A 69,829-nucleotide genomic window follows, 5' to 3' on the forward strand; every position below is an offset into this window, starting at 1 on the left:
GAAACCAATAACCCTGACATTTTCTAGTCGGTTAACTACTCTTCCCATATTAGAATCAAAAGGAGTGTTGTAACTATCTTACAATTAAAATGGTCAAACTTTCTCAATACTTTTTCAATGTAATGAGATTGTGAAAGCTTTCCTCATATCCTTATGCCCAAGATTCACGTCTACTTGATCCAAATCTTATATATCAAAGCGGGATAACAATAATAATTTAATGTCATTTACACTAATCATATCGGTTCCAAAGATCAACATGTCATTCAAAAAAGACAAATAATAATGTCTTTATTATTGTTAAACGTGCTATACACACATTTATCGCATTCATGAATTTTAAATCCATTAGCAATTATCACTTGATCAAAATTTTCATATCATTGTTTAAGAGCCTGTTTATGTCCATATAATGACTTAATTAATTTTCATACTTTATACTCTTGTTCAAGAATAAAGAACTCTTCCAGTTGTTCCATATAAATCTCCTTATTTAGTTTTCTATTAATAAAAGTTATTTTTATATCCAATTGATATATCTCAAGATGATAATTTGATGCTAATACAATGAGAGTTTTAATAGTTGCAAACCTAGCAACCGGTGCATAAGTATCAAAATAGTCTAGACCATTCTTTTGTTTAAAGTCCTTTGCTACTAACCTTGCATTGAACTTGTCTATAGTTCTATCAACTTTCATCTTCTTTTTAAGGGTCCATTTACAACCAATTAGTTTTGAGCCATGTAGAAGATTAACTAATTTTCATGCTTTATTGCTCATAATAGACTCCATCTCATTATTAATTGTTTCTTTCGAGAATGCAACATCCCTAAACTTCATTGCTCCTTCATATGTTTTGAGATCAAATTCCATTGAATCAAATATGGTTATCTGTTTCACATTTTAATCTCTAGTTCCCTCCAAAAGATGCATAACGAAGTTAGGTCCAAAGGATTTATCCTTTCGAGCTCTTTCACTTCTCCTAAATTCAGGAGAATCAACATCAACATTTACATGAACAATTGTTCATTACTAACTATTAATGCACTAGTAGTAGAATCATGAGGAACTAGAGAATCTCAGCCTTTAGGTATAGTAGAAAATTTGGTCTTATAAAATATAGCATCACATGATTCAAATATGACTGATACGGTGCATGTTTTGTGGGGCCGATGGGATGATGTGACTATTAGTCAAGACCACAAGAGAGTCAGAAGTCAAGCTGACCTGGAGGTCAGGAAGGTCAGAAGTCAAGCCTCCGTGGTCGGTCAGCAGTCAAGCTGACGTGGAGGTCAGGAAGGTCAGAAGTTAAGCCTTCGTGGTCGGTCAGCAGTCAAGCTGACATGAACAGAAGGGAGGTCAAAAGTCAAGCTTACGTAGTCAAAGTCAAAGTCTCAGCGGACAAGACGGTCAAAGGAGGGGATTATAAGACTAGCTCCGACAGTGGATAATAAACGGGCCCGCGGGCCGGGTATAGCTGAGGACGGAGACTACAAACAAACAGGTCTGGGCACAGACCCAGCGTGCAGGTCGGGACAGCCAAGCCAAGGATCACATGTCTGGTTACAGACCTGGTGTGCAGGTCGGGACATCCAAACCAAGGAGTAGAGGTCTGGCACAGACCCAGCGTGCAGGTCGAGACATCTAAGCCAAAGATCTAGGTCCGGTTACAGACCTGGCTTGCAGGTCGGGACATCCAAACCAAGGAGCAGAGGTCTGGCACAAACCCAGCGTGCAGGTCGGGACATCTAAGCCAAAGGTCATAGGTCCGGTTACAGACCTGGCGTGCAGGTCGGGACATCCAAACCAAGGAGCAGAGGTCTGGCACAGACCCAGCGTGCAGGTTGGGACATCCAAGCCAAGGATCACAGGTCTGGTTACAGACCCAGCGTGCAGGTCGGGACATCTAAGCCTAGGATCAGAGGTCTGGCACAGACCCAGCGTGTAGGTCGGGACATCTAAGCTAAAGATCATAGGTCTGGTTACAGACCTGACTTGCAGGTCGGGATATCCAAGCCAAGGAGCAGAAGTCTGGACAGACCCAGCGTGCAGGTCAGGACGTATAAGCTAAGAATAGCCGTGAGCAGGAGACAGGTCTGGATGCAGACCCAACGTGCAGATCGAGATGTGTAGATCGGAGATAGTAGATGACAAAGGCAGGTCTGGATACAAGCTTAACACATATCGGGGCATACAAAAGGGTAATAGCATGTAAAATCAGGGCGAGTCCAAATCTCGGAACCTAGGCTCGTTGTTCAGACACTACAAGACAAATTAGCCAAGGAATCGTAACCGCTTGTCAGAGAGAATAATCAAGGTGTCAGGGAATATACTAACAGTCGGGGCTCAATACACCTTCGATTTTGCAGCCAGCTTATTAAGAAGAGTCACATGTCAATCACCGCCAGACAAAGCCTGATAGCCGACATTCCCTAACACCCGTCAGACCCAGAAATTTCCGTTGCAGTATAAAAAGGGATGTCTTGTCCCTTATGCAGGTACGCTCACTCGTCATTTCTCACTAGTCTTTACTTTTCGTCCTTTCTCTGTGATTTCTAGGGGAAAAATACCTGACTTGAGCGTCGGAGGGCCTGACCCGGGGACTTTTCCCCTGGTTTCTGGTCTTTAACGACTGGTGGATTCGTCTGAGTGTGCGCAGAGCAATAGCGTCATCGTCCTGATCATCTCCCACCGTCGACCGCCCGTGCGAACCTGTCCAGGGGGTACCCGGTAAATTCAACTCTTCGACGACTCCCTGTCAACTTTCCGCACAACAAGGCCCGCCTTCATCCGACTCAGCTTCCGGACGGGATCAATGACATTGATAGAAATAGAATTATTGGGTTCAATAACAAGGAACCTATACGTCTTACTATGCTTAGCATAACCTAAGAAGATACACTTAAATGTCCTTCTCTCCTAACTTTCTCAGTTTTGTTCAAAAGTCTAACAATAGCTTAACAATCCCAAACTCGTAAGTAAGATAGATTAAGCTTATGTTTCTTCCATAATTCATATGGGATGATTTTGTTTCTTATCGTTTTACCCTAATAATCCTTATTTGTGAATTAGTCAACATAATATTTATCATTTCAATAAGAGTTCTATTTTTTCTCTTCCTGTTATTCTATTTTCTTAAGGAGTATATATAGAAGATGTTTCGTGCACAATTCTCATATCTTCATAATATTTAGGAAAGTGATATTTACCTTTGATCATGTCTGGAAGCTGAGAAGACGAACCTGCCGGTATGACGTGTCTGGAGGGTTGACCGCATCCTCTTGACCCGGTGGTGAGCTGTCCTCTACGTTGACCAGATCGTCAAAAGTCCTCCTCCGGTCAACTGTACCTGTATCCAGCGACCGGGTTCCCCCGGTCTCTGGTACCTCGGTGCTCGAGGCGAATCCCACAGACATATAAGTAATCGCATAATAGTATAGCAATAAAATGAACAGATACCGAGTACGAGAACTTACCCTGGCCCAGGGGGGCGCCCTCGGATGGATCGGTGAGCTGATCGTGGTGCTGATCTAGTCATCGTGTGGCGACATGGGATCTAATGCAGCAAGGGTCCCAAGAGACGGCTCGTAGGTCGGATATGGTAACAGCACCTCGGCGGGAATATCACAACGGCTCATAGACCGGCGTACAACACACAGGTCGGATAGTGCAGATGACTCACAAGCATGATAATGGTGTGACGAATGAAATACCCCGGCTCGATGGCCGGACATAATCTCGGCGCGATGGCCGGAAGAAGCAAACCTGAGCCCGTCAGATGACGGCTTCTTGGAGGGTGATGACGGCTGCCTGGAGGTGTCGGTGGCTGCGGCAGGGGCTGCCGGAGGTGACGGCGCTGAATGTCGGAGGCGCTGGTTGCCCAAGGCAGCTGGGGCAGTGGCCACCAGTGGTAGCGTTGACTGTCGGAGACGACAGTTGTCGTTGAGGGCGAATAAGGGCGGCGATTGCCGCTAAGGGCGGCAATTGCCGCTAAGGGCGGCTACTACTGCTGGGACGGCGCGAACTGTCGGAGGCGGTGTCCACTAAGGGCGGCGCTGGTTGTGCTCCAAGGCGCTGTCGACGTGGAGAAGAGAGACGGGGACGAGGAGAACCTGAGGTTCGGCTGTTGGACGTCGCGAGGGCGGCGGTCTGTTCGTGGAGGCTTACCGACGAGGAAGGAGAGGAGTGAGAAAAGCGCTGGTGGCAACCAGCGATGGCACTGGCGAGGCGCCGGAGAGGATAAGGAAGATGGTTTTTCTTTTTTCCTTGTGTGGCGGCAGAACCCCGAAAAACCCCTCTTTTTCTCCTGTCAATAGTGCTTATATGCACTAAAATCCCTAAAGCCTTCTCCTTCCTAATGACACAAATGCCCCCTTTCCTCTTCTTAATTCCTTTCATGTCCCAAACGACGCCGTCACGAAGGAAGAAGAGCGGCGGTGGGTTGCTCCAGTGGCGAAGTCACAAGCGGGAGATGGAGAGACGGGGACGAGGAGAACCTGAGGTTCGGCTGCTGGACGTCGTGAGGGCGGCGGTCTGTTCGTGGAGGCTTACCGACGAGGAAGGAGAGGAGTGAGAAAAGCGTTGGTGGCAACCAGCGATGGCACCAGCCATGGCACCGGCGAGGCGCCGGAGAGGATAAGGAAGATGGTTTTTCTTTTTTCCTTGTGCGGCGGCAGAACCTCGAAAAACCCCTCTTGTTTTCTCCTTTTCACGACCTGTGAACAGTGCTTAAAAGCACTCCAAACCCTCAATGTACCCAAAAGACAAAAATGCCCTTATCCCTCTCCTTAATCCCTCCCTTGCCCCCACTATCTCCGGATCACAAGCCTTCCCTTCAAGTTTAGTCGAAGGAGGCGTGAGTCCGACTGACTGGACAGTCTATTGCAAAGAATTGAACCGCTCTCAATGTCAAAGTCAAATCGCTGAACCAATAATATAATGTCGCTCGAGCGGTCGCTATAATAGTGGTGTCGTAGGAGATGGTAACGATACCGAGCGGACCAAGTCTGTAATCGAACCAATGCCGAGTGCGAAGCCGCGAAGATACCGACCGGACGATCGAAGTACTATCGATCGGATGGATAGATGCTAGACGGACGCTGTCGTGCAAGCGATCGAAATGATGTCGATCGGATGGATAGATGCTAGACGGACGCTGTCGTGCGAGCAATCGAAATGATGCCGATAGGATGGCTATGAAAGTGCTGACTGCGCAACCTCAAGAATAGTCCACGGGCGATCGTAAGGTGTCACCCAGCAATCGAGTGAACTAAATGGAATGATGCCGAGTGACCGCATCACTCATGAGTCGATCGAAAGTGTAGCCCGTGAATCGAAGGCTCGTGGAGGCGAAAGTCACGAGCCGAACGGGCGCATAACCTATATTCTGGTTTGAAACCAGTAGAGATACTCTTTGTTCGCGACCATCGGAGATAGCTCGACCCCGATCGGGGGAGATAAGAAATACGATATGCTGATAAGCTGGCTCGAGGCCAGTGATAATCGCCCGACCCCGAACGGGGGAGATAGAATATCTGAATCTGTTCCGAGACCAGTGGCGACCGCTCGACCCCGAATGGGGGAGATAGAATATCTGATAAACTAGTCCATGCAGCGGTCTTCAAGCCGGGGTTTTATAGTCGCCGGTTCGACTCTCGATATTTAACGTCGGAGCTCGACGGTCTTCAAGCCGGGGTTTTTATAGTCGCCGGTTCGACTCTACGGTTTAACGTCTGGGCTAGACGGTATTCAAGCCGGGGTTTTTATAGTCGCCGGTTCGACTCTACGGTTTAACGTCTGGGCTAGACGGTCTTCAAGCCGGGGTTTTTATAGTCGCCGGTTCGACTCTACGGTTTAACGTCTGGGCTAGACGGCCCTGAGGGCTAATTCAAACCCGGCCGATCGGCTCGGGGGTCTTCACCATCGAGCCCGTGGCAGCCACGGGCTCGTATATAATCCTCCCGGCCGATCGGCTCGGGGGTCTTCACCATCGAGCGTGTGGCTCATATATAATCCGCCCGGCCGATCGGCTCGGGGGCCTTCACCATCGAGTGTGTGGCTCGTATATAATCCACCCGGTCGATCAGCTCGGGGGTCTTCACCATCGAGCGTGTGGCTCGTATATAATCCGCCCGGGCGATCGGCTCGGGGGTCTTCGCCATCGAGCGTGTGGCTCGTATATAATCCGCCCGGCCGATCGGCTCGGGGGACTTCCCCATCGAGCGTGTGGCTCGTATATAATCCGCCCGACCGATCGGCTCGGGGGTCTTCACCATTGAGCGTGTGGCTCGTATATAATCCGTCCGGCTGATCGGCTCGGGGGCCTTCGCCATCGAGCGTGTGGCTCGTATATAATCCACCCGGCCGATCGACTCGGGGGTCTTCGCCATCGAGCGTGTGGCTCGTATATAATCCGCCCGGCCGATCGGCTCGGGGGTCTTCGCCCTCGAGCCCCTGGCTCGTATATAATCCTCCCGGCCGATCGGCTCGGGGTCTTCACCATCGAGCCCTTGGCTCGTATATAATCCTCTCGGCCGATCGACTCGGGGGGTCTTCACCATCGAGCCCGTGGCAGCCACGGGCTCGTATATAATCCTCCCGGCCGATCGGCTCGGGGGTCTTCACCATCGAGCCCGTGGCAGCCACGGGCTCGTATATAATCCTCCCGGCCGATCGGCTCGGGGGTCTTCTCCCGAGGAACTAATGCAAATCATATAACTGACAGAATAAATAACGGGAAAACTGACCGGGGTCATGAGAATGGCAGAACTCTCCGGCATCGTCCATCTTCACGTTCCAGATCAGGCGCGTTCCCACAGACGGCGCCAATTTGATCCTGTCCGAATGCTGAAAAGACGAACCTGCCGGTATGACGTGTCTGGAGGGTTGACCGCATCCTCTTGACCCGGTGGTGAGCTGTCCTCTACGTTGACCAGATCGTCAGAAGTCCTCCTCCGGTCAACTGTACCTATATCCAGCGACCGGGTTCCCCCGGTCTCTGGTACCTCGGTGCTCGAGGCGAATCCCACAGACATATAAGTAACCGCATAATAGTATAGCAATAAAATGAACAGATACCGAGTACGAGAACTTACCCTGGCCCAGGGGGCGCCCTCGGATGGATCGGTGAGCTGATCGTGGTGCTGATCTAGTCATCGTGTGGCGACATGGGATCTAATGCAGCAAGGGTCCCAAGAGACGGCTCATAGGCCGGATATGGTAACAGCACCTTGGCGGGAATATCACAACGGCTCATAGACAGGCGTACAACACGCAGGTCGGATAGTGCAGATGTCTCACAAGCATAATAATGGTGTGACGAATGAAATACCCCGGCTCGATGGCCGGACATAATCTCGACGCGATGGCCGGAAGAAGCAAACCTGAGCCTGTCAGATGACGACTTCTTGGAGGGTGATGACGGCTGCCCGGAGGTGTCGGTGGCTGCGGCAGGGGATGCCGGAGGTGACGGCGCTGAACATCAGAGGCGCTGGCTGCCCAAGGCAGCTGGGGCAGTGGCCACCAGTGGTAGCGTTGACTGCCGGAGACGACAGTTGTCGTTGAGGGCGAATAAGGGCGGCGATTGCCGCTAAGGGCGGCTACTACCGCTGGGACGGCACGAACTGCCGGAGGCGGTGTCCACTAAGGGCGGCGCTGGTTGTGCTCCGAGGCGCTGTCGGCGTGGAGAAGAGAGACGGGGACGAGGAGAACCTGAGGTTCGGCTGCTGGACGTCGCGAGGGCGGCGGTCTGTTCATGGAGGCTTACCGACGAGGAAGGAGAGGAGTGAGAAAAGCGCTGGTGGCAACCAGCGATGGCACCAGCCATGGCACCGGCGAGGCACCGGAGAGGATAAGGAAGATGGTTTTTCTTTTTTCCTTGTGCGGCGGCAGAACCCCGAAAAACCCCTCTTTTTCTCCTGTCAACAGTGCTTATATGCACTAAAATCCCTAAAGCCTTCTTCTTCCTAATGACACAAATGCCCCCTTTCCTCTTCTTAATTCCTTTCATGTCCCAAACGACGCCGTCACGAAGGAAGAAGAGCGGCGGTGGGTTGCTCCAGTGGTGAAGTCACAAGCGGGAGATGGAGAGACGGGGACGAGGAGAACCTGAGGTTCGGCTGCTGGACGTCGCGAGGGCGGCGGTCTGTTCGTGGAGGCTTACCGACGAGGAAGGAGAGGAGTGAGAAAAGCGCTGGTGGCAACCAGCGATGGCACCAGCCATGGCACCGGCGAGGCGCCGGAGAGGATAAGGAAGATGGTTTTTCTTTTTTCCTTGTGCGGCGGCAGAACCCCGAAAAACCCCTCTTTTTTTCTCCTTTTCACGACCTGTGAACAGTGCTTAAAAGCACTCCAAACCCTCAATGTGTCCAAAAGACAAAAATGCCCTTATCGCTCTCCTTAATCCCTCCCTTGCCCCCACTATCTCCGGATCAACCTTCTTTATCACTTCTAAGACATTTAATCTTAGAATTACATAGATTTTATATTTTAGCATTGTAAATTTTCAGTTTATTCAATACTTTATCTTTAGTCCTTATTAAATAAACAAAACAATATCTAGAAAAATCATCTATAAATGTAATAAAGTAACATTTTTCTCCCCTAATAGGCATAGCATGTAAATCACATACATCACTATGTATTAATTCCAATATAGAACTAATTCATTTTATATTAGGAAAGAAAGTTTTGGTTATTTTTTTACATGCATACTTTGCATTTTTCTAGCATATTATCTTTATATTTTGTCATTAAACTCATATTACTCATGTCATGCATTTTTCTAGAATTAACATATCCTAAATGAAAATGCTACAAATTAAATGAGTCAACCATATAAGTAGAAACATTAATTTTATTTATATTCATCTTCAAAATTTCATCGTACACAAATCCTTTGCCAACAAATACACCTCTTATAGTTACAAAACCAGATTTAATGACAATTTTAAAGCTACACTTGCTATATGTATGCTTCCAGAAATAAGGTTCCTCCTAACTTTAGGAACATGATACATATTAGTCAACGTAAGTATTTTTCCTGAAGTAAACTCCAATTTGACTATACCAATTCTTTTGACAGTTGTCGTAAAACGGACCTCATATAGATAATTATATCTTCTTCTATCGGTGAATAGGTAGAGAATTGATTTTGATTGATACAAATATGTTTTATAACAATGGTATCAATCCACCAAGCTTGGGAATCCTCAACCAAACATGCCTCTATTGTAATTCCTAACTAATTTTATTTCTTCAGGATGCAACATTCTCTATTGTAATTCCCTGATTTATCATAATGATGACAGTTGTCTTTTCTCTTTTAGTTCTTGGAGTTTTGTTTATTGTCACCAACTTTTCTCTTTTTATTTTTAGAGAAGTGACCATTAATTAGTATTGTTCCTTGAATTTTTGACTTCCTTCACCATAAGCACCTTAGTCGTTCCTCCAAATTGTTAGCACAAAAATCTTCTTCAATACGAAGATGGCTAGCCAATTCTTCTAAGATAAATCCTTCTTTATGCTTGAGATTATTTTACAATCTTAAATGAATTAGCAAGTTTGTTAATCATCGAAAACACAACAATAGATTCATCCAAACACATTCTATGTTGTGCAAATTGATTACAAATGTGTATGATTTCATAGGATTGCTCAATAATTTTTCCAGTATCGACCATGTGGTATTGAAAAAATTTAGAAATAAAAAATTTCTTACTTGTATCATCTTCATATTGATACTTAGTTTCAAGTGAATCTCATATTTCCTTTGCGGTTTCCTTATTGTAGTATTGGTCGAACAAAGCATTGGTTATTGCATTACAAATATTCCCCTTACACACATAATCATCTTGATCTCATTTGTCTTGCTCTTGTTTATGCCACGATTTCATTTTCTTTTTCTGACAATTTCAGTGTAGTAAGTGTTGGAACCCCAAGGTTGGTTTTGGTGTGATCAACAAGTTAAGTTAGGTTCTGTTGTTTTCTAACCTTGTGTCTAAGTGTGCAGGAGCTTAGGAGCACAGGTACTCGAGTGGAAGACGCAGCTAGCGAGAAGGACGGCACGCGGTGCGTCCGAGGGACGAGGCGCTGCGGAAGAGTACACCGGCGGACGAGAAGGAAGTGCGCGCGATGGTTCCGAGGTACGAAAGCCGGAGCGGAAGATTGCTCAGGGAGCAAGAGACGCAGCTAGCGCGAAGGTCGGCACGGGGTGCGATCGAGGGACGAAGTCTGCGGATGAGTACGCTGGTGGACGAGAAGGGACACGCGGCAATTCCGAGGGACGAGAAGCCGGAGGGAAGCACGCTCGAGAAGACCGGAAGATGGGTTCGGGTGAGCCCTATTCCGGATGTCAGAGATCACCCAATCAAGCGGATCCGGAGCAGAAGACCCGGACCGAGACGGGGACTTAACGGAGAAGTGGTCCCGGACAAAAAGTCAACCATAGTTGACTTTTTGCTCCGGGGCGCCCGGAACCAATCCGGGCGCCCGGAGTTGTCCGGGGTGCCCGGACCCTGATTTTGACCAAGATCGCGATTTACGTGATCTGAACGTTGGGGGATAAAACTTTATCCCCCCAGGGCGCCCGGAACCCTTCCAGGCGCCCCGACCAAGGCTATAAATATAGCCTTGGTCCAGAAGCTCATCATTAGTTCAGAAATTGTAAACAACACTTGTGTGCTTCCACTGTTTAGATTAGCTTCTGTCTTTCTGTGCTTACACTGCTGTAAACGAGGCTTCTCCGCCTGAAGGAGCTCTTAGTGCGATCTTCATCCTTGGATTAACAACCTCCCCGGTTGTAACCAAGTCAAATTCGGTGCCTCGTTTTTATACTTTATTTTCTGTTTAATCTATTTTTTATGTGTTAGCTTAATCGTACGAGAAAGGGTTGTGTTTGATTTTTCAGGGCTATTCAACCCCCCTTCTACCCGGCCGCATCGGTCCTACAGTAAGAATATATACCATATTTAGCAAAGTGGGTAGAAAATGCAATTTTTTTTTCCAACGCCGAAAGTTTTCTTGATCAAATCTTTCCAACTTGACATAATCCGTAGAAAAGTTAAGAAGTGAAATTCCTTGAAAAGCCATAAATAGTTTCTTAAGATTGTTGGTGGGAATTCTTATTGATACTGCTTCGATCAATAAATTTATTATTGCTATGCAGGATTTTACTTCTTCAAATATGTTCTTGTCAGAGAACTGCCGTTGTTGAGGAACTCCGCAAATCCTTCAATAAATTAGATAATGAATTCAAGGTGCGTGCACTCGCTTTCCTTAAGAAACTATTTGCTCCCACCACGGTTGATCCTGTGCCAAGACTCTCAAAGATAACTCGTTGGTGAGTTGGCAAGCACGTTGACTACACCCTCATATCTTGAAAATAAACAAGAACAAGCCCCGAGGGTTAGAAGGGCGCCAAGGATTCCTCGATGTTCCCACTTCGATGCTCAGTCATGAGAAGCAATGATAGGAAGAGGAATTAAAGTAGAGGAGAATCTAGAGATGCTATCTTAACTTATTTTACACTTGACATATCCTTTTATATCTTTTTCAGTGGTCTTACATCTTTCCTTATTTAATAACACTACATTAGAAGCTATCTTTATTTTGACTTCTTTATGTCCTCAGGGCGTAGCACAGATGGGGAGTGCATGGTTCTGTGGCTGAAAGGTTCAGGGGTCGATCCCCGGGGTGTCACTGCCTGGGGTTAACGTCTTCGCCATGCACTTTCCACCTGTGTACTGATGTGGCGGTTCCACATTTTTTTATTTTGACTTCTTTATATTCAATAAGGTTGTATTAAATACAGGCAGAATATTATCCTTTGTGATTGCTTCTACCGTCTTTTCCTCTTTCCATGCTTTAATGTTTTGAGCATTAACAATGACAACTATCATTAATGACCAATGACCAGTAATGTCTAGTCTGATGGGACCCTCTACCTAAAATATAGATTCGCTATATTAGTAGCCCTTAGTGTTGATCCCACAGATTTGAAGGGAGATAAATATAGATATACAGATGTTAGGCGCATGATAGGATAAATTCTAGGTCGTTAGTTTCTGAGAATCGACCTCTGACCATTACGCCAGAGATGACATATGCCCACCGTCTGCGCTATGCCCTGGGGTAACCCTCTACCAAAAAAAAAAATAGATCCGTTACCTTAGCAGCCCCTTAGTGCCAACCCCATGGATATGGAGGGAGGTTTATGCAGGTACACATGCCATAGGTACATGATGAAGAAAATTCTAGATTGTCAATTTCTGAGAATCGACCCCTCTATTTAAAAAATAGGATTGTTGGTTACCTATTATGTACTAATCGACTAAACAACTCCCATCTTGGATGGTTCCCGATCGGGATAGCTTTAGTAGCTATCTTTATCTCGGTTGGCCAGGTTGCTCTCATATTGGTTGACGAGGTTACGTTGCACTCGCCCCGGTCGGCTAGACAATCCTCGTCAAGGCTGATTTAAATTATCAAGCCCTAGTCGACGAAGCATTCCTCATCCTGATCATTTGGATATTGGGTTGGTCTATCTTTGACTTTCCTGTCCATGTGGGTAGTGATCGTAACTTGGGAGGGACACATGGAGGTCATATCATTCCTCCATATCAACGGTGATGCACTCAGATTAGGTAAATGTTCTCTAGAATACAATGATTTCCTTAATAATGTTGTTTTCAAAATATACATTTGAAAATAACCTAGATACCTTGAATTTATTTAAGCTCGACAATTGAGTACTTGTATATTGTTACTATAGTATAAGAATATACAAATAACATTTTTGAAAAACAGTAAATTTGAGAGAGGAATGATTTTTATTTTCAAAAAATATGATAGATTGTTTGATCAAAATGATATTTTATAGCATTTGAAATATTATTTATAAAAGGCATCTTTTAGATCATACCCTTTCATTCAAAAATACCAATATAGGGGAAAAAAAAACACAATTGAATAGTCATAACTATTCACGTTTTTATTTCTTTCACTATTTTCCATTTTATAAAAATCACCAGTGATTCGAAGATTATGAGTTCGTAGTGATCCACAAAAGAAAAGGAAAATAATAATAAAGAGTAGATTATCCACCACAAATTTGAAGTCAATGACAGTGTTGTTTTCAAGGAGATTCATGACAGATAACAGAGCAAAACGATGCAAATACGAATATACGATAGCTGCAGCCTTCTAGAAAATTGGAACATAGTCGATGAGTTTCTGCAAAAACTTCGTTAAAAGAAACATGCAAAAGGGAGCAAAGCAAGTACTTTGTCATCACCATGTTTCTAGCTTAACTTTGGCCATCTTATGCAATAATGTCCCACCAACCTCACGATTCTCTAATCTCTTTAATTTCCTGACCATCTGATCTCAGAGTGAGTGCAATTCTTGCATTTTCTTCTTCTTCTTCTTCTCTCGTAGAAGTTCTTGTTTTATCAGAGCCCTTTACGTTATGTCGCTCCAACTCCTAAGAAATCAATGAAGAGGACATTGTTCTTCCCGTCACCATCTGTTTCAGTCTCACCATGCAACTGTGCATAGTTAGTAGCAGGATCGACAGTGGCCGATTCAGTGGCTGAGCCTTCTGAACTCACATCAGAATTCCCCAGTCGGTCTCCCATTTGAGCCAGCCGACCGCCATTGCAGACATTCTCAGACTCACTGGATTTCTCTTCGGAGCCTGATCAGCACGCAAAATTAAAGAAATAAAAAGGAAATTTTCGATGATCATATCGCTTAAACATACCCAACGATAACCGAAATTGTTGCCTATAGTTGAAGGACGATTCCCCACTCCATGGATGGCTTCGAATACTGCTCATGAACTCCCCGGCGAGGGAGGATTGCCTGCTCCTGTAGTTACTGCATTGCGCTCTCTGTCTTCGCGCCGTGATCACATGCCACTGGTTCTTCACGCCATTGTCAGTTCTCCCTGGGAAATGCCTCGCAATCTGTGCCCATTTGTTCCCATAAACCCTGTGCAAAGCGAGCAGCTTTTCTTCTTCCTCCGGACTGAAGGCTCTTCGGTTGATCTTGGGATCCAGTTGATTGAACCATCTCAATCTGCAACTCTTCCCTGATTCATAGGATTTAATCAAAATGAATGAATCATGAACAGCCATAAAAATGTTTGTTTTTGTTTTTTTCCTTTCCATTCCTGTTACCTGATCTGCCTACAAGTTTCTCCGCGATCAAATTCCAGTTCTGGGGGCCAAATTGGGCGACGAGCTCCTTGAGTTTGGCATCCTCCGATGGCTTCCAATGGCCTCTTACGTAAACCTTGGCACGCTCAGTCTCGTGAACTATCTCAAGTGGATAAGAAGGCGCCGGCGGCAGTGGTGGTGGCGGTGGCGGTGGCGGAGGAGAATGTAATCCCAACTCCGTTACAGAATCTTGCAGCCGGTTACTCATTGTCGGAAGAAAAGCGAAGTGATTTCGATCAGAAATGAGTGATTTTGATACTTCTCCCACGCAGATTTCGCCGTAAAACTCGTTCCAAACGCATCGAACAGAGATCTTTCTTCCTGATTCAAGCCCTTCGACTCCCGCTCTGAGGAAAACCCACAGGATCGATCTCAAACGAGAAGAACAAAATCAAGAAAGTTGCACCAAGAATCGAAAGAAAGAAACCCCCACGCTTTCTCTCTCTGTCACTCTGATCCCTCGTGTGGGCGGATGATTCTCTTTGCTTTCATTTTCCTCCCTCCTCTCGCTGTCTTCTTCTAATTCTTCTCCTCTTCCTCCTCCTTTCACCACTCATCACATGCCCCGCCTCGAACCCATGGCGCCTCTTTAAACAAACTCCTCGACAGTTACGGAAATGAATCGTAACGGACGCAGTGCTGCGTGTTGTGCTCTTGTTGTTTGGGAAAACTGCGCCGCCGCGATTTGTTTCCAAAACTTGGTGCGACGGTGATCTTTACGAGATATTAAAGCGCAATAAATGAAGAATATATACGCTTACAACCTTCTTGAAAATTTTGATTAGTAGTTTTAGAAAGTTTTGATTTGATTTCTTTTATTTTTCTTGCTGTAATTGATTGTTTACCTAAATACAAACTCTTTCAATATGTTAATAAATATTTTTGATTTTTTTTTAAAATGCTTCTTTAGAAATATAGATATATGGTATAATACAGTAACCATTATATTTTTTGAATTTTCGAAGATAAGGTTCTAAACTAATCGTTATTATATATAATCGTGTTATTTTTTTTTGGACAGTGTTAAATGGCTAAAATTATATCAAGTAGAATAAATTTTTTCCTAATTTTTAAGATCATTATTAAGAATGTATGTTTTTTCTTCCTAACAAATATTTTTATGGTCAATATTAAATTACTAAAATTCGACCTATTAGAATTTTTGTTATAAATTTTTAGAATAATTATTAAAGATGTTCAAATAATATAATATTTTATGAATCAATTATTTCTTTTCTCATTTATTTTACTTTTACCCTAATAAATTGATCCTAATGTTTTTCAAATCCAAATGAAATTCAAGGTCATAATTATAAAATAAAATAGTAAAAGAAAATTGGACTTAACCCTTAAAAGCTATCCGATTGATATTTTATTTGAATAGTTTAATAAAAAAATTAAAAGAAAATTAAAGAACAAAAAATTGGGTCTAATTAAAAAAAAATATGGAACTATCACATCAGTGGTCCTCTTAGAGCCGATCGTCCAACGAATATAGAGGGAGGTAAATATAAATACACAGCTGAAAGCGTATGACCGCGATGCTAACCCTAGACAATGATATCGCGAAGATCGAACCCTGGACTTTTTTATCACAAAATTATGTGTCTTCAACTGTGTTACACCCGGACAACAAATGAGCCTAATTAAGTTTTAGTTAGAGTTATCCTAATGCATAGAGAAAGGGTCAAATCTTGATAAAGCATGAGATATTATTTTTTTCATGTGATAATTAATTTTTCTTTATTTATTCTCTCTAATGATGTGGGATAGATAATTAAAAAAAATTCTATAGTCAACTTTTTACCTAATCGAATAACCATGAACTATAAACTTGTTAAGGAAAAATCAGTCGAATGTATTTTTATTTGAAAATCTATGAATTTGTTTTTATAATACTAGTCGAATTGATTTTTATCTGTGTCAAAATTTAAAGTAAATCAATTAATTTTGGATAAAATCAGTTGATCGATCAAATTATTTCAGATTGACAAGAAACTAATTCATAGAGAAATAGACAAACACATGGGAACTATTTTTATATCAATCCGAGTTCGTTTGATCCATCAATCAATTTTAGACAAAATATCAATACTTTCAATATATTAGATCAAATTAATGTTTGAGGACGTAGATATAATTAGAAAAACTATCCGAACACATAAGAGTTAATTTCATGTCAATCTGAGAACGTTTAGTCTATCGGCTGATTTTGTCTGCAAATTAATTTTTTTAATACAATCATGTTAAAAAAAACTATTATTCTTAATATACTAGGTCAAATTGATATTTGATAGCACGAATATAATCAGAAGAATTGGTTAAATATACTGAAATTAATTTTATATCAATATATCCAAAATTAATTTTAATACCAAAATAAATCGAATTGACATATTAAAGCAACAATAAATGAAGAATATACACGGCTTCTTATCCTACAACCTTCTTAAAACTTTTAATTACAGTAAATTTAGAAAGTTTTGATTTGATTTCTTTTATTTTTCTTACGGTAATTGATTGCTTTGCCCATATATGTTATAATACATAATAATTTACGTTTAACCATTTTTAAATTTTTGAAGATAAAATCTGATCAATTAATTTTTTTTATAAATTTTTAGAATAATTATTAAAATGTTCAAATAATATCATATTTCAATTATATCTTTACTCGTCTATAAAAGAATAATGATATGCTAAGGAAAAAAATTCAAGAATAGATACATAAAATCATGACCCACCATTTCACTTTTTATGGATCCCCATCACTTTATGTGTCTATCCTTGAGTTTTTCTTTGAATTTTTTTCCTTGAGTATATCATTTTTCTTTTACTTTCATCCTAATAAATTGGTCCTAATGTTTTTCAAATCCAAATGAAATTCAAGGTCATAATTACAAAATAAAATAGTAAAAGAAAATTGTACCTAAACCCAAGCCATCCTATTAATATTTTATTTGAATAGTTTAATAAAAAAATTAAAAGAAAATTAAAAAACAACAAATTGGGCCTAATTAAACTTTACTTAGAGTAACCCTAATGCACAAAAGGGTCAAATCCTCATAAAGCACAAGATATTATTTTTCAATGTGATAATTAATTTTTTTTATTTATTCTTTCCTAATGCTGTGGGACAGACATAGGATAAATGTACTGATTTACTCTCTTTTAATAATACAAGACAAGGGGTTACCAATTTCTCATATTTACATAATCAATCTAAATCAAATTTCTCATTCAAATAATTAACATCTGATATTTAACTTTTAGCTCAACTAATATAATGCTGAGGAGGTCCACCGAGTTACTCAAATTTCTCAATTAATAATTAAATGAAATTCTATAGTCTGAACTTAACTTTTTACCGAATAAAATAACTAACTTTTTAAAATTATCAAATCATATATTCATTTTCTATTTTACTCGTAATTAGTCAACTAATAAAAAAATTAGTTGAATCTATTTTTATTTGAAAATCAGTGAACTTATTTTTAACACTAGTCAAATCAATTTTTTATCAAAATTTTAAGTAAATCAATCAATTGATAATAAAAATCAATCGAATTGATTTACTTCGATATCAAAGTTAATTTTAAATAAAATCGGTTGATGAATCAAATGATCTTGGATTGACATGAAATTAGTTCATATGTATTCGGTTAATTCTCTTGATTATATACATACTATCAAACGTTAATTTGATTCAATATATAAAAAGTAGTAATTCTTGAGCATGAATATGTTCGAAAAAATTAATATTAAAAAATTAATACTATCAATATATTGAGTCAAATTGATGTATGAGGACATCGATATAATCAAGGAGAAGTAGACAAACACATAGGAACTATTTTCATATCAATCCGAGGTCGTTTGGTTCATCAATCGATTTTAGACAAAATATTAGTACTTTCAATATATTAGATTAAATTAATATTTGAGAACGTGGATATAATTAGGAAAACTAGCCGAACATGTAAGAGTTAGTTTTATGTCAATCTGAGAACGTTTAGTATATAGCTGGTTTTTAACCAAAATCAATTATAATGGATAGCATATTAATTTTTTGAACATATTCATGTTAAAAAATTATTATTCTTAATATATTAAGTTAAATTGATGTTGGATAGCATAAATATAATTAAAAAAACTGGTTGAGTATATAAACATTAGTTTTATATTAATCCGAGATTATTTAAGTGTCAACCGATTTTATTCAAAACTATTTTTGATATCGAAATAAATTAATTATAGTGATCTTTTTGAGATATCAAAGCAGCAATAAATGAAGAATATACACCTACAACCTTCTAAAAGGCTTTTGATTACAGTTGTTTTAGAAAGTTTTGATTTGATTTCTTTTCTTTTTCTTTTTGTAATTGATTGCTTTGCCCAAATACAACTCTATCAAAATTTTTGAAGATAAAGTTATAAATAGTATTTTTGTTTGGAGAGTGTTAATTGGCTAAAATTAAAATTTAATCCTAGAATATTTTTTTTCTAATTTGTAGGATTATTATTAAGGATGTCCAAATAATATCATATTTTATAAGTCAATTATATTCTTCTCATATATTTTATATTTAATTTTAAAAAATTATCTCTATATATTAATGATTAATTACATTTCTAAAATAATATGCATTAATTAAATTCTTAATATTCATTTTCTAATTAATCATTTCTAAACTGATATGTATTAATTAAATCCTTAGTATTCATTTTCAGATTTTGGTATCTAAATTTAATATTTTTTAGTATTTCATTTATTGCTGTCAATAGTATGAGTTGATTTGTTGCTTCAATAAGTTTATGGGTCAATTATCAATGGGTACAGATTGTAATGATTTTTGAAAAAAAAAATTTAGAGTTATTATTAAAGATGTCCAAGTAATATCATATTGTGTGAGTCAATTAGATCCTTTCTCTTCTATTTTACTTTCACCTTAGTAAATTAATATTTTTCAAATCTAAATGAATTTCAAAGTCATAATCACAAAATGAAATAGTAAAAGAAAATTGGGCTTAAACCCTAAATATGTCAATTTGAAGACATTTGGTTTATCAGTTGCTTTTGCCCAAAAATAATTCATCATTATTTTAAATATATTGGATCAAATTGACGTTTGATTGTATAGATATAATCAAAAGAATTGATTGAATACATAGAAATTAATTTTATGTCAATCTGAAAATGTTTGATTCATCAACTGATTTTATCCAAAATTGAATGATAGATTGCGAATTGATTTTTTTAATACATTTATGTTAAAAAAATCATTATTCTCAATATATTAAGTCAAATTGATGTGTTGGTTGCAGGGGTATAATCAGGAAAACTGATTGAATAAATAAAAATTAGTTTCATGTTAATTCAGGATTGTTTAGTCCATTAATCAATTTTGTTCAAAATTAACTTTGATATCGAAGTAAATTGATTCCATTGATTTTCATTATGAGTCGATTGATTTACTCGGAACTGCGGCATAAAGAGGAATCGATTCAATTATTTTTAAAAATTAGTTGATTAATTTTTAAATAAAAATTAATTTGATTAATTTTTTTATTATTCAATTGATTAGGAGTAAAATATAAAATGAATATAGGGTTTAGTAATTTTAAAATTAATCTATGTAATTTGATTATTTTAAAAATATATTTACATGTTTCAGTAAAAGAGCGGTTTAAACTTTGATACAGATGTCACCATCCATTATTCCATTAATAAATGCAATTATTAATATATTTGACCTTTAAAATCATTTTTTAAATAGAAAAAAAAACATATTGAATATCTATCTTTCCTTTTTTTTTCTTTATATTTATATAATTTATTCTTATTTTCCATTCATTGATGTTGTCATATGACTCATATCTTTGAAATCCACGCTTCTTCTTTCCTTCCACGAGTCATTCGTTTATGCGAATGCGATACGATCGCTTCATTTTTTGATTTCCTTCCGTTTCCACATCTCCGATCTCTTCTCCCTCCATCCCGTCGATTGCTCGACTTCCGTTTCCTGGGTGATGTTAGGGTCCCTCTCGATCGATCCCAGTCGACGCCGATCGAGTTATTGCGTCTCCTAGATCCCCCTTCGCTTCCCTCTATCGGCCCGGATTTCAGCAGGTTGGATTGTGCCCGCCGATTTGGATTCCAAAAAGATGAATTGGCGCTGGGATTCGATCAATTTCGCTGTTTCTATGCTTGCTGATTTTTGACTGCCTCGATCCTACAGGTAGGAACGGCTGCGGTTCGCTTTGAGTCTGTGTGAAGTTTCGATCTTTTCGGCGTTTTGCCTTTGATTTGGGGCGGATTGCGTGGCTGGTTCGCGGGTTGCGATGGTGGATTGCCGGAGGCTGATAGAGTTCTGCAGGGCCTTCGAGCAGCACCGAAACATGGACAACTCGCAGGCCTCGTCGGCGAACCGGAACGGGAATTCGAGGAGGAAGACCAAGTCTTTGAACCCCCTCTCCCACCCCTTCTGCGAGCACTCCGCCTTCGCCGCCATCGACTTGGTGTTGTTGGTTTTGGTCCTTATCGCCCTCGTCGTCCTTGCCGCCCCCTACTTCAAGTTCATCTTCAGGGAGTCGTACGAGGTACTGCCGGTGGCGATCGAAGTCATGGGCGAGGTCATGTATCAAGCCCCCGTCGCTTACGCGGCGGGGCTTGTCTTCATGTTCGCCACGGTGGTTGTTGCCTGGGAATTCTTCAGCTACCATGCGAGGAAGTGCGGCAAACCCTACTGCAAAGGATTGCGGAAAGCGGTCGAATTTGATATCCAGCTCGAGTCAGAGGAGTGCGTCAAATCCTTGCCACGATTGCCAAAGGATGCTTTTGGAGCGCGCCCTTTGGACTTGGGACAAGATCACAAGGAACTCGAAGCTGAGCTGAAGAAGATGGCACCTTTGAATGGACGCACTGTCCTCACCTTTCGCTCCCCTTGTGGATGCCCCTTAGGAAGAATGGAAGTTTGGGGTGCTAAGAGAGCAAGAAGGATCAAAAAGTAGGTTGATACATCATCTATTACTAGATACTTCTCCTTTGTCTCTATACAGCAAGAATAAATTAAAAGGCTAGCTATAGCATCTCAGGATTATATCAATCTTTGCTCACTCTTTTTTTTCTGGATATGATTATTGTATGATCGGTTGGTTTCCAGATGTCATGAACAATCAGGCTTGATCCTCGTTGCTATTCATAAATCAACAAACATCATAGTTACTGAATATTCTCTTACAGTATAGTCATTCCTTTTCCGTGATATATGTCCACTCTTCTTTTAGCAGCATTGGATTTTATTTTATTTTTCTGTGGAATGTGCTTGCTACTTACTGTTACTTTCAAGCAAAAGCTATTGTGTTCTTTTATGTTGCTGTAGAGAATCCTGAGATTTTTATCTGTATTATGTTTGGTATTTAGAATTAGATACTACTAGTTTATAAAGATAACTTTGTGTCACTATTTTCTTAGGCTACTTGAACTTAACATTGACACTCGCGTTCATGAGAGTTAGTAGGTAAATGCTACTGCACTTCCTGTTCTCTGAAACCAGAGTTCTTCCTTGAACCACTATTATCATTTCCTGCTTGTCTGCCTATCCTTAAATCTGATAGAAAGATGTGCTGGTGGTGCAATATATATATCAAGTAGTCCATAAACAGCATTTCAGATTGCAACTCTGCAACTATAGCAGGTCCATTGGCAGCACTTTTTCTGCATTTGCAATTGTGTGCATGTTACAGGTCCATAGTACTTCAGCATTTTAAATTAACCTGCATTTTTCACATGATCACTTGCAAGAATTCAGTCTCATGAAAGTTTATATCTTGCAGTTGCAGCATCTGATTTGTCCTCCTGTCTTGCACAGGAAACCTGATCTAATTTGTCATGTAAAAGTAATTTAAACTATAAACCAAGGGTAGAATGTGATACTATGTGGCTTTTGTTTGATAAAGATCGCTAAAATTATTAGATACTGGCCCATGACCTAGTGGCTGAGATCTCCTTTTTGGGTACAGACTTTAAATAGCCAGTGGAAGCATAATAATTGTAGATGAATTATTTATGTACATATGCCTGAATCCTTTTTCTCCAGTTTCTACCAGTCAAACAACTATTCATCTATAACCATTTGCTTTGTTCCACAAACATATATTCACTCCTTGAAAGAAATTTACCAAAACCACGGTTAGAAATTTCATCCGAGCTGAGTTTTAATGCTCGCCGGAATGGAATAGTACTGGAACTGCGCCGGCATGCCGACAGCACACGATGCCAATGGCACCGATGAAGAAGTGGACCGACCGGCTGCAGGAAAACAAGGAGGTATGCAGGAGTCAGGTTGAGCAGTTGATGATGAGAATCTTAGCTTGTCAAAGTTGCTCTAGCTTGTGGTCACAACTCATAGAAGACCCAACATTGGGGACCTCCTTATGAATCAACCATCTACACTGCTTCGGATTCGACATGCCCACCTTTGCACGCGGCCAGGACCGCAGAAGATGTCGGCGGTTGACGAAGATGCCCGCGAGGAGTGGTGAACGATGTCTATGGATCAACCCTCCCACCTCTGCTTGCTGAGTGTTACATTTCTCGTGTGCCAATTAGTAGGCATAATGATAAATTTCGCTAGTGTAACCCAACACAAAATGCTTGTTGTGTGCTTGATTATAATTTACAATCATTGTAGTCATAGTAGGAAATCAAACCATCTCAATATCTATTGTTTTGAGCCATAAAACACACAAAAAGGGTCTGACTTTTTCATATGACAGAGCAATGAAGAAATGCCCAAATATTTGAAAACCCATTCCTGAACATATTTCATCTGCAATATATCTTTTACACATAATTGTTAATAAAAGGTGCGTACACATAATTTACATTCCCTTATTCCTTCTTCCATAAACAAAGCAAGAGAAACATAGAGCACAACAGTGACAACAAGAAGCTCTATAAAGCTCAAACTATTGCAATATCATACTTGTTTTACGACAGAGTTTCATCCCGAAGCTTAAGTCAAGAACAAACTTCCAGGAATGATATTAACAAATGTACCATATTGTTAGACTTTTGTTCCTTCAATGCATGAACAAAACAAAGTCAGTTCTCCTCGCGATGAGAATTACTATTTTCAGAGTTAGAAGACGATGCTGTTGCATTTGAGGATGAGTTGGCACTGTTCTGAGAACCTGATAAAGAGAAGAGCCCAGCGAAAGGCCAAGAGACAGGGACCCAGAGTCGGTTGTCATCTCCTCTATCACCTCTCTCGTCGCCACCGCCACCATCACTAACCTCCATTGCAGTTCCGTTACTAGACGCATTTGAAACCTTTGATTCATCAACAGGCAACTGAGCGCGACAAACCGGGCATGAACTGTGGAGTTCCAGCCATGGCAAGATGCAGTCACTGTGGAACCTATGTTTGCAAGGCATCTCTTTCGCATCCATACCGATCTCAAAGTCGTCAAGACAGACAGAACAGCCCAGAGCTTTCTCAATTTTCACCGTGGGCAAGGCATCTACTGCCTCTTTCTTAGCTGGTGGAGTGCCATACCTGTTGGGATCATTCTCAGCTAAATGATACAAAAGAACATCCAATGCAGATCCAACGTAGTAATCACCAAATTCTGCACTGGAGATTCCGTTATTGGATTCCCGGCCTTCGGTACTCGCCGCGTCGAAGGATTCTCGAAGGATTATAGTCTGGCTGAAAGGGTTGATGAGAATTAGATTCTCTCTATCCCTTTCCCTTTCTGTATCTCTATTCCTTTCAATTTCCCTATCCACTTCACGCTCTAGGTTACCTCCCTCTGACCTCTGATCATCCTGAAAGCTCTGAAGCAACTGGATAATGGCAGATCTCCGACGGCGTCTCCTTATGAAATCTTCGAACTCGTGGTCCTGATCCGAGTCCTCATCTTCCTCGTATCTTCTAGACCTTGATTGCCGAGAAGAATCGCCCAGCATCTCTAGTAAGATTGGAGCCCAAAGTGAGAAGGACCGATCGGATCTGACAGAGTCAGAATCAGTGAGTCCCCCTCTCTCTATCTCTTCGACAAACCCCCCATCACAAAGGGGGCACTTGACTTCCGGTTCCATGACCGGATTTACTACTCGACGGCAGGCATGGCACCAGCATCTTCCACCTGGGGCTTCATTCATCTTCCTAAAGTTCTTGGAAATTTGTACAACTGATAATAGATGCAAAGCGCGGACGAGCTCAAGATTCAGATAGAACAGCAGATCTGAGCAAATCTTAGCTCCGACAGGAAGAAACCTAGAAATTAAAGAACAAAAAAGATAATCCATCGAATCATCTAACAAAGAACGATTGAATCGATTCATCTCAACAATTAGGAAAAAGGTTTCTGATAAAGGAGATACCTTGCTTTCACACCCAAGCAAAAAAGGAAAGTTTATATCACAAAGAGGATCCTTAAGCCAAATCCAAATCCAAATCCCTCAGCATCCTGTCAACACACATACAAATCCGATCATGAACACGCGACGATGTCTTAGTCGAGAAGAAGAACAAAAACTCAGCAAAAATAAGCTCAAAGGTCTTTGTAGACTCGAAAACACGGAAAGATTCATCCCATCTGAGTAGCAATAAACAAATACACAAACGAAGGGCGGGCGATGAACAAAGGGCTAAAAAAAATGACCCGGCCGTTCGGCGTTACTTCAAAATCAAATCCTCCAGAGAAGAGAAAAAAATATATGCATGCGAAGCAGAACAAGAAAAGATTCCTCCTTTTTGATAAAGCAACAAGGAGGAGTTGAAAAGGAACAAATTAGGAAAAAAAAAAAAAAAAGGATTACCTTGGGCGTTCTTGGACGGGATTGTACTCGTTGCTTTGGATTTAAGACGACGACGAAGAAGAAGAACCAGCAGGCTCTTCTGACCTTTTCTTCACTGCAGGGCAGAGGTTGAATATTTTGGCACTTGTTTTAGCCACGAATTCCCAAAAGTAACTCCATCCTTTTCTTTAGGGTACTACAATTAACTCAAACTAAGATTTGTGCTGTTTTTTTTTTCCCTCTTGTTCTTGTCTAAATATAATCTGTATCTCTGTAATATCTAACTAATTGTAAAGGTCGACGCCGTAAAAATTTACCTTGACAATAAATAAATTTGTCAAACTTTGAAATGATCTGGTAATTTTGTCGGGTGAAATTTATTATTATTTTTCTAAATAATGACGAGACTCCAGCCGAATGTTACTGGCTAATGGCTTTGCGATTTTCCATTGGAAGTGGAGCGCGGGGCCCATGCTGGTGACGGCTGCGGTTAACCACCACTGGATTAGGACTAATTGCTGGCGAAAAAGAAGATTTATGGATTTTGACACGACGGACAAATTAATCGATTTATATTAAATAATGTGTGATTATGATGGGGCAAGGTTTCGAGTTTACTTTATAATTTCTATTAAAAAAAAATTAATCCGCTGCCATACAGAACAGATACCGAATATCGTGTGCGTCGCACGTGTAAGGATAAGCGCATAGGCACGTGAAAGCGTGAGAGCTACGCAAAGGCAAAGCGGGCCGACGCGTTACATATTCTTTTCCTGGTTTTTCTCATGGGCAATTAATGTTTCAAAACCTGCCAATTTTAATTGATTTTTAAATGTTAAGGAAGCAAATCATTAAAATTAGACAGGATCGTCTTCGTCATTTTAATCATATTCTATCAAATTCTCCGTCTTCAATTATTTGCCCCTTTTTTTTTCAGATAATTTTCTCATTCGATAAGAATTACCATCTATATATTTTCATTTATGCTAACCACCATTATTATTCAAAATATTCATTTAAAAAGATTTTACATTCTAATTGTTTTTCCCTTGAAGAATATCAAAGACTAAACTTTCATTGCAAAATGGAATCGATCATACAACTCTGTTTTAGCTTTGAAAAAAAAAAACAATATGTTAAGGTCTTCTCAGTTTGAGAAAACAACAAAACTAATTCCCAAATTTTATAAGCAAAATTCATCTCATTCATGAACTAATTTCAGGAATCTATTGCTGCACTGCTAGAGGAGACAGAGGAAGAATCTGTAACTACGAATCTACCTGATCATCCTCCGACAATTCAGACTTCTCACTATCTGCCATGTCGAACCGTGAGAATCGTTGTGATTTGTGTACTTTCTGCTGGATTGCCGGCACCTTCCGGGCCACTGCCTGCCATATCATCTGAACTGCATCATCCTTCTTAGAAGGGTACTGGTACTCGAAGTAGCCTTCCACTTCCTTTAACCTTTTCCACATCCGGGTCCAATCCTCTCGGTTCACAGATCGAAGCAACTCGATGAGGAAACCTTTCCCTGTTGCATTCGATGTCGGAACACAGATGCAAAAGTTGGAATAGTCAAGAACATCTTCATACGGTAGCTCAATATCATCACTTATGATGACAGGAACACAATGGCTCGCTATGGCATCGAATAGCCGGTTGGAAGATGGGGTGTCCCCAGCGATATTGAGACAAAATTTTGAAGAATGCATCCCTTGACTCGCTTCGAGTGTTCCATTCTCACGGAGACTTCCTGATGCGAAGTGCACATCTTTTTCATCCTTGAGAAGATCGAACAGTTCTCTTCTAACTAGACCTCCCTGAACATAAAAGATCTTTCAGATAATTGATATCAACGGTAATTGATTACTAAATTAAAAGCAAAGACAATTTTATTTACTAGGACTACATGGTTGTCAATAAGAAACAGCATTGAATTAGTTTTCAAGAACAGATCTTTTAAGAAACAGGTGAGAGCAAAACACTTACACCTTTCCTGTCGATACCTCCTTGAAAGTAGAGTAAGGTTGGGCGACCATCAAATCCAGAAGAATCGTTGATGAATGTGGTGATCAAATGCTTGTAAGGAGCAATTATGTCTTTCTCCAAATTGGCTACCTGAGGAATGTACCTCCCAAAATCTGAAAGAATGAAGATGCATGGTGACAGATCCATCCGAGCCTCTAACATGCTGTTCGGATGGTGCGCCAATATAATGTGATCTCTACCGCCTGACCTTTTCCACTCCTCTTGAGCTGTTAAATAGTTCACCAACTTCTGCTGCAACAGCTGGTTGATACTTTGGGTTTCTGGTGGATGGATCTTTGAGTACCGATTGGAGCTCAAAGAAGAGAAGAAAGGCACAAAGACGACATCAGCTTCATGAGAATCCTTAACTCTCACAGCAGTGCATGGGCCACTCCGATCAGGGAATGTCGAAGACAGGAGATCTAATGTGAGCCAGTAATCAATGCTGTGTTGAAGATTCAGTGCTCCAGGGTAGCTTGGAATTTTGGAGCGAATATCTGGCCAAACACTCTTGCCATCGCCTTTCCAACCCAACATTCCAAAGTGATACTCAGGTGGCAAATCATACATGAAAACTTTCAAGAGTGCTTTGCTTGGAATACATCGGTCAAGCTCTTTGTTCACTGAAAAAGTTCGATCCAAAAGTGGTGTTATTTTTTTATCACGTAACAAACTTGTAGGAAATCACAATTTATATTTTCTATGATCGCGTAAACTAGGCCTATGATCAATACTACCCTAACTCCTCAGGGTCCAATTCAGATAAGGATTGCACCTTGAACCATGACACAGAGAAGAAAAAAGAACAAGACAAATAACAAAGATGATACATAGCACTATAGCAGGATGATGCACAGGTTAACACCGGTGAAATGTTAAAGCTTATTTGATGATCACTACTATATCAAAATATTATGCTATTAAGGAATGAGACAATCAAAATCTGTATCATCTAGCAAAGAGGAGCATGATCAAACAAGACAGTCAAGGACAACTCACCTTCATATTCCCTAGATCGAGCGCTAGGGTTCTTGGAAACGGAAAAGCCCTCTTTTGGGGGCAAGGCATTGTTGATGACAGATTTGCCGCCATAACTCGAGGAGAAGAGATACGGAAGAATCAGGAGTATTGCACAGACAATGCAGTAACATAATGGTCGCTGGCACACACGCAAAACTAGCGGTATGCTTCTGCTGGCCATTTAGCACTTGATATGTCTTGGAAGAAAATACCTAATTTTGTAGAGCAAACATCCATCTTTTAGCAACCGCATTAAGAACCTAGAACAGTGCTCGAAATCAATCAAGAACAGGAATCAAACAGATGGGATTCCATAAAGTAATCGAAGACAGATCCACACTCAAGGTGACAAATAGGCTCTTAACCATATGGATCAGCGAACAACTGTACGATCACAATGTATAAGCACGATCAATCATAGAAGCCCTAATAGAAGACCTCCTCCTCAACCAAAATACGGAAAACCCCAATACCGAACTTTTGAAGGTAAAAAAAAGGATGGATTTCTACCACAGCATACAAATAAGCCTGCACTGCGCGACCGAAATTCGAAAAATGACGCTGAAAATGATCTCCGACGGCCCAGAAAAGGGGGGAAAAGAGTAAAATCTCGGGAAGAAAAGCTATACCTATCAATCATATATTTTCGGTGACGAACGCGATGAAGAAATTAAACGAAGACACGCGGTGCCATCAAAATCGAATCTTGGAGATCATCTTTGCAGCATATGAAACTCAGATCGCAGACTCTCGCTCGCTTCGCCTCACTCTCGGGGCGCCATTTGTTAATTGCTATTAGTGCTCAAAAGTGTCTTCTTCTCCTAATGACGACGCTTTTGACGGGAAACGGAATGGTTTAACCAACAACAACGGTCTCAACAGGCTGAACCGATTCGATGAACACCATCATTTTTTCAATCAATTAACCTTTTTTTAGTCTTCGATAAAAAAATGCTTACATTCTATTGAAGCACAACATTACGAGGTGATGATTAAGGCTAAAAGATGTCATGAAGTGCTTTCGGAGGTTATAGGAATAAAAAAGAGTTTTTGGAATGCTGTGTGAGCCTTGGCAGCGAAGGTAAGGAATCCAAGTACAGCAGCTTTGCTTTGGATGCCTGCCCCAACAATAAATGAGACTTTGTGCATTGGCATGTGAGAAAGGGCCCTCTTGTTTCAGATCATCTGATGAATGAATAAATGAATAATAGCTTTTATTTCACTACTCGTTTTCTTAGCCATAGGAAGGAGGGTAACAAGGACAAGCTATCAGTCCATCGAAAATGCACATGCACATGCAAATGCACCAAGAATTAGACAAAGAGTAAAGACTCATACTCGTTGTACCTAATTCTTTCAGCATCGCTATGAACAAATCTGCAGTCAAATTTATGGTAAATTTCACCCTACCTGTACAGGTAGGGCCCCAACCTCTCACAATGAGATGATAGGACCCACTACTTAAATGTGAGTCCCATCATCCCAATGTGAGAGGTTGGGGCAGTGCCTGCATAGACAGGATCGAATTAACCCAAATTTAGATGAGTGTAGTAAACACAGCAACTCACTGTGACAAAAAGGTAGACAAAGCAAAAAGCTGTGAGTGCATTGATTGAGGGCGTCGGTGGCAGCTTGAGTGGTAAGGGTTTATTTTTTTTTCCCTTATAAATACACGCAATTATGTTAGAACTCACAGCAGATTGCTTGTGGCCACCGGTTGGTTCTTCAGAAATGAAGATATCAGATGGAGTTCTCGTCTTCCTGCTCTTCTCTCTGTTCGCTGCAATGGCAGCATCAGCCATGGTTTCGATACTCGATCTCTCGCTCTAATTTCTTGCCATGCATGCTCATGTGTTCAGATGAACTCTAATTTTTCGTGTTGCAGGAAGTGGCAGCTGAGGATCTTGGAGTCAGCTTGGCTGGAACAAAGGTTGGTAAAATAGAGATTTGATGCAGAATGTAACAAGGCTGTATGCTTAGTGATCTGACTTTGGGTGTTTTTCTCTTGTTTAATTAGCAGCAGAAACACAAGCACTCTGGATTTTCACAAGCAGGTAGTACCATGTACAGCTGCAATTTACTCCTAGATAACTTTACTTTGAATCATCATCGTTACGATCTTGTTTTCGCAGAGTGCCCAGGTGCTTGTCAGTTCAGATGCTCCAAGACTGCGTATAAGAAGCCTTGCTTGCTCTTTTGTCAGAAGTGTTGCTACAAGTGCAAGTGTGTTCCCCCAGGGACCTATGCACGCAAGGAGGCGTGCCCATGTTACAATAACTGGAAGACCAAGAGAGGGGGGCCTAAGTGCCCTTGAAGACTCAATTTCAAGTTTTAAGAGCTCCCTCACTTGGTTATCAGAGACAAACTCAATATTATTGTGCCTCTATTTGTTATTTAACATCAACTGATGGATTTGTTCTAATGCAAATGCTGCTCGCATATCCTATTGGCTCAAATCTATGAGTTTTGTTGCCTTTAATTAGCATCTGTTGCATAGTTTCATCTAAATCTTAATATCTGAACTATAAAAAGCATTCTGTAAATTGGGAAAATTAAATTTTACTCAAAGATTCAACTTATGTTCTGAAGAGAACAAGAACTGTTAGTATTCAGACTTGGATGTTTGAATAAGGATATCAAGAACTAAACCAGATCAACTGCATGGGAGCCAGGTTCTCACTGCTCAGCTAATGCTTCATGAAGTTCTGCACCTTAATCTGCTCTCTTGATCAAGCACCAAGTCCCAAACGAAGTCGTCTCTCGCAGTCATCTTATTCTGAAGGCACTTAGACAGTCTTACGAGTCGCCTCAGCTTGTCAAAATCAGGAGCCATATGCTTGATGACGCCAACAAGCACACTGCACTTCCATGCCTTCTTGAGATCATGTGGTTTCCGATATGGTGGTGGTCCTTCACCCGTCGGTAACCCCAACTCCGGCCACCAGTCCTCGGTCGCAGTAGGCCACCATGGAGGCGGAATGCCCTCATCAATCGGAAACTTCTTTTGGGAAGGATCACAGTGCTGTACCAGAGCAGAAATGATGGAGCCTAGAGTTGTGTCCTGCATCTCGAACAATGATTTGGGAAGGGAGATCAGAGAACCATTAGCTTTTCCATTGGGCATTGGTTCATCAATCTTGTAGCCATGCAAGACCACTTCTGTCGACCATGACCTTTTCACTCCACCAGGCTCTTAGGCTACCAGAAGCACAAGTCATTGGCTTGCCTTCCTCTGGGATGACGGCAAACACAAAGCCTTTGATGCTGCTGACTTCGGTGAGCTTCTTCAGGTACCGAAGGACTCCGTTGTAAGCTTTCGCAGTCTCCTTCTTGCGCCGAAGGACTCCTCTCGGATTAGCAAGTTTTAGAAAAATGAAAATGCAAACAAAATATGACATGCGTTTTTTTCATAAATAAAATAAAATAAAAAAGATTATTTCAAGTGTTTTCTTAATTCAATTTCATTCACACTGCGTGCCCATGTTCGTCTTTCAAACTGTTGGAACGTGAACGCTTTGGGGTCCGACCGGACCGGATTTGGCGGTTTAATCAATCCACCGGTTCAGATTAATACAGATTGAAATCCAACGGACTGGGTTGCACGGCGGCCTGTGGCGACTACTGACGTCGCCTGGCAAGAGGAATATGCCACGTATGTTGCGTGGGGTTGACGCGGTCGGCTGTTACTCTTCCGCCATCTATAAATGGCAGCAGAGTTAGGTTTCGTCGAACTCGACCTCGTCGTTCTTCTTCTTCGCCGGAGAACCTGAAATCCAGTGGTAAGTCCTAATATACCCGATTTCGTAATGACCGTCATATGATTTTAACGGGTAGATGAGCCGATTGTTATTTTCTCCTCTTTCTCTGAGTGTATTTGGTCGCTTACTGGTTGAATTGCTGAGTCTTTTTTTTGCTTATCTCTAGATACTATTATTTTGTTTTGTTGGTTTGAACATTGGATCTATTTGTTTGATGAATTCTATGGGTATTTGTGCTTATTAGTGGTGGAAACGATGTGGCTTACTTTTACGAGGCTTTTTAGCCGGCTCTTTGCGAAGAAGGAGATGAGGATTTTGATGGTCGGACTTGATGCAGCTGGAAAAACGACGATACTGTACAAACTCAAGCTTGGAGAGGTGGTCACCACCATCCCAACAATTGGTACAATTCCCGCTTGATACCTCCAATAAAAAGTTTCTGCGGAATTAAGTTCAAGATTTAAACTTTTTTTTTCAGAGAATCCAGTGACTAGATGCTATAAACTCTCTTTGCCTCTGTTCTACTTTATCAATTCTTTTCAAACAATAAACAAGCTGTTAAGATTCAACTAAAAGATAAAAGATAGTTCTCGATTTGTAGAATCATATGTGCGTTTTCCAACCATATACTAATTACTCTGTAGTATGTTGCTGTAGATTTCGCTTGAAACAAACAACATTTTGCTTAAACAATTGATGATGATTTCCAATTATGTAAGTGTTAGAAAATCATTGTTGAGGTAATTCTTGAACAGTGTAAATTTATATTTTGATTCATAAATATATTAATTTTGGAACATGAACTACCTTTCGCAACAAACTTTGTCTCCATAGAAAGCCATACTTTGTTGTTTTGTAGTTTCAGTTATACCTACTGGTTCCTTTGGGTTCTGGTGCACTCTTTGAAACAGTGCTTTTGTTTATTTTATGTCGCTCCTAAAGCCAAATAAACACAAGGCAAGGCCAATAGACAGGATCAACACATAAAAAGGAAATGATTTCTACGTCGCCAATCATCCATAATATCGAATAATCATACTTGGAATCGAACAATAGCAGCCTTAGAGTTCCTCTTAAGGATTTCCTTAAATTAATTGATGAATTGTTAGTATTCATAGGTTTTTCGATATTGGTTTTGGTAGTCCAGTTCATGTACTGAATTTCTTTTTCTTCATAACTCAGCATCATCTATTTATCTTCTTAAGGTAGTTCTGTCACATGACAATATTCGTGAAGACAGATGGTTACTTTTCTAGGACAATTTGCTACTTAAAACTGCACTAACGACTGCAACTTACTCTGCTTATTCCTTTTACTAAGGGTTCAATGTGGAGACTGTTGAATACAAAAACATTAGTTTCACAGTTTGGGATGTTGGTGGCCAGGATAAGGTAACTTGCTGTAATCTTATCTTTAGTTCAATCACATCATCTATGATCATAATGCTTATTTTTCAGAACTATTGCATGAAAGTTATCAATTAATTATTACTTTGTTTGGTTTCATGTCCAAACAGATTAGACCACTTTGGAGGCACTACTTCCAGAATACACAAGGACTTATATTTGTTGTTGACAGCAATGACAGGGATCGTGTTTTGGAGGCCAGGGATGAACTGCACAGGATGCTAAATGAGGTGGGCTCATCTTGCTTCTCGATCACCATTATGATAGCTTTAGATCATCAGAGTGAATGACAACATGTAGCCTGTGCTTACACATAGGTTCACGTTTGATGCTTATTTGTAGTCAACTTTACCCACCATTTTAATGTCCTTTTGTGAACAATTATGACAAATAATATGAAATAAAACAAATTAGCAAAGTTGCAGTGACATGACAGATATGAAGTTATGAGTTAGGATTGGTAGGCTACATCAATATCCAAAATAAATGGTGGTAGTGTCAGTGTAACATCTGTGGCCTCTTGCATTTCGGTGGTAAAATTCAAATATTTTGAGTGGAAGAACTGAGCTAGGGCAAGAACTGCAGTGATACTGCAAGTACCTTTACTTTCTATTTGTTACAAATATGTTTCCCAAATCATCTCTCAAGCAATATGTTACTGAAAACTTGAAATCTGAGGATCCTTTGCAAGTGAACCTTCCTTAGTATCATAGTATTTCAACAATTTATAACTGAATCTCTTTAGACTCCAAGAATATGATAGATATCTAGATAATATAAGTTCACATACTAAATTGATCTAAGTTGTGAGAATAGTAATTCTAGAAAGGCGAATGCTATCTGCAATGGTAGCATGATTGAATTCCATGGCTTCCTGAGTGTAGCATTTTCCCAAGTAACTTCATTTGTGTTTATCTCCTATGCGAGATATATTTCCTATGTCACTGGGTCTTGTCTAGAAGCATCCATCCCCATAACGGATCTAGGAGTCTTACACATTTTTAAAAGAAAAATTGTGTTCAGTCAATGGGAATGTCAGGAACAAGGCGCCTGGTGTCCAACATGGTAAGTCTGGTTAACATATTATATTTATATAATCATGCATCGTGAAAGATGTTGAGTCATTGGTAGAAACTAAACAAACATATTATATTTGGCCTTGAATTCATAGCTGACATGCTTCTTGTGGGTATTCCAGGATGAATTACGTGATGCTTTGTTGCTTGTATTTGCCAATAAACAAGACCTACCAAATGCAATGAATGCTGCTGAAATTACTGATAAACTTGGGCTGCATTCCCTGCGTCAACGACACTGGTATGATTCTTCATCCATGACAAACTAATTTTCAGTGACAGTTGCTTGAGTCACCCATGGTGCCTTCTGCTTGTCTGCTAGGATATTATGTCCGTTCTTTTAATTCTACCTTTTGTTTCAGTTCAGTGTCATCGTTCTTATCTTTATTTTTCAAAAAAAAAAAAAAAACTACTAGTCGTTTGATTGAGTCATGGGTCATGATTATAGGTACATACAGAGTGCATGTGCAACATCTGGTGAAGGTTTGTATGAGGGGCTGGATTGGCTTTCCAGCAACATGGCCAGTAAGGTACTCTATTTTGATATTCTGCAAATTACTAGTCTGTTAGTACGGTTTATTTGGTGATTGTGAAATTATGTATAGATTTCTTTGGCTCTCTTTTGTAAATCCTAATTAAGCATAACTAAATAACGGAAGATGGAGCTTCTTATACTGGGTGGCCATTTGGAGAATGGGAGAGTATCGCATCATTAACTTATTAGTTCCAATGTCAAAATATGCTTAGAGTGATTTCGTAGTACACCCTCAAAGTCGACGAACTAACTCTCTTTCCTTGCAAGCTCTTTGTAAACTGATCCTCATTAACGCTTGGTTGAACCCCCTAACTTGAAATGGAAGCTATATGGAAGCATGCTAGGAACTATGGAATGACATGACGATGAATCCATTCTATTACTAATTGGCATGCCTTGGCCGAGGAGAGTTAATTTATTAGTTTTTTGTTGCTATAGCTAAGTTTTTGAAAAATGTATACCTCTTCAATTGCCATTTGATCTATATGCAAGAAGCCATGACACAATTTGAGGCCAAATAAAGTGCTCTGGATGTGTGAAACTCATGAAAACTTGGATTCAAACCAACCACTATCTTATTTTATTTATTTTCCTTGCAGGCTTGAAACTTGTAACTAGGCGATCTTGTGATATATTGCTTGTGGATCTAATTATCAGGTTTGTTCGTTTTTGTCTTGCTCTTGTACTGTGTAATATGATATGTGCAAACAATATGGTGTGATGATAGTTTTATAACGTGATCGTAGTATGCTTGTAATATGATAGTTTTATATATACACACCTGCAATGTTGTTCAACAGTCAATGTTACTGCTTCTGCTCCTTGTCAGACCAATGCCTAGCCTGATAAATACATGGGCATTGTTCACCAATTTGACCGATTTATTAATTTAATATCCAGTCTAATTTTCAAACTGTTGAATTAGTCATCGTCCATTTTGATCGAACAAAATTAGTATTTGTCGAGTATAATTTTCCCTCTTTATTTACATCCTCAGTCATCACATACACATATATATATATCTTATTTATTTGTTCAAAGTAGTAGGCCGAAAAAGGTTTCTTAACAATGTGGGAACTTACACACTCACGGTTTTACATTTTTAAATATATAGAATAGTTGGAAATTTCAATCCACAGATTGAATAAAATTTTATTCCTCAGGATATATCTGCTTTGATGTAACAAATAATTCCTCATATGATGGATGAATCATGGGAGCAGGGTGAAGCGGTCATGGCTCTTCTGGCTCCTCCAGGGTTAATTCCATCCTGGGCACTGCCTGCACGCTATTGCTCTTCCAAGGTTACAGGGCGGTCCCTCACACGGGGATAAATCACGGTATCTGCCAATGACGCATGAATCATGATCACATTCACAGGTGTTGAATGCTTATACGAAGATCATTTCTTCTCATCTTAATTCACCATAACATCTTCGGAACTCTCATCCAAGAATCGAGTAATTGAAACATTCAAACTTTTCAACTCCCATCTGCAATTCCAACGTCAATTCATTCTTTTCTCTCGAAAAAATATATACATTAATAAAGAGCACCAAATGCTTCGTGATTCTATAAACTGAGATCAGTCAATTGCCTTTATCTTTTGCTGTGATTCACGCGATGTTTTTGTTGCACCGGCGTTCTCTTATAACGCTTGCAATAGTCGCGGCCATTATGCCCGGCACGATTCTTGGCTGTGTAGCGCAATCACCGGCGATGTCAGTTGCTAACTGCAGTGACGCCTTCCTCAACTTGACTGGCTGCTTGTCCTATACTGCCGTCGGCAGCAATGACACATCACCTAGTGGCGACTGCTGCCCTGAGCTCGCTGGTCTTCTTGACTCCAACGCCATCTGCCTCTGCGAACTCCTCGCCGGAGGTGCCCAGCGCTTAGGCATCGCTTTGATAGCCCCCCTCCCTATGCCCCCCCTCCCTATGCCGCCTCGACACGCCGATGGTGAGCTTGTGCTCAGGTGGGAAGCATGCTTGAACGCTTTAATTCCTGTGTTTGCTGTGATCAAGTTGACTTTGACGTCTCTGATGTTTCAGATGTAGGAATTCCTGTTGCAAGTCCAACCACGACCACTTTACCAGCTCCCGCAACTCCAACTTCGGCCGGTTCACCAGCTCCCTCAGCCGCCTGAAACGGCGGCCAGGAATCACCTGGTGAGATGACTTATGTCTAATTACTTCGCAAACATCAAATTAATAATTTTATACCTCTTCCAATTCATTGCTTGAATATGCATTCTTAGAATTGCCGTAGGAGATGGAGCTGCAGAGCTTGTTAAGACAGCGGCTTTATCGTTCATTGCCACCGCGGTGGCAATCATTTTTAGTCGACCTTAATTAATAAAATTATTCAATAATATTGATCTGTATGCTCAAATTAACCTTTGTTTCAGAGTTCGAGCTCTGTAAATTTGGTTTATTTCACTTCTCAAATTGGCACACGTTATTGAGACAATAAACTGAATTACAATTTGAATTACCACCACTCATGAGAATTTGTACTAAATACTTTTGGGAAATTTTTTCCTGAGTTTTCACTTTTATTTTCTAGTTAAACCAACGATCATGCATGCAGGGAAGAAAAAAAAAGTGTCCATGGACTTATTACTTATCGACGAACTCATTTACAAGTCTGCAGAAAGAAGAGCAGTAGCTGCAAGTCCCCGCCATGAATTTAGTTTGTCATAGACCAAGAAATCCCCAAAACTTCACCCTCGCGTGGCAATCCCTGTTCAGGATCACGGCGTTCTCTCTCAACCCGTCCACCGTCACCTCGCACTTCACCGTCACTTTGATCGTCCAGCTCTTCATGGCGCCCAACTTGACTCTCACCGGAACCTCCACGTTCACTTCCAGCGGCACCTTCCCCTCGCTCTGCGCCGCCCTCAGCCTCCGTTCCACATCCGCCCCCAGACTTATGCCGGCGCCCCGCAGCTCCGTTACGAACACCGTCTCGTTCCTAGGCGGCTGGTAGAACGCCGGCCACTTCCCCTCGCACAGCGTCACGCCGTCGTACGCCGCCGTGATGTCGCTGGCGTCGCTGTAGTAGATGCCCATCTTCATGTTGCGGTCGTTGTCGGCGCGCACGGTCACGTCGAAGACCGGCGAGACAGTGGCGGCGGTGAGGTTGAAGGAAGAGATGGAGAGGCCGGTGACGGCGTAGTTGGGGGCACGGGGACGGAAGACGAGGTAGAGGAAGCCGGCCGCGACGGCGAGCAGGAGGACGAGGGCGAAGAGCCAGGTTATGCAGAGGCAACACCGGCTCCGGCGGCGGGCGGCCCGACGGGCGTAGACCTTGGAGAGGTGGGCGTTGCCCGGCAGTGGCTGTCGGAGGACCACGTCCTTAGGGACCTGGATGACGTAGGTTCCTGGCTCAGGGCCGGGCTTGCGGGCGGGGAGGCCGCCGGTCTTGGATGATGTGGTGGAGCGAGGACTCTCCGCCGCATCTGGCATCGCCGGGTCCGGCGTCTTCACGGGGTGGACGCGGTCGGCCATCGCTGCTGCTGCTTGATCGAGCTGCACGGTGAACAGACAGAGACGATATAATATACAGAAAAAAATGAAGAAAAATCTTAGCTCACAGCAACCTTTTGATTGGAATCCATCGGGAAGAAAACAGATACATCCGCTTTCAGAAAAAAAAATATATATCCAGAGGGATGAAGAACAAAGGAAGCAACAACAGATAAATAGGAAAGAAATCCGCGGATTCTTCACCAAAAAAAAAGCTATAAAAGGGCAAATCAATAATGCCTTTCCTGTTCAATCTTTCCAAATAAAAACACAAAGTAAGAGTTAATTGCAGAAAATCGGCGATGCCATATCTACTAATCGAAGAAAAGCTACGATTTTTTAACAATTCCAGTGAAATCCGAAATTACATTGCATATAAAGATCGATCTAAATGCGGCAGTGAGTTCGAAGGTAAATCCATCTGTTCAAAATCGATTGGAAATCTCAGACACTGCGTTTCGATTTGATTCCCTTCCTAGTAAAACCACCGACATTCCATAACTGAAAAAAGGCAAGTTCTTCTTGAACATTTTAATCCCACCTACCAAATAATGGAAACGCCGAAGAACAAGAAGAAGAAGAAGAAGTTGTTGATTACCTCGAAGAGTGCTCGAACTCAAAGCTCCCTGTATCAGCAAGAACAGAGAAATAAGAATCGTTCGTCCTCTCTCGTCTCTAATGAACGGAGTAAAAGTACTTCGATTCAACGACTCCGCGCTCTTTATATCGTAAAGGATGGAGTGAAGCAGCGAAATGGTCTCGTGGAAGCCTTCTTCTGTCTGTATTCCTCGCCGTCAGCCAACCGCACGAACTTCTCGTGCGCCTCGTTAAACCCCTGAGTCCGCATAGGTCTCCCACGTTAGATCATCCATGATCTAACGTTTCAGCCGTCCGATCTGACCAGGGTGGGGCCCACCCGGCGCTAACAAACCTTCAACGGCACACGGTAACATCACCGCGTCGGACGCGGTTGCTTCCCGAAACAGTGCGACCATTTACCCGTTGCCATACCCGCGCAGCGACTGGAATAAAAGTGGGATCCAGCTGTCGGTTAGCAGTGCTACGGCTGTATCGCACTTATTAAGCATGCATCAAATTACGTAAAACAAATATAAAATGACAACTATTGTTTTAAGATAAGATTTTAATGCAATTTTTTTTTAATTATTATTCTCCTCGGTCATATGCTCTTAATTAAAGATATTTATTAAAAAAATAAAAATTGGTTTGGTGGCATATGGCGAGAAGCGTGTGAGGTTTTTGACTAAGGTCATAGGGAAAAGGCAATATATTAGTGCGTGGGTTAGAGATTAATTAGCAATATATTATTTAAATCTTAATGTAATAATCTTTGATTAGTGGCATGAGAGAGACTTTGTCTAATTGATGTCATCACGCTTCGTCGGTTACTCACGTTCCTTCTGTGAGAACGAAAACATGAGAGCGAAGTTAATTTTATTAATTGTTCTATTTGCAATATTTGTTCTATGGTGTGCATGCTCAATTGGAATACAATAAATAAATAAATAAATTTATATATATATATATATATATATATATATATATATATATATATATATATATATATTACTGGAAACGAGTCTCTTGATTTGCTCCTTCGTTTCATCGAGTTCTTCGATTGCAGAGGTTTGGTGAAAATGCTGGAGAACTGCTGATTGAAATATGAGAGTTCGTGAGATTAATATATAGGAAATTAAGGACTCTTTGTCGTTTGATTAGTCTCCTTGACCTTCTCATCGAATTCTTAATTGATGATTTAAAAATAGACTTTTGGGGTTTGAAACGAACCTAGCTGTCATTTATGACTAAAACAATTCTTCTTTATTAGAATCAATTACTCATTTTATGTTATTAGAGAATTAAATATGCTTTATTATTTTTTAAAATATATAAAGAGTAAGTACTAAAATTGTACAAATTAATAGGGATATTAAATTAATGAGTTATCCTATGAACTTTTGGAAAAGAGTAATAGAAAATATTAAGAAAGTAGACCAAGGTGATCAAAAATTAATTTGGACTTATGCTTAAAAGATCGATAATAAATTATACATTTTCTCAAATAACTAATTGAAAAATATTCAGAGCAAAAGTAAGATCTACATATGATATTTATTGACTTAGAAAAAATTTATGATAAAGTTTCAAATGAAATTATATGGAGAATTCTAGAAAAAAGAGGTGTTAATGTAATAGATATTGAACAAATTAAGAATATGTATGAGAATATAACGATTGGAGTGAACACTTTAGGCGTATTAGCTGAAGAAATTGTTGGCGCAGCGAGGCCGGCAAGAGAGGGATGAATTACCTGAAATAGAAAAAAATAAAACCCCTTTCCGATCTTTGGACATAAACTAGAAATGTAATTAAAAACAAAATTAACAACTTAAAGGAATAAGTAAAATATCACTATTTACTTGATTACAACCTAGTTGATTGGTAATCTAAAGCGGTTGAAAAACTCACTAAGAATCTCTTTCTCTGAAGGCGGAGAAGCCTTTTACACACACTGAAAGCTCAGAAATAACTAGGAAAGTGATTACAGAAGTTGTTGTTAATTTCCTAGGTCCAGGGGTCTTTTTATAGCCCCTGGAAAATCTTATCCGTGGCTTGAAAGCACCTCCAAAGGGGTTGGAGGATGCCTCCAGCGAGACACAATGGATAAAGATTTATCCACTGCCAACGATTAACTTTCTGGTCGAATGCGCCTTCCATGCTCATGAAGGCGCCTCCTGCCTAAAGGTTGCAGAGGCGCAAGGGCGCCTCGGAAGCACCTTCAATGTCTTTTGAAGGCGCCTCTAGCAGTAAGTATAGTCTCCATATGCTCTTCTGCTGCTCCGATCGTCTGGGTGACTGCGGACAACCAAAATAGGGCTCACCCAAACCCAATTCTCGGCCTTCTCCTCGAACAGGCTTCCGCTCCGGCTTCTCCTCCCTCGAATGTCGTGTACGTTCTTCTCGTTTACCAGCGTATTCTTCCTCAGCGCCTTGTCCCTCGGATGCACCGAGCCTGTCGGCTCTCTTCCCGTGTCATCCTTCTTGCTAGCTGCGTCTTCCGCTCGACTTCCTGTGCTCCTAAGCTCCTGTACACTTAGACACAAAGATCAAATCAAAACAGGACCTAACTTAACTTGGTTAGTCACACCAAAACAACCACGAGGTCCAATAATCTCCCCCTTTTTAATGTGCATCAACCCAAGTTCAAGTTAGAATAATAACGAACAAGATGCAATAAAAGAATTTGCAAAACAAACATTTTAAATATAAAGTTACAAATAAAAGAAATGACAACATATAGAGTTAGTAGAATTCAGAAAATTCTAACTCCCCGTAAGAATTGCAGAAAATCGGCGATGCCATAAGAAAATATTTTTTTAAAATTTAAAACAATTTCTAAGTTATGAAGTTTTCAAATAATTGACAAAGATTGAAAATATTTCATTAATTTCACAAGTTTATCATTTTATCAATTAAATATTCAATTTAGTAATTAGTTTCCAGACTGTAACAAGACACTAGACCTTCTTGATTATTGGATCATTAACCACTTCTAGACAAAGTCTCTTAAAGAATTTAAACATTTAACTTTTTTGAAAGCCTTAGATTCAAAGAAAAAATGTTAATCTAAATACGATTTTGGAATTCAATATAAGTTCCTTCCTACTAGATTAGCTAAGAATCTAGGGGGTACATATCTTTTGGAAATTCTTCTAAGTTGTCCCTGATATTTTTTAATGTACAAATTTAACCTTCCATAAGTTCTAAGTTTTGATTTTTGAAAGTTATTTAGTTTTAAGCATGCACCTTTTTCAAACTTTCGATTTACATTTTCAATTTATCATTTTCTAATTTTAAATTGTTATATAATTCAAAAGGATATGTCTTAGCTAAGTTCAATTTTAACACAACAATTTCCTTTTCTAACTTCATTAAATCTTTAGAAAGAATTTTGATAAAGTTAAAAGACTGCTTGGGAGATAGAGCACGTACTTTATTTACCTCAATTTCTGATGCTCCCCCTTCATCACTGATTTCTTCTGATGCCCCTCCTTCATCGATGCTCATCTCTGAGCTGGTTTCATCTTCTACTTGATGGTTGGTCATTAGAGCTAGTTCTAAGAAGGCCTTAACCTTGGACTCAGAAGATGATGATTCATGTCATGTGACCTTCAGGTTCTTGTGTTTGGAGGATGTTGGTCTTTTGTACTTTTCCTTTTCCTTCTTCTTTAGTTTAGGGCATTCATCCTTGATGTGCTCTTCTTTATTGCAGTTGTAACAGTGGACACTCCTTCTAGTTCATTGAGGCTTCCGTGTAATTGTGCTACTGACTCTCCTTCTTCCATCTGGAGGTTCGTCAGTTGATTCCGGAGCACGTCCCGTCTCGCAAGCTTTGTTTCGGAAGTTCCTTCATGTAGTTCTAGGAACTTCTCCCAAAGTTCCTTTGTTGAGTCGTAATCTCCGATTCGATTTACTTCCTAGGATGGAAGTACGCTGAGTAGGTGGAACTCGGCTCGCCCGTTTGCTACGCAATCTGCTTGCTCCTTCTTGGTCCATTGATATTCTTCTTTTTCTTCTCCTTGGGGGGTTTTAGAGCTACAAAACTGTATTTAATTATTAGCAATATTTCAAAATCAATTTTGAAGAATACCTCCATTCGTTTCTTCCATGACGCAAATTCTCCCTCGAATTTTAGTGGGTAGATTGTCGGTCCGACCGTCGTTTTTTATCTTTGATGCTTCAGTCAGCGGTTAATCCTTCTGAGGTGATTGAGCTCTGATACCACTTGTTAGCGCAGCGGGACCAGCAAGAGGGGGGGTGAATCGACTGAAATAAAAAAAATAAAACCCCTTCCCGATCCTTGGACTTAGACTAGAAACACAATTAAAAACAGAATTAACAACTTAAAGGAATAAGAAAAAGGTCACTATTTACTTGGTTACAACTTAGTTGGGTGTTAATCCAAGGCGGTTGAAAAACTTACTAAGAATCCCCTTCTCTAAAGGCGGAGAAGCCTTTTACATACAGTGAAAGTTCAGAAATAAGTAGGAAAGTGATTACAGAAGTTATTGTTAATTTCCAAGGTCCAGGAGCCTTTTTATAGTATCTAGAAAATCTTATTCGTGGCTTGAAGGTACTTCCAAAGGGGTTAGAGGGTGCCTCCAACGAGGCGCAGTGGATACAGATTTATCCACTACCAACAGCTAACTTTCTGGTTCAAGGCGCCTTCCATGCCCATGGAAAGCGCCTCTCGCCTGAAGGTTATAGAGGGGCCTCAGAGGTGCCTTCAATGGCTTTTGAAGGCGCTTCTAGCAACAAGTATAGTCTCCATATGCTCTTTTGCTGTTCCGACCACCTGGGTGATTGCGACCAACCGAAATAGGGCTCACCCGAACCCAATTTCTGGCCTTCTCCTCGAGCAAGCTTCCACTTTGGCTTCTCATCCTCGAACGTTGCGTACGTTCTTCTCGTCCACTGGTGTACTCTTCCACAGCACCTCATCCCTTGGATACACCGAGCCCGTTGACTCCCTTCCCGTGTCATCCTTCTCGCTGGCTGCGTCTTCCGCTCGACTTCCTGTGCTCCTAAGCTCTGCACACTTAGACATAAGGATCAAACCAAAATAGGACCTAACTTAATTTGGTTGACCAAAACAACCACGGGGTCCAACAGAAATTTCAATAAAAATATATTTACATTAAGGATCAGCTCTAAGTCACTATCATTTTACACTAATCATAGACGAACTCACTATACACATTCAAGACATAGTATCATGATGCATGTTATTTACATATGATGTTATTTTGGTAGATGAGACACATGAAGAAGTAAATACTAAATTAGAATCTTAACAAGAAATACTATAAGTGAAAGGTTTTAAGCTTAATAGAGTAAAGACAGAATATATAGAATTTAAGTTTAACAATATTAGACGTAATGAGACAATAGTTAAAATAAAAAATGATGAATTGTCTAGAACTAAAAGTTTTAAATATTTATGATCATTTTTATAAAATGATGAAGAGATTGAGAGAGATGTCATACATATAATAAAAGCGATATGGTTGAATTGGAGATCAACATCAGGTGTTTTATATGATCATAAAATACCTTTAAATTTAAAGAGAATTTCTAAAAAAAAGTTAGACCTGTTATATTATATAACGTTGAATGTTGGACTATGACTTGAGCATATGAGCAGGAGATGAAAGTTGCAGAGCTGAGGACGTTAAGGTAAATGTGTGAACATACGAGGATAGATAGAATAAGAAATGAGCGCATTAGAGAGAAAGTCAGAGTTACATCTATTAAGGAAAAATTTCAAGAGACGCGTTCAAGATGATACGAACATGTACTTAGACGAGTAATAAATGTCTAGTTAGGCGATGTGAAACTATAATAAATACGCACATCAAATGAGGTACAAAAAGATTAAAAAAATACTTAGTAACAATAAAATAAAATAAAATTTATTTAAATATAAATAATAATATAGCAGAAGATAGAACATAATAACGTAAAAGAATATATTAAGGCTAAAAGAATTCACATATCTCCACAATGATATAATATTGTCTACTTTAGACCTAAGTCTTCATAGATTTGATTTTGGCTCTCACAATTACGTCTCTTTCCACCAAAATCACCAAAAATATTTCAAAAAAAGTAGGTATACGACGCACAAAAAGCTCATGCTCTTAAGGTGCCCTAACCATCCAACAACTATTCTATTCTTGTTATCCATTAACCTTGCTTTGAATAATCCTCCTTTTGCCAAATTATTACCAAGTAATCATAAAAAACAAATTTTTCAAGAATTTTAGACTACACTTCTGATAAACTTATATTTTTGTCTACTTCAACACTAACTCTTCGGTATATTTCTTGCTGAAAGTATCCTTGATCCCACTAATAACTAATGGGTCCAAATAATTCGATTGGAGTACTTGTTGCTAAACCATACCACATAATTCCACTCTTGACCTGCTCTGGGTCTTTTTTTAAGTATACGGTCATTTTTTATCAGCTTCGGACTTTCTCTCAACTTTGTTTAAGACGCCCCATATGACATCCAGTCTGAACCATAATTCTGATACCACATGTTAAGATTTAAATAATTCACATATCTCTACAATGATATAATATTATTCATTTTAAACCTAAGTCCTCATAAATTTATTTTTAGACACTAACCAAAAAGACATGATGTCAATGGACATATCTTCCATCATTTAAATACATCATCTTTTAAAAAAAATATATCAATTATGATCAACTTATCCTTATTAATGAAACCAGATCGCACATTCAATTCCACGTTATTAAAATTCTGAGGAAATAAAAAAGATGAATTAATCGATTTAAAAGAATATATTTAAAGAACTAAAATTTAATGCGTGCCTACAAATATTGATTGTTGTCTTCCTAAATTAAAATGATAAATCCATTGCCTAGCCAATGTAATTGATTTTATTTGAAATTAGAACTCATAATTAACTATAAATCAATTAATGTAATTAAATGATTAAGAAAATGAGGGAAAGGAAAACCTAAGCAACATATCTGAAGCCTTCTCTTCGATTTCCATCGATTTTAATTAGATAGCTGGGGTGGAACCATCATGTTGCAATATGGCATTTAAAGAAAAATAATCAACTTATATTTATACCTTCACAAATAATCATAAGATTGCCATTTCTCTTTTAATCATAATTGGTTTCATCTTTTTTTTCAAAAAAAAAAAAAACTGATAATTTCCAGGAGCTTAAGCATGTTTCAGTCTTACAGTTTAAAGTTCATAGACTCATTCTATTGTTACAGCCCTTGCAGAGTCATTTTGTTATTAGAGCCCTACAAGATTATTTAGTAGTTTTTTGAGAAAATTATCTGAGAAGACTCAACTTATGAAATTTCAAAATAAGTAGCAATGTTAAATCCTCTTAAGTTTTAACTTAAACCGTTAAATTTCACAAATAATCACTCTACTATGCTCCTTGAAGTTCTTTAAATCCTTTATCCCCCCCCCACCCCCACCCCCTTCCCCTTTTTTTTTTTTTTTTTTTTTCCAAAAGTGACTCCTCTAAAATTCACCCATAAAGCCTATAAAAATCATTTAGTTTTATTGTTTGATGAGTTCTATAAGCTTGTTACATGTGTTTAAGTCGACACCATCTCAAAATCAGTTGATCTATTAAGTTTAGTAGAATCTTTGAAGTTATTCTACACTTTTTCCAATTTTAAATAGTATTCTATATACTCACTTAGACTTTTCGAGTCCTAGAATGAATGACCTCTATATTATGTTCCTTGGATCCTTTAGAATCATTTTATACTCTTAGTTCCGATGTTTAAAGTTTAAAAGGTCATGTAGTTGTTGATGAGGCACCTACTGATTTTGTAACGCTGGAAGACTAGTTTAACCTTATCACTCTCGTCATGAATGAAGATTGTCCTCCATCCAACATGGCGTTCCTTTCTCCTCTCCATTTCTATCTCTTCTTTAATTCATTGCCTCCTCCCTCATATCATTGAGTATACTAGCTAGTCCTAATTAATAACACAATATGGCACTCATATTTCCAAAATATATAAAAAAAACATCTATAATTATATGTTATCACACCAAACATCTATAATTAGCACACCTGGTGAGGAGTTTAAATCATATATATGTGTGATCAATGCTACTAATGAACAAAAAAATTTGAAAAATTAACAAATTAAAGTTATATTTGAGGTACAGAAATATAATAGTTGTAGCATTCAGAATCTGCATTATATGGATACCATTATTATTTGATGTACATTGAAGAATTAATATAGTAGATTCAAATTAAACTTCATGCAGTCCCCTACTGATGCCAGAGGTACTTAGTTAACTAAAGATCACTATTCAAAATTCTCTTATATATTCATTCATCTACTTAAATATGCAGACATTCAACATGAGTTCTGTAGAAAAACCAAATGTATAAATGTATTCATCCTGTCAAGTTCAGGTGTTCATTTACATATGTGAGAGCCCTAACTTAACTGTATACAGAAGTTTTCTGCCTCGAAATTCATATAACTAAGTTAAACATGCAGATTATATTCAGTATTAGATGCTGTTATATTCCAATAAAAAAAGGGAATATTTAAAGAGAGAGAGAGAATGCACAACAATTTGTCTCATTATACACATGCAATCTAGCTAGCTAGCTAGCTAGCTAAAGCAATAACAAAAAGGAAGAGGATGATGAAAAGACAGATAACTAATTAAAATTATAAATAATTAAGGATGTGTTTGATGAGAAGACCATTCCTGAGGCGCGCAGCTGTGAGAAAGCTGACACTATTTTGAACATGCTCACTAATGTATTGGCCGAATACAACAAGACAGACCTGGACAAGCACCACACCAGTGCTTTGAACCTTGGCGTCCTCGTCCTTTTTTTTGTCCATGGGGATATCATCAAGCACAAGGCATATGCACTCAGATCTTACAGAACTTGACTATACTTTTTCCCTCTTATTATGATTCAGCAGTTAATATCCACTGCCCCATTGTGATCAGACTAGCTATATATCTATTTACTCAAGTTTTAATCGATACATGTACAGATTATGTATGAGAGTTTATGATCATGCTTGGCAAAAACATGAATATATATGTATCTATTTTTATGGTGCACGTGTAACTGTAAGTAGTTTATGTATATCCTAGATGCTCATTTGGAAGCAGATCTTATCATGATTTCATGAAAAGATGTGATCGATTCAATTCGAAGAACGTTGACTGTGATCGATTCGAAGATTAGATTTAGTTTACCTATTAATTCAGATTAAAAACATTCAACCAACATAATCGATTAATTAGGTACTTCTCGAACATAAATAAAATGCCATATACAGAAACGTGGATGCGATATTTAGACCTAGATCGAATCAAGGAATCAACGACGGAAGTGAATATGACCTTGTAGCTCAAAGTAAGCCGGCGGAGAGGGCAAGAACTCCGGCAACTCCTCGTCGTCGTCTTCGAAGTGGTCGCACTCCCCCACTTGCTTCGCAGATGCTTCCCCGCTCAGATCCGCGCCGGCGGAGCCGGCGCACGCCTCCGCTTCCGGCAGTTCAGGGGGCCCGTCGTCGCCGTATTTGGAGAGAGACGACTCGAGGTCGGAGTCCCGGCCGGTGAGCCCCTGGACGACGGAGCGGAACTCGTCGACGGTGGCCTTCACCTTCATGGGGTTCGAGATGTACACCACCTTGATCGGCTGCTGCTGCTGCTGTTGCTTCTTCTTCTTCTTCGACTTGTCGCCCGCGACCTCTTCGGCGGAGTCGCTCTTCTTCTTTCTGTTGCTGTTCCGCCCCTCCATGTTTCTCTCCTCTCCCCCTTCCATCCCTACCCGCGGCCGCAGAAAGGACGGGTGCGACGAGGGAATCTGAGCAAGATTTTTGCCATTTTAGATCTACTAAATTGTTTTATTTAGATTAGATTATTGCATTATATGTGGTTGGATTTAGAGTGGGGAAAAAGACAGGTGTCATGATGTATGGGTTGTTTTGGGAGGGAAAGAGAAGCAATAAAGGAGGGGCCGTAAAATTAATGCCGCCAATAATATAGGCCACGTGGCAGAGCAGCAGGCACGGGTCCGGCTGCTGTTTGCGTCATCCGTACATCCTTGCCTGACGTCGTCGCACAGTAGCTCGTCGGTAGAAGATACTCAATATACCGTATACCGCATAATACATAAATCTGCGGAGATAAATGATGGTAGATTTTCTCGTTAAAAGTAGTGCTCTTAGAAAAGTAATATACTATCTATAATTTTCAAATGCCGCATAATAAATAGATCTACGGAGATACATGATCAGCATTTTACCTAAACGGTTTTTTCATTCCATATTTAAAATTTTATTTTAGCTATTTAAAAATTTATCGTCCTTAATTTAACTATCAAATTTAGATCAGAAAATATAGATATATTAAGAAAATTTATAAAATATAATAATTTTAATGTATCTATCTCTTTAGATTTGAATTTGACATTATAAATTAAACAATAAATTTTTAAAGTTAGGACTTCATAACATTTGTCATAAATTTATTATAAAGTTTAAAACAATGGAATAAAACTAAGACAATGATAATTTTGTAGTTTGAATAAAATTAAACTATTGAAATTTTGAATGATGTAGGTCAGTTTTATCCCATGGACTTAGAGAACTTCAATTATTTCAAATCGAAATATTCTTGAAAATCTTTTTAATAAATTTATGTCGTTAGATCTAAATTCAATAATATTAAATTGGGAATATTTAAAATTTATCATAAATTCTAATAATACTCACTACCTAACTAACACCACTAATAGATTCTTAAAATCTATTGATTCAAACAGTATTAAACTTTTAATTTTTTTTAATGATATATACCTATCAATTAGTAAATTAACGATGGTTGACCTCTCTTAATAAATTAACTTATCTAAAATAATAATTGAACGATCGAAAAAATGAAGAAAGAAACCTGTTTTACGTGGGGAAGGAGTAGTAGTGTTGTCGGATGTGGACGGAACGGCTGCTATCGCGACTATACATACCTGCATGCCCACTACTGCACTTCCCTGCAGGTTCAGAATTGTAGTTTTCCAACGGGTGCGAACCCACGGATTACCGAGCACCACAAATTACGAACTAGGACATGATTCATTTTATAAATTGATCCATTTTAATAGACCCTGTCAGTAAAATAGATAAGATAATGATAATTTTCCCTGTAATTCGGAATTTCGTGGAAAAAAATCTGAAATGGGAATGATGATATCTGATTTATTTGGAGATGAAGATGGGCTAAGAATTTTTTTTTCAAAGATGAGATGGATTCAGAGTGGATATGGGGATATTATCCCTATACCTGTTCTGAAATCGTCCCGAAAAAAATAATAATAATAATATTATTATTAATATAATAATATTATTTTAAAATATTAATAATAATATTGATAATAATATTAATATTAAAAAAATTTAAAATATTGATAATAAAATTATTATTGATACTGATATTGATATTAATATTAATATAATAACAATATAAAATTAATTTTAGGAGGAAAGCGGAGATGAGTGGAGATGGGGATTTGATCCCTGATAATTCGGATTCAGAGATTCTCCGAATTTGAAAAAGTGAGGATATGGACGGGGATGAAATTCGAGGGCGAGAATGGAGATAACAAATCTATCCTTATCTTATCCCATTGCCATTCTTAAGATCTATCATAATTTATTAATCATAATTAATAGATCATTCTTTGAACTATAAATTAACTAGAGGATCTCATCTAGGAATTACCTATCTTCCCATGAATTATTATTATTGGAAAATTTTAATGATTTAATTCTGATCCTGTTCGAACCAGAAATCAACAGACGCTGGGCACGTGGCGCTCCCTGGCTCGCTGATGTAGATCTCCGACTGGTGGCGCGATGCTCCGGCTAACCTGCACAGAAGTCGGGCCGGGAAGGCGGTTCCCGGCGACGACCCTCCGACGCTCAAGTCAGGTAAATTACGATAAACAAGGTGGCTCCCAAAGTCTCAGAGTACGTACCCAGAATCCTCTGTCGGTGAAACCTGAGGTTCTTTATATAGAGCTGTGAAAGGTTTGGACACGCGTACCAAGGTGCATAAGTGTCCTCTGTCCTATCCTAGGTATGCGGCTGTCAGAAAGCTTACCTGTCCTTTCCTAGGTACGCGGCTGTCAGAAAGTTTACCTGACCCATATCGCTACAGTCAAAGCATGCCCTCGATGGGACAGCAGAATCCCCTGTCACAAGATTTGGAGCATGGCACACACGTGAAACATACAGGTTGTCAAAGAAAGAAATCCTCTGGCCTTTTCCTTTGCTCCAAACTTGTAGTCCGAGCGGACAGATACCTAAACATCCGACCGGACATCCGCAGTGGTTTACTTGTGCTTTGTGGAGACTAACAAACAGGGGTGTTTTATGACTGTGGTCGGTCAAAAGGTCAGCTCGGTCCATGACCTTTTTAACTGAGCGTCGGAACCCCGATTTGACAGGGTGCCTCCCAACTATAAGTGCGAGCCGGCCGGACCCCTCCGGGTACTCGATTCCATCGGCCGGCCGGCAGTCCAATCGGACCGGCCGTCTACGGCCGTCCGTCCGGTCGGACCACACTCTCCTCTGGGTGGGCTCGGTGACTTCCACTTGGCGTTGACTTTGCAAGAAAGGGGGGCCCTTACTACTGGATCACTTGCCTTCCTTCAAGTCTAGTCAAGGAGGCGCATAGTCCGACTGACTGGACTGTGAGTCTAGCCGAACGGCTCTTCCATGCTAATACTCTCCGCCCGGTCAGCGGCAGAGATATCCTTGAATGAATCAATGATGGCTTTCGCCGGATCTCCTCGCGTTCTGCGCCAATCTTCGACATCAATGTCGATCATACCTTCATTAAATGCTCCGAATGATTGACTGCCACGTGGAGCAATGCCATCAGAGTACGGAGGCGGTTGCATGATATTTGGATGTGACCGAAGCAATTCGAAATAAACGGCTAGATGTATGCATTGATTCCCGTGACCTGGATCCGACGGTGGAGGCCGACCGGCCCTCACCCTATAAATTCTTCGTTTCCTTCTCGCCTTCACACGCCTCCGTTACCTCTACTGTTGCTCTCTGCGCTGTGGAGCTCCGGCGATCTTGTTGCTGCCTTCTGACGCTCTCCGGCGCCTTTCCTCGATTCATCTCCCCTCAGTAAGGTTTTAGATCTCTCCTCCTTCCTTTCCGGTATCTAATCCGCATTTCTTCCCCTAGCTCGAGTCTTTGAAATTCCATTCCTTCGTCTTTGGAACTTCCTTTTTTGATTTATCCTGTCCGGATCATGGCCAGTTCCTCTCCTCTCGAAGAACAATCCCTAGGCCCATGGTATACTACCATGCGATCCCGTTTCGAACAACGGGATTTTGATATATTGGCTGACAATTTTGAAATCCCCGAGGATATCGAAGTTCGCCTGGCTGGTCCTGCCGCTCGGCCACACAGACCGCCGCGCGGTGGTTTCTGTGTCTTTCGCGACCAATTTACCGCCGGTCTGCGGTTCCCCGTACATCCTTTTATAGCAGACGTCTGCAATTATTTTGGCGTGCCGCTCGGAAGTTTAGTACCAAATACCTTCCGTCTCCTCTGCGGCGTTGTCGTTTTGTTTAAGATTCACAACATTCCCCTCCGACCGGAGGTCTTCTTTTATTTTTATTATCCTAAGCAAGCTGAACCGGGCACCTTTATGTTCCAAGCCCAGCCCGGTTTGGTCTTCTTCAATAAACTACCCACTTCCAATAAACATTGGAAGGACTATTATTTCTATATCCGCATGCCCAGTCAGCCAAACTTTCCGACCCAGTGGCAAGTCAGTCTACCTCCTACTCCTGAGTTGAAGAAATTCAAGACCCGACCGGATTATCTTCACGCCGCAAATGTACTAGCCGGTCTGCGGCTCGACATCAACAAACTTCTTCACGAGGGAGTGATGTACATTTTTGGGCTGAGTCCTATACGGACCCCACTTCCGACCGGCTTCGGTAAGAATTTTGCTTGGGCATTTGCTTTAATTGCTAACTGATTTCTTCTTCTTTTCCTGCAGCTGATATCGTCATGGACTCGGTGATGTCCGGCGTTCGAAGAGGAAGGCCGCGGCGGCCAAGGAAATGAAGGCGCTGGGTATTCAGCCGGTCGGTTCTCACGAAGGAGAGAGCGACACCCAGGCTGAATCGGCCGCTCAGGCCTCTCAACAGCAGGTGGCCAGCGGAACTATCCCCTCCGGGGAACCAACGGCCCCCGAGGAAGGGTCCGCTCGGGAGGAGGAACAACCACTGCAAAAGAGGCGCCGGGTGGAGACTCTGCTGCGCTCGGCTACCTCCGCGGTCCAACCCTCCGACCGGGCTGCCGCGACGGCTAGAGGCAAGGCGCCTGTGCCCGAGACCATTTCGTCCGACCGGACGCCTTCTGACTGGGACGAGCTGCCTGCTCCGGTTGAAGCCACTCCGGTCGACACTCTCCCCCCCGCTCGCCGTTCAGTCCAACGTTCGACCATCCATTCGCGGTTTTCTGCGCCAGCTTCTGATCCCGGTCGGGCGATCCCTGGTCACGGCCGCACAATACGGGTTACTCTTCATCTTCCGACTGAAGAGTTGCTACCAGAAGCCGACCGGCCCACCGTGCCCGAGCACACCATTACTTTGAAAGGGCCCCTCGCCGAGATGTGGGCCGACGCTCGGGCGCGCGTGGCAATGATCCCCCTCCGGAACTTAGCCAACAGCCACATGCAAGCGGCTACGGGGGTAAGTTTGTTGTTTTTTCAAGTTTTGCCTAAATATTTCAGCTCGGCTTTTAACAACTGGGCCTTCTTGCTTCAGAGATGGGTGGAAGAGATAGCAGTTTCCAGCCGCCTGGCTATGGCGGACGAGGAGATAAGACAACTGCGGGCGGCAGGCGGTCCGAGCGGCTCCCAAGGCCCATCCTACTCCGAGCTGCAAAAAGAGCTGAAGAGGGCTCAAACTCTACTAGCTGCTGAGCAGAAGAAAACAGCTGACCAGGCCCACGCCCTAGCCGAGTCCGAGCGACAGGTCAAGTCGCTTGACACAAAGATAACTCTGGCCACCACTCGGAAGAACACAGCCATCTCCGATCTGGAGAAGAAAAACGTGGAGGCCCGGGGCCTGGAGTTGAAGATAAAGGAGCTGACGGAGCAGCTCGATCGGGAGAAGGCAGGCCGCTCGGCCGATGCGGAGAAGATTGAACGTCTGAATGAGGCCCTCACAAGCTCCCAGGCAACCTTCAAAGAATACCAGGATGCCGAGCCGAGCCGAGTCGCCGCTCTCCGACAAAGCCACATCCGATCGCCCGAGTTCTCGGAGAAAATTTGCGAGCGGATGTACTCGGCTTTCGACTTGGCCATTACGGCCACTATGACCTATCTGAAGTCGAAGGGCCTTCTTCCGGAGTCCACCAATATTCCGGCCGGTGATCAAGTGGAGCTTCTGAGCAACATTCCGAGGGACCTCTACGACTACATCGAGTAATTCTTGTAATTTCGCCGCTCGGCTGAACATGAACCTTTTTGTACTTAGGCCACTCGGCCTAAGGTTTTAATTTTAATGAAATGCTTTCCTTTCGTGTACTCTATCTTTTTGCACTGTTCCCTTGCTAACACTTGTACTGTCCGCTCGTCTTCTATCACATCATACCTTGGGCATTCGAGGTGCATTCTTGCAAGTGTTTTCCCCAGCTCTTCCGTTCGGCCGAATATCATTCTGTGTTGCTAGCCAGAATCGCTTGTTATAAGCCGATCCGAACCTTTTATACCTCGAGTCCGAGCGGAAATTAGCGTCGGTCTGACTCGGCGGAGAATACGGATAATTGCAGTGTCGACGATATTCCGCTCGGATTATTTATAGACGCCGGCTCGTCTCTCTATTTTTAACGACGGAGCTCGTCGGTTCGTCCGCTCGGATTATTTATAGACGCCGGCTCGTCTCTCGATTTTTAACGACGGAGCTCGTCGGCGCGGATATTTATAGCCGGACGGCGCGGCTCTCGATCTTTAACGACGGAGCTCGTCGGCGCGGATATTTATAGCCGGACGGCGCGGCTCTCGATCTTTAACGACGGAGCTCGTCGGTTCGTCCGCTCGGATTATTTATAGACGCCGGCTCGTCTCTCGATTTTTAACGACGGAGCTCGTCGGCGCGGATATTTATAGCCGGACGGCGCGGCTCTCGATCTTTAACGACGGAGCTCGTCGGCGCGGATATTTATAGCCGGACGGCGCGGCTCTCGATCTTTAACGACGGAGCTCGTCGGTTCGTCCGCTCGGATTATTTATAGACGCCGGCTCGTCTCTCGATTTTTAACGACGGAGCTCGTCGGCGCGGATATTTATAGCCGGACGGCGCGGCTCTCGATCTTTAACGACGGAGCTCGTCGGCGCGGATATTTATAGCCGGACGGCGCGACTCTCGATCTTTAACGACGGAGCTCGTCGGTTCGTCCGCTCGGATTATTTATAGACGCCGGCTCGTCTCTCGATTTTTAACGACGGAGCTCGTCGGCGCGGATATTTATAGCCGGACGGCGCGGCTCTCGATCTTTAACGACGGAGCTCGTCGGCGCGGATATTTATAGCCGGACGGCGCGGCTCTACGGTTTAACGTCTGGGCTAGACGACCTTCAAGGCTAACTCCTTACCAGGTCGAGCGACCTTGGCCTTCCTTTCAGCAGAGGATACCCTGTGCTTTCATCTTTCTACTTCCTGCATCGCAAGTACATAGGCGACCCAAAAGTATATAAGTTTATATTTAGCGCACCTTTCACCCAACTTGGAGAACGTATTCATGGCCGAACGGCTCAGGGTCTACTTCGTCGGGCATTTTGGCTCGAATAAGTTGCCTCCGTCCGAACGGCACGGGGCCTTCGTTCCTCGAGCGCTTGGCTCGACCCATTTACCTCCGGCCGAGCGGCGCGGGGCCTTCGTTCTTCGAGCGCTTGGCTCGACCCATTTACCTCCGGCCGAGCGGCGCGGGGCCTTCGTTCTTCGATGATAATGCCTTATATTCGCTCTTTTGACTTTTCATTTCTGCATTTCCAGTAATCAATCGAAAAATGTACACAGGATGATTTACATAGGCACACCTTTCACCCCGCCCGGTAAGGCTGGAGGTGGTTCGCGCTCCACGGCCTATCTAGCTCCCTACCGTCCTCATCCTCCAAATAATACGCGCCCGAGCGGAGCTTTTCGATGATTTTGAAGGGACCTGCCCACGGAGCTTCAAGCTTGCCGACGTCGCCGACCGGCTTGACTTTCTTCCAGACCAGGTCGCCTACCTGGAATGATCTGGGAATGACGCGTCGGTTGTAGTTTTGCTTCATTCGTTGACGATAGGCCATCAGCCGAACGGATGCCTTGGCACGCTCTTCGTCGACCAAATCCAGCTCCATGTTTCTCCGCTCGGCGTTGCCTTCATCATAACACTGGATCCGCGCGGACTCGACGCCGACTTCGACCGGAATGACGGCCTCACCGTCGTATACCAAATGGAACGGCGTGACTCCTGTCCCTTCTTTTGGCGTCGTTCGGATGGCCCATAAAACGCCCGGCACTTCATCCGGCCAACTTCCTCCCACGTGGTCGAGCCGAGCGCGCAGAATACGGAGAATTTCCCGGTTGGCTACTTCGGCTTGACCGTTGCTTTGGGGGTAAGCCACAGACGTGAAGTGTTGCTCGATGCCGTAGCTTTTTCACCAATCTTCCAGCACCTTCCCTGTGAATTGCCGCCCGTTGTCGGAAAACCAATCGGCGAGGGATACCGAACCTACAGATGATATGTTGCCAGATGAATTTCTTGACCATCTGCTCGGTGATCCTGGCTAGTGGCTCGGCCTCCACCCACTTGGAGAAATAATCGACCGCCACTAGCAAAAATTTCCTCTGCCCGGTCGCCGTAGGAAATGGACCCACAATATCCATTCCCCATTGATCGAACGGACATGAGACGGTTGATGCCTTCATCTCCTCTGCCGGTCGGTGGGAGACGTTGTGATACTTCTGGCATGAAAGGCAAGTAGATACTGTCCGGGCGGCGTCTATTTGTAAAGTCGGCCAAAAGTATCCAGCTAGCAAAATCTTCTTGGCTAGTGATCTTCCGCCCGGATGTCCTTCGCACGATCCTTGATGTACCTCTTGGAGGATGTAAGCCGAGTCTTCCGAGCTCACACACTTCAACAGCGGGCGAGAGAAAGCCTTCTTGTAGAGCTGATCGCCGATGAGTGTGAACCGACCGGCCCTCCTCCTGAGCAGCTGGGCTTCATCCCGACCGGCCGGTGTGGCTCCCGAGCGGAGGAACTCTATGATGGGTGTCCTCCAGTCGCTTGGAAATGTGAGGCCTTCCATCCGGTCGACGTGCGCCACCAGCAGTACTTTTTCAATTGGTTGCTGAATGGCGATCGGCGTTATAGAACTTGCTAGTTTGGCTAACTCATCGGCTGCCTGGTTCTCCGTTCGGGGAATCTTTTGAATAAGGACCTCTCGGAAAGTAGCTTTGAGTTTTTCAAAGGCTTCAGCGTAGAGCTTAAGCCGAACGCTGTTGATTTCAAAGGTACCAGAAAGTTGCTGAGCGGCCAACTGTGAATCCGAATAGAGAGTCACCCGACCGGCTCCCACATGCCGTGCTGCCTGTAATCCGGCTATGAGGGCCTCATACTCTGCTTCATTGTTGGTGGCTTTGTAGTCCAGCCGGACGGATAGGTGCATCTTTTCTTCTTGAGGTGAGATCAGCAATATTCCAATCCCACTTCCGAGTCGAGTGGAAGACCCATCCACATATATCCTCCACAGAGCTTCCGGCTCTGGCCTCTGCACTTCGGTCACAAAATCAGCCAAGGATTGCGCTTTGATTGCCGAGCGGGGCTGGTATTGGATGTCAAATTCACTTAGTTCTGTCGTCCACTTGATGAGCCGTCCGGACGCTTCTGGATTCAACAGCACTCTTCCTAGTGGACTGTTTGTCCGGACGATGATGGTGTGAGCCAAGAAATATGGTCGAAGGCGCCGAGCGGCTAGAATCAAAGCAAAGGCCAACTTCTCGAGCCCGGTGTAACGAGATTCAGCATCTTTTAAAATGTGGCTTAGAAAATACACCGGCTGCTCTTCGCCGCTCGCCCTCACAAGTGCCGAGCCTACAGCATGCTCAGTTGACGACAGATACAGATAAAGTGACTCACCCCCGATCGGCTTGGCAAGTATAGGCAGAGAATTCAGATATGTTTTCAATTCTCCGAACGCTCGGTCACATTCCTCATCCCACTGGAACCTGGTAGCCTTGCGCAGGATCTTGAAGAATGGTAGGCTCCGGTCAGCGGTTTTGGAGATGAATCTGGACAAAGCAGTTATCCGACCGGTTAACCGTTGCACTTCCCTCGTATTTCTGGGAGGCGGCATGTCTTGCAGAGCTTTCACCTTGCTAGGATTGGCTTCAATTCCCCGCTCGGTCACTATATATCCCAAGAAACGCCCCCCTTTTGCTCCGAACAAGCATTTCTGGGGATTTAGCTTGACTCCATATCTGCGTAGCGTTTGAAAGGTTTCTTCCATGTCCTTGAAGAGATCGGCCGCTCGGAAGGATTTGATAAGAATGTCGTCCACATAAACTTCCAGATTCCGCCCGATCTGCTCCCTGAACACTTTGTTCATCAAGCGTTGATAGGTGGCCCCGGCATTCTTCAATCCGAACGGCATCACATTGTAGCAATATGTGCCGTCGGCAGTCACGAAGCTAACCTTTTCCTGATCTTCACGGGCGAGCGGTACTTGGTGATAGCCCTGGTAGGCGTCGAGCATGCAAATTAATTCACAGCCGGCCGTAGAGTCCACCAGCTGATCTATCCGGGGCAAAGGATAAAAATCTTTGGGGCATGCTTTGTTTAAGTCCCGAAAGTCGATGCAAACTCTCCACTTGCCGCCCGGCTTGGAGACCAATACCACGTTGGCCAGCCAGCTCGGGAACTGCACCTCGCGTACTGGCCTCGGTCCGGCGAGGCCGCCGATTCCTCTCTTTCCTCCGCTTCACCGAGCGGCGGCGCCCGGGTGACGAATTGAGTCACGGTTCTGGCAACTCATCGCTGCGTCGTCACGAAGACATCATGATTTCGTTGGAGGCATTGGATCAGCTTCTCCTTCTGTTCTTCCTCCAGATCAGAGGCGATAAAAGTCGTGGCCTCCGATCGGGTCGGATGGATCTGAACTTCCTCCTTTTCATCATAAATTAAAGCAGGAGGTTTCTCGGTTATGGCGTGTACCTCGATTCGGGGCGCCTTCCGAGCGGAACAAGCTTCTGCTCGGATCATCTCTATATAGCACCGCCGAGCTGCTAGCTGATCTCCACGTACTTCTCCTACTTTATCCTCCACGGGGAATTTTATCTTCTGGTGGAAGGTTGAGACAACCGCTCGGAATTCGCCGAGCGCCGGTCGTCCCAAAATGACGTTGTAGGACGAGGGAGAGTCGACCACCACGAAGTTTATTGTCCTGGTCCTCCTGAGCGGCTCCTCTCCCAGCGAGGTAGCCAGCCGGATCTGTCCGACCGGCTGAACTTCGTTGCCCGTAAACCCGTAGAGCGGGGTCGTCATGGGCAGCAGCTCGGCTCGATCAATTTGCAGCTGATCAAACGCCTTCTTGAATATGATGTTGACCGAGCTCCCTGTGTCAACAAATATGTGGTGAATGGTGTAATTTGCTATTACCGCTTTAATGAGCAGCGCGTCGTCGTGGGGCACTTCTACTCCCTCTAAGTCCCCGGGTCTGAAAGTGATTTCCGGTCCACTTGCCCGCTCTTAGCTACAGCCGACCGCGTGGATCTGCAGCTGCCGGACGCCCGCCTTTCTGGCTCGGTTGGAGTCTCCTCCGGTCGGCCCACCAGCAATAACGTTGATCTCGCCCCGGGAAGTATTGCTCCTATTTTCCTCCTCCCGAGCGGACGGTCGTGACCGCTCTCTATGTTAGGACCAAAAGTAGCTAGAGGGGGGGGTGAATAGATCGTCGCGTTCGGTCGGTGCTCGGCGTTGCTTGTTCCTTCAAAGATGTGCAGCGGAAAACAAAGAAACAAACTACAACAATGCTAACAATAGGATTTACTTGGTATCCACCTCACAAGAGGTGACTAGTCCAAGGATCCACGCACACACACACACCTCCACTAATAAACACTCCTTTTCGGTAACTACCGAAGGCGGAGAAGCCCTACAAGACTCTCAATACAAGTAGAAGAAAGGGTAGTAAAGAATAAGCAAAAGCTTACAAGAGATGCAGTAAAAACCCTAGCTTCTTCTTCTTCTCGTTGCAACTCGCCTCTTGACTTGGATGAACCTCCAAGAACCTTCAAGAACTGGCGGTGAGGAGCTTAGAGAGTGCTGGGGAGGAGCTGTGATGAATCTGGAATGAATCGGTGAAGTTAATCGTAGAAGAGACGCCGCAGCTATAAACGACGCCAACGGTCGGATCCCGATCGATTCGAATGTTCCCAATCGATCGGGAGGCTTTGGATCGATCCACGGATCGATCCAGAGCGCCTCTGGCGCTTATCACGTGAAGCAGCCGCGTCCCAATCGATCCACTGATCGATTGGGACCTCTGGATCGATCCACGGATCGATCCAGAAGCTCTCTGTTCGCTGGGACAGGTCTGGATCGATCCACTGATCGATCCAGAGCCTGGATCGATCCACGGATCGATCCAGCACTTGATTTTTGTCCAAAACCAAGTCCCAAACATCCCAAACCAACATCCGGTCAACCTTGACCTGTTGGTATGTCATGCCTAGCATCTAGTCACTCCCTTGACCTGCTAGGACTCCCTTACCAAGTGTCCGGTCAATCCCTTTGACCCACTTGGACTTTTCTCTGTGCCAAGTATCCGGTCAATCCTTTGACCTACTTGGACTTCCCAGCACCAGATGTCCGATCCTCCTTGATCCATCTGGATTTTCCCTTGCCTGGCTTCACTCACCAGGACTTTCACCTAGCTTCACTCACTAGGGTTTTCCATCTGCCTAGCTTCACTCACTAGGACTTTCACCTGGCTTCACTCACCAGGATTTCCATCTGCCTAGCTTCACTCACTAGGACTTCCTTCTGCCTGGCTTCACTCACCAGGACTTTTCTTCTGTCTGGCTTCACTCACCAGAACTTTCATACTGCCTAGCTTCACTCACTAGGTCTTTCATTTTGCCTAACATCCCAGTTAGGACTTCCCAGTCAAGTATCCAGTCAACCTTGACCTACTTGACTCTTCTTCAATCAATATCTTATTGTCAAACATCTAAACCCAAACCAAGACTCAGCTTGGTTACCCAGGTCAACCTTGACCTGAGGGATATTGCACCAACACTCTGGACGCCCGGCGATTCTCCTGCCTCGGAGGTCTGTGCCGATCAGGTGTCTGCTGATGTCGCCCCTCGGTGCGGGTCCGGTCAGCTTCATGAGTCCTACGTCTCCTGTCGATGGGAGGCGACCGTCGTTCGGCTTTCCTGGGAACAGGATTGGACACAAAGGGAAGACGTCGGCAATCCCTCGTGTTGTGCGTATCCGTCTGGTGGAAGGTGCAGAACATAGGGGTCCACCTCTTCTTTGGCTTTGGCCGAGCGGCAGCCACTTCTTGTACGTGCGATCTGGCGTGAGGGGATCGAATTGCTTCGGCCCTCGGTCCTCTGGGTGGCTGCTGAGCGGCGTGCTGTTTCCGCTCGTCATGAACAGGTGCGCGCTCGGCTGGAGTTTCCTTTTTCCGAGCGGCTTGCACTTCTTCCATGTTTATATATTCGTTGGCCCGATGTAGCATGTGATCATAATCTCGGGGCGGCTTTCGGATGAGCGACCGGAAGAAGTCCCCATCCACAAGGCCTTGCGTGAAGGCATTCATCATCGTCTCCGATGTGGCCGTGGGGATATCCATCGCCACTTGGTTGAATCGCTGAATATAACCTCGAAGCGATTCTCTCGGCTCTTGCTTGATGGCGAATAAGCTGACACTTGTCTTTTGATAACGCCGACTACTGGCGAAGTGGTGGAGGAAGGCCGTTCGGAATTCCTTGAAGCTAGTGATGGATCCGTCCGGCAGCCTCCGGAACCACCGTTGAGCAGATCCCGAGAGAGTGGTAAGAAAGACTCGGCACTTCACTCCATCGGTGTATTAATGGAGCGTGGCTGTGTTATCAAACTTACTCAGATGATCATCCGGGTCCGTCGTTTCATTGTACTCGCCGATCGTCGGAGGCACGTAGTGCTTGGGTAGAGGGTCTCGTAGAATAGCCTCCGAGAATTGGCGATTGATCTGCTCGGGAGATGAGTCCGCCCGGGGAGCTTTTCCTTTTCTGTCATCCCGCCTTGGAATTTCGTCTGAAGAAGAGCCTCTATCTCTTCGAGCTGGTGCGGCTTCAGGGCCGATGGAATGCGACGGTGGCTGGAGGTGCTTCCGCTCGGCCACCAGACGCAGATGTTGCTTGTTGCTCTGGCCGTTCGGCTGATGTTTTTTGTCTTTGCTCCACTAGTTTGGCAGCCCTCATCTCGACCAGAGCTTCGAGTTCTTCTGTTGAAAGCGCCACCGTGTGTTGTCGTCCAGCCTCGTCCATTGCTCTTGTTCGAATGCAGGTGCGTTCCCACAGACAGCGCCAATTTGATCCTGTTCGAACCAGAAATCAACAGACGCTGGGCACGTGGCGCTCCCTGGCTCGCTGATGTAGATCTCCGACTGGTGGCGCGATGCTCCGGCTAACCTGCACAGAAGTCGGGCCGGGGAGGGGGTTCCCGGCGACGACGCTCAAGTCAGGTAAATTACGATGAACAAGGTGGCTCCCAAAGTCTCAGAGTACGTACCCAGAATCCCCTGTCGATGAAACCTGAGGTTCTTTATATAGAGCTGTGAAAGGTTTGGGCACGCGTACCAAGGTGCATAAGTGTCCTCTGTCCTATCCTAGGTATGCGGCTGTCAGAAAGCTTACCTGTCCTTTCCTAGGTACGCGGCTGTCAGAAAGTTTACCTGACCCATATCGCTACAGTCAAAGCATGCCCTCGATGGGACAGCAGAATCCCCTGTCACAAGATTTGGAGCATGGCACACACGTGAAACCTACAGGTTGTCAAAGAAAGAAATCCTCTGGCCTTTTCCTTTGCTCCAAACTTGTAGTCCGAGCGGACAGATACCTAAACATCCGACCGGACATCCGCAGTGGTTTACTTGTGCTTTGTGGAGACTAACAAACAGGGGTGCTTTATGACTGTGGTCGGTCAAAAGGTCAGCTCGGTCCATGACCTTTTTAACTGAGCGTCGGAACCCCGATTTGACAGGGTGCCTCCCAACTATAAGTGCGAGCCGGCCGGACCCCTCCGGGTACTCGATTCCATCGGCCGGCCGGCAGTCCAATCGGACCGGCCGTCTACGGCCGTCCGTCCGGTCGGGCCACACTCTCCTCTGGGTGGGCGGCTGTTCCGGTGACTTCCATTTGGCATTGACTTTGCAAGAAAAGGGGGGGGGCCCACTCTTACTACCGGATCAAATTCATCTATATTTAATGGAGAGGCTAATGATACAGAATCGATTAGCATAAGCGTTATTATTATTATTATTATTATTTTGTCATAGATATGTAGTTTTCAAATTTTAAGGTAGTGATGTTAATTACGAGATATATATATATATATATATATATATATATATATATATATATATATATATATATATATATATATATATATATATATATATATATATATATATCCTAATTTTTCTAAAAAAAATAGTCCTTAAAAAAATACAATCCTATATATAGAATAAAATAATACCCTACGCATCCTTATCCGATATATTCTTGGATAACTCTCACAAGTCCGAGCACCTAGATGTTCGCTCGAATGCCCTATTCACTTTTGAGAATCGGAATGTTCGGGTGGATATTAGGGTACCCGGACTTATGAGTATCGTGTGTGTGTATATATATATTATTGTTATCATGTGCAACGCGCGTGGGTACCTCACTACATGGGAGGCGCCTCCATTCATATATATTGATATAGGGGAATGATAGAGCCTCCACGTGTCCTCCATAAAAGTCAAGATATTTACTTACGTGGAAGACAAAAGTCAAGTTAAGGATAACTCAATTAGGCAAGACCAGCTTGAAACGTGCCGACCAGGGCAGAGGTTCATGAGGATACTCTATCTAAACACTCCTGTCTGGACGTGCCCGCCCGAATATAACTTGAGAAAGGCACTAGGAGCAATGCCATTCTCGATCGCCCGTGACCATAAACCAGGCAAGGGTGTACCTCATTCGAAGGACCGGAGACGGCAAGGGTGTAGGGCTTGGGTCACCCGACCAGTAAACACCAAAGCCATATACTTGGTTTCTCGATTGGTTATATAATGCTTGTGAGACCCTTTTCTCTTAATCTCAAACCAAAATAACCCAAAGCCCCCAAATTATGCATAATTAATATACCTCGAAGCACCCATCATCAATACATTAAGGACAGCGAACCATGCCCCCAAGCCATAGCGAAGACGGTGGGTATACGACATCTCTGGCATAATGGTCAGGGGTCGATTCTCATAAACCGACGATCTGAGATTTTGCCTACCATGCATTTAACGCTTATATACCGCATTTATCTCCCTCCATATTCGTGGGGCAAACACTAGGAGACCGTTAAGATAGCGGATCTATCTTTTTATTAAAGATACCGAACCACTACTGTAACATAGAAAGGTGTGAATGCAATGAGGAAGGATCATTAATACAATACAAGAGAAGGTCAAAAGTCATCAGATGATCATTAATATAATACAAGAAAAGGTCAAAAACCATCAAAATTATAAAAATCATGCATTAACGCAAAAGGCAAAAGACCACTAATGAAGTATATAAAGGGGTCAGCATGGAGAGGTAAATGTATCGAGAATCTGATCCCAATAACTTTACCATTTGTTGTTTACATTCTTCTTCTATCTTCTTGTTGATTCTTACTTGGGCATCAGAGTGGCAACGCTAGGGTATCCCTATTGGAACCTCGTGGTAGTTTTAATGTAATCAACCAGGTTAAGTTAGGTTTTATTGTGTTTGACCCTTGTGTCTAAGTGTGTAGGATCTTAGGAACACAAGAAGTCGAACGAAAGACGCAGCTAGCGAGAAGGAAGACACGGGAAGGGAGCCGATGGGCTCGGTGCATCCGAGGGACGAGGTGTCGTGGAAGAGTACACTGGTGGACGAGAAGGATGTGCGCAATAGGATGTCACTTGTTAGTAAATGTCATTGTCCTTAATTACAAGGAAATTGAAATAATGCATGATAAGTTATGACATACATCAAAAATAAATAATTTTCAAAAGAAAATATACTAATGCTACATGATGTATGTATGACATGACATGGTATTTTTGTTTGTTTTTCATAATAAAGATGAATAGAAAATATGATGTCATGACATATGATGGGCAAACAAAGCATAAACAAAATATACCTAGATAATCTATCTAAGTGTCCTTAATCCTTGCTAAATTAAAATATAATCCTAGATTGCCTATACATATGAAGTTACATCCTTCTTACCCTTAGGTTTGTATCCCAAACCTCTATGGCCATTGGATGACTTTTGGTTTCCTAAACCTAAGTTGTTATTCTTGGACCCTTGTTTTTCAAGTGTGATTTTTCTAAGGGTCAACTCTAATTTATCAAGTCTTAACCTCAAGACTTGATTTTCCTTCTATAACACCTCAACTTTAGATTTTTCACTAAAGCCTTGATTTTTCTTTTTCTTAGGCAAATATCTAAAATCCTTAGAGTTATTGCCTAATTTGTCTACCTTCCTAGCCTTAGGTGTAGTAGTCTTAGCATGATAAATCACATGATTTTCTTTAATTCTGTTATGCTTCCTATTTTTATAGTAAATAGCATTAAAATGATATAAATTAGAACTAGCATGCTTTTTACCATAATTTAAAGGAATTGGCTAAATAAATGATACCTTGGGTTTTACCTTGGAAGCTCCCCCTTGACTTGTGCTTCCTCCTTTAAGCTAGACCGATTTCTTCCCCTTTGGACATTGTCTCCGGTAATGTCCTTTTTGGTTGCAAGAAAAGTACACAATGTGCTCTTTACTCTTCTTTGTTGTGGGTGCGGTCTCCTTGGGCTTCTCCTTGCCCATTGTGCCACTTGGCCCTTCTTCTTGGTCAATTTAGGGCACTTACTATTGTAGGGGTGACACCATCTTCTTCTTCTTCACTTGATCCAGAGGTAAAGGCTTCTTCTCGCTCCGGAGTCAATGATCTACACTCCCCCTCAATCCTAGAGGTGGAGCTTTACCATCATTATCCTCATCTACATGAAACAAGGAGTATGCTCCCTCCTTGACTTTTTCTTTGCACTTTGTGGAGGATGAAGTTTTTTGTTCTTCTTCTTCTGATGTTGAGCATCTCTCAACCTCAGATTCCTCTTTTTCTTGATCTAATAAGTCACTCTCTTTGGATTCTTCTTGATTTGGTATAGTGGAGGGGACCTCATGGAGTTTAGCCAATTTGCTCTATAGCTCCTTGGCATCTTCAAATTCTCCAATTTGCTTGAAAATATTGCTCGGCAATATGTTGACCAACACTTTGGTCACTTTGTCGTTAGCCTCACTTCTTGAATTTGCTCCTTGCTCCATTTACTCTTCTTGATAGTTTTGTCTTTTGAATTCTTTGGAGTTTCAAAGTCTTCCATTAGAGCAATCCATTACTCTATCTTCATCATGAAAAAGTTTTCAATTCTTGATTTCCAAGAATCGAAGCTTATCATTGTGAATGGTGGAAGCACCCTTGTGTCGAATCCAAGTCCATATTGAAATTCCATTTAAAGTTGAGCTTTTGATGAAGTCTTCGACTTGTTGGCTTTTGTGCTTCAACTTCTTCTCCCTCTAGCTCGATGCCCCTTCCGACGATGATTTCGGTGAAGAGAGACCTCGCTCTGATACCGCTTGTTAGGGTCGATTTGTAGCTAAAGGGGGGGGGGGGGGGGGGGAATAGCTCATTGCGCTTTTGCTTCGTGATAATGATATGTAGCGGAAAACACTCAAACAATGCTAACGCTAGGATTTACTTGGTATCCACCTTAAGAAGAGGTGATTAATCTAAGGATCCGGCTCTCACTCACTCATCCACTATGAAAACACTCCTTTACGGTAACTACCGAAGGCGGAGAAACCTTGTACAATCTCTCAATACAAGAAGACAGAAAAATAAGCTTATACAATAATAAATCTTGCAAGATTTACACAAATGAGGAAATCCTAGCTTGCTTCTCCTTCTTGCGTGGAATGCCTCTTGACCTTGGAAGTGCAGCAACACTTAGCTTCAAGAAAGCTTCAAGAACTGGCTTGAACCTGTGAGAATGATCGCAAGAAGTGGAGAGGAAGAGATCTGGAATCACTGCGAGGAAGACGACTTTAAACTCGACGCTTCCTTCGTAACGGTCACAATCCAATCGATTGACCAATCGATTGGAGAAATTTGAATCGATCAGTTGATCAATTCAGAGCGCCTCTGTGCTCTCTGGAATAAGACCTGAATCGATCGACCGATTGATTCAAGCATCCTCGCAGTCGCGCGAGAAAACCAACTCCAATCGATTGGCGTTGGCTGATTAATTGGTAGCTCTCTATGCTCGCGACATTTTCTCTCAGTCGATCGGTCGATCGATTGGGCCACTGCTTGTCGTAGCACTCTCTCAATCAATTGACTGATCAATTGGGCTTAGGTCAATCGATCAGCTGATCAATTGACACAACCTTGACTTGCCTAAACTCAAGTCCAAGGTTCTCAAACCCAACATCCGGTCAACTGTGACCTGTTGAGACTCCTTCTGCCTAGCATCCGGTCAACCTTGACCTGCCAGAACTTCTTCACCAAGTGTTCAGTCAATTCTTTGACCCACTTAGACTTTTCTCCTTGTGCCAAGTGTCCAGTTAACCTTGACCCACTTGGACTTACCGTCTCATGCCAAGTGTCTGATCCTCCATGACCCACTTGGACTTCCACCAAATGTTCGATTACCCTTGACCCATCTGGATTTCCTCGTGCCAAGTATCCAATCAATCGTTTGACCTACTTTGGCTTCCCAACACCAGGTGTTCGGTCAACCTTGACTCACCTGGATCTCCACATGCTTGGCTTCACTCACTAGGTCTTTCTATCTGTCTAGCTTCACTCACTAGGACTTTCCATCTGCCTGGCTTCACTCACCAGGACTTTCCATCTGCCTGGCTTCACTCACCAGGACTTTCATCGAGCTTCATTCATTAGGATTTTGCCATTGCCCGACTTCACTCACTGGGGCTTTCACCTGCCTAGCTTCACTCACTAGGTCTTTCACTTGACTTCACTCACTAAGATTTTCCAACTGTCTGACTTCACTCATCAGGACTTCCAACTGCCTGACTTCACTCACCAGGACTTTCCCTTGCATAACCTCCAGTTAAGACATTCTCAGTCAAGTATTTGGTCAACCCTTTGACCTACTTGACTCTTCTTCACATCTAACTGCTCAGTCCTTGACCAGAGAGGAATTGTATCAACAATCTCCTCAATCGAATAATTGCATCTGCAACCTCCATGTATTATCAAATATCGAAATTAAAACATCAAGAGTCAAGCTTGAGTCAATTCAAGCTTAGTCAACCAGATCAACCTTGACATAGGGATATTGCACCAACAAATATCCTATTTACTTTTTCAACCATTTATTGAAAGATGCAAAGTCTCGATATTCTACATTGGAGAAATTAGCCTTTGGATTAGTCTTAACCGCTCGACGTTTAAAGCCTTATTTCTTATCGCATCCAATTATAGTCCTCACCAACAACTCTCTGGGTGTGTGTTAACTAACCCAGAGGCATTTGGAAGGCTAGTGAAGTGGACCACGAAACTCAGTGAATGTGATATTCAGTATCAACCTCAAACAGTTATAAAAGCTCAAGCCTTGTCGGATTTATTGCAAAAGCAACCAAACCAAAGTTAGAAGGTATTTGAAAAATATATATGAATGGGTCTTCCACTCGGCAGATGAGCGGAATTGGAGTGCTACTGATCTCTCCTAAGGAGGATATTCTGCATTTTCTCATTCACCAAAGCCTCTAATAATGAGGCATAATATGAGGCTCTACTATCCGATCTCCAAGTAGCTAAACGACGGTTGGCGAATGTAAGGTCATTATTCGCTCAGATTCGTAGTTGGCTTTCCATCAGATTGAAGGAGGTTTTGAAATCAAGACTAATTGATTGTAACGCTATGCCAAAGCCTTCGCTTGACGGAGAGTAGATTTCCAAGAAGTGATCCTTTAGAAGGTACCTAGATCAGACAACACTAAGGCTGATGAACTTACCAAAATGGCAAGTGCCCTAATCACTTGGATTTCGGATGATTCAATTCCTCAAATAATGCTCATTAAACAGATTGATGAAGAGCCTGATCGAGAAGAAATCAACGACTGGAGGCCTCCTCTTATCTCTTTTCTCCAAAACGGAGTTTCATCTTTTGATATGTATTATGATCGACTATTCAGAAAAAAAAGCCTCCCAATTTACCCATACTGGCAAACATTTATATCACAGGACATTCTCTTAGCCACTTCTCAAATGTCTCAGCCTCGGGGAGACTGATTATACCGTGAGGAAAATTCATGAAGGTATTTATGATAATCACATAGGAGGACAAACGTTGGCCAGTAAAATATTATTGGTTGGCTGTTTTTGGCCAACCCTACGAGCTGACACGACAAAATTCGTAGTTGCATGTGCACATTGCCAGAAGCACCAACACCTTTCTCATTGTCCGGTCGAGCTCCTGAGAACACCCAC

The 69,829-nt window shown here is 42.2% G+C and overlaps 8 protein-coding genes and 1 pseudogene across 13 annotated transcripts; 4 read left to right on the top strand and 5 right to left on the bottom strand.

The window, feature by feature from the left end:
• Positions 1–13,462: 13,462 nt before the first annotated feature.
• On the bottom strand, positions 13,463–14,423 carry LOC122050884 (transcription factor CSA-like). Its single transcript, XM_042611752.1, has 3 exons — positions 14,177–14,423; positions 13,759–14,088; positions 13,463–13,692 (listed from the first exon to the last, which is right to left on the bottom strand). The coding sequence occupies exons 1-3, from the start codon at positions 14,421–14,423 to the stop codon at positions 13,463–13,465; spliced, it is 807 nt and encodes a 268-aa protein (XP_042467686.1).
• A 5,650-nt stretch (positions 14,424–20,073) lies between these two features.
• LOC122053345 (uncharacterized protein At5g19025-like) lies at positions 20,074–21,447 on the top strand. The gene is made up of 2 exons (XM_042615362.1): positions 20,074–20,345; positions 20,455–21,447. The coding sequence occupies exon 2, from the start codon at positions 20,558–20,560 to the stop codon at positions 21,224–21,226; it is 669 nt and encodes a 222-aa protein (XP_042471296.1). The 5' UTR covers positions 20,074–20,345; positions 20,455–20,557; the 3' UTR covers positions 21,227–21,447.
• A 1,569-nt stretch (positions 21,448–23,016) lies between these two features.
• On the bottom strand, positions 23,017–25,247 carry LOC122053342 (E3 ubiquitin-protein ligase SIRP1-like). 3 transcript variants are annotated; one of them, XM_042615356.1, is made up of 3 exons: positions 25,044–25,247; positions 24,606–24,691; positions 23,017–24,498 (listed from the first exon to the last, which is right to left on the bottom strand). In XM_042615356.1, the coding sequence occupies exon 3, from the start codon at positions 24,381–24,383 to the stop codon at positions 23,322–23,324; it is 1,062 nt and encodes a 353-aa protein (XP_042471290.1). In that variant the 5' UTR covers positions 24,384–24,498; positions 24,606–24,691; positions 25,044–25,247; the 3' UTR covers positions 23,017–23,321. The 3 variants fall into 3 exon arrangements, with proteins under 3 accessions (XP_042471290.1, XP_042471292.1, XP_042471291.1); XM_042615358.1 differs by lacking the exon at positions 25,044–25,247 and adding an exon at positions 24,887–24,943; XM_042615357.1 differs by lacking the exon at positions 25,044–25,247 and having other exon boundaries at positions 24,606–24,865.
• Positions 25,248–26,071: 824 nt separating this feature from the next.
• Positions 26,072–29,012, bottom strand: LOC122053340 (probable arabinosyltransferase ARAD1). Its single transcript, XM_042615355.1, has 4 exons — positions 28,703–29,012; positions 28,053–28,285; positions 27,015–27,676; positions 26,072–26,845 (listed from the first exon to the last, which is right to left on the bottom strand). The coding sequence occupies exons 2-4, from the start codon at positions 28,252–28,254 to the stop codon at positions 26,291–26,293; spliced, it is 1,419 nt and encodes a 472-aa protein (XP_042471289.1). The 5' UTR covers positions 28,255–28,285; positions 28,703–29,012; the 3' UTR covers positions 26,072–26,290.
• Positions 29,013–29,719: 707 nt separating this feature from the next.
• LOC122053348 (gibberellin-regulated protein 12-like) lies at positions 29,720–30,529 on the top strand. Of its 2 annotated transcripts, none has more exons than XM_042615366.1 (4): positions 29,720–29,876; positions 29,959–30,003; positions 30,091–30,127; positions 30,206–30,529. In XM_042615366.1, exons 1-4 carry the CDS (start codon positions 29,754–29,756, stop codon positions 30,385–30,387), a joined length of 387 nt encoding a protein of 128 aa, XP_042471300.1. In that variant the 5' UTR covers positions 29,720–29,753; the 3' UTR covers positions 30,388–30,529. The 2 variants fall into 2 exon arrangements, with proteins under 2 accessions (XP_042471300.1, XP_042471301.1); XM_042615367.1 differs by having other exon boundaries at positions 29,721–29,876; positions 30,094–30,127.
• A 122-nt stretch (positions 30,530–30,651) lies between these two features.
• On the bottom strand, positions 30,652–31,569 carry LOC122053344 (annotated as a pseudogene).
• A 157-nt stretch (positions 31,570–31,726) lies between these two features.
• On the top strand, positions 31,727–35,645 carry LOC122053346 (ADP-ribosylation factor 1-like). The gene is made up of 7 exons (XM_042615363.1): positions 31,727–31,852; positions 32,076–32,234; positions 33,152–33,222; positions 33,348–33,467; positions 34,436–34,554; positions 34,762–34,843; positions 35,448–35,645. The coding sequence occupies exons 2-7, from the start codon at positions 32,087–32,089 to the stop codon at positions 35,451–35,453; spliced, it is 546 nt and encodes a 181-aa protein (XP_042471297.1). The 5' UTR covers positions 31,727–31,852; positions 32,076–32,086; the 3' UTR covers positions 35,454–35,645.
• Positions 35,646–35,798: 153 nt separating this feature from the next.
• Positions 35,799–37,322, top strand: LOC122053347 (non-specific lipid transfer protein GPI-anchored 12-like). Of its 2 annotated transcripts, XM_042615365.1 has the most exons (3): positions 35,799–36,824; positions 36,901–37,017; positions 37,107–37,322. In XM_042615365.1, coding segments are annotated over exons 1-3 (471 nt in total). In that variant the 5' UTR covers positions 35,799–36,471; the 3' UTR covers positions 37,108–37,322. The 2 variants fall into 2 exon arrangements, with proteins under 2 accessions (XP_042471299.1, XP_042471298.1); XM_042615364.1 differs by having other exon boundaries at positions 36,901–37,322.
• A 119-nt stretch (positions 37,323–37,441) lies between these two features.
• Positions 37,442–39,129, bottom strand: LOC122053343 (NDR1/HIN1-like protein 13). Of its 2 annotated transcripts, none has more exons than XM_042615361.1 (2): positions 38,975–39,129; positions 37,442–38,379 (listed from the first exon to the last, which is right to left on the bottom strand). In XM_042615361.1, the coding sequence occupies exon 2, from the start codon at positions 38,356–38,358 to the stop codon at positions 37,546–37,548; it is 813 nt and encodes a 270-aa protein (XP_042471295.1). In that variant the 5' UTR covers positions 38,359–38,379; positions 38,975–39,129; the 3' UTR covers positions 37,442–37,545. The 2 variants fall into 2 exon arrangements, with proteins under 2 accessions (XP_042471295.1, XP_042471294.1); XM_042615360.1 differs by lacking the exon at positions 38,975–39,129 and adding an exon at positions 38,451–38,955.
• Positions 39,130–69,829: the final 30,700 nt, after the last annotated feature.

This window comes from Zingiber officinale, chromosome 3A (genome assembly GCF_018446385.1).
Source record: "Zingiber officinale cultivar Zhangliang chromosome 3A, Zo_v1.1, whole genome shotgun sequence".
In the NCBI taxonomy this organism is placed as follows: domain Eukaryota; kingdom Viridiplantae; phylum Streptophyta; class Magnoliopsida; order Zingiberales; family Zingiberaceae; genus Zingiber; species Zingiber officinale.

Coding starts and splice junctions, on each gene's coding strand:
- LOC122053346 (XM_042615363.1), top strand. CDS start 32,087: ATGTGGCTTACTTTTACGAGGCTTTTTAGCCGGCTCTTTGCGAAGAAG. Junction 33,468..34,435: donor TGCACAGGATGCTAAATGAG/GTGGGCTCATCT, acceptor TGGGTATTCCAG/GATGAATTACGTGATGCTTT. Junction 34,555..34,761: donor TCCCTGCGTCAACGACACTG/GTATGATTCTTC, acceptor TCATGATTATAG/GTACATACAGAGTGCATGTG.
- LOC122053348 (XM_042615366.1), top strand. CDS start 29,754: ATGTTAGAACTCACAGCAGATTGCTTGTGGCCACCGGTTGGTTCTTCA. Junction 29,877..29,958: donor CAATGGCAGCATCAGCCATG/GTTTCGATACTC, acceptor TTCGTGTTGCAG/GAAGTGGCAGCTGAGGATCT. Junction 30,128..30,205: donor CTCTGGATTTTCACAAGCAG/GTAGTACCATGT, acceptor TTGTTTTCGCAG/AGTGCCCAGGTGCTTGTCAG.
- LOC122053347 (XM_042615364.1), top strand. CDS start 36,472: ATGTTTTTGTTGCACCGGCGTTCTCTTATAACGCTTGCAATAGTCGCG. Junction 36,825..36,900: donor GATGGTGAGCTTGTGCTCAG/GTGGGAAGCATG, acceptor CTGATGTTTCAG/ATGTAGGAATTCCTGTTGCA.
- LOC122053342 (XM_042615356.1), bottom strand. CDS start 24,383: ATGAATGAAGCCCCAGGTGGAAGATGCTGGTGCCATGCCTGCCGTCGA.
- LOC122050884 (XM_042611752.1), bottom strand. CDS start 14,423: ATGAGTAACCGGCTGCAAGATTCTGTAACGGAGTTGGGATTACATTCT. Junction 14,089..14,176: donor GAAACTTGTAGGCAGATCAG/GTAACAGGAATG, acceptor CCTATGAATCAG/GGAAGAGTTGCAGATTGAGA. Junction 13,693..13,758: donor ACAATTTCGGTTATCGTTGG/GTATGTTTAAGC, acceptor CGTGCTGATCAG/GCTCCGAAGAGAAATCCAGT.
- LOC122053345 (XM_042615362.1), top strand. CDS start 20,558: ATGGTGGATTGCCGGAGGCTGATAGAGTTCTGCAGGGCCTTCGAGCAG.
- LOC122053340 (XM_042615355.1), bottom strand. CDS start 28,254: ATGGCCAGCAGAAGCATACCGCTAGTTTTGCGTGTGTGCCAGCGACCA. Junction 27,677..28,052: donor TCGATCTAGGGAATATGAAG/GTGAGTTGTCCT, acceptor GAACTTTTTCAG/TGAACAAAGAGCTTGACCGA. Junction 26,846..27,014: donor GAGGTATCGACAGGAAAGGT/GTAAGTGTTTTG, acceptor TTTTATGTTCAG/GGAGGTCTAGTTAGAAGAGA.